Source organism: Brienomyrus brachyistius, unplaced genomic scaffold (assembly GCF_023856365.1).
Source record: "Brienomyrus brachyistius isolate T26 unplaced genomic scaffold, BBRACH_0.4 scaffold27, whole genome shotgun sequence".
NCBI classification, from domain to species: domain Eukaryota; kingdom Metazoa; phylum Chordata; class Actinopteri; order Osteoglossiformes; family Mormyridae; genus Brienomyrus; species Brienomyrus brachyistius.
This window is the reverse complement of record NW_026042306.1, coordinates 3643907-3715995: the sequence shown is the minus strand read 5'-3', so window position 1 is coordinate 3715995 and position 72089 is coordinate 3643907. Positions and strand designations below refer to the sequence as shown.

At 43.4% G+C, this 72089-nt stretch overlaps 3 protein-coding genes and 3 long non-coding RNA genes across 6 annotated transcripts; 5 read left to right on the top strand and 1 right to left on the bottom strand.

Moving 5' to 3' along the window:
• Positions 1-10360: 10360 nt before the first annotated feature.
• LOC125720917 (kelch-like protein 10) lies at positions 10361-14678 on the top strand. The gene is made up of 6 exons (XM_048996831.1): positions 10361-10583; positions 11087-11576; positions 11956-12567; positions 13086-13235; positions 13871-13970; positions 14319-14678. Exons 1-6 carry the CDS (start codon positions 10423-10425, stop codon positions 14405-14407), a joined length of 1602 nt encoding a protein of 533 aa, XP_048852788.1. The 5' UTR covers positions 10361-10422; the 3' UTR covers positions 14408-14678.
• A 10799-nt stretch (positions 14679-25477) lies between these two features.
• Positions 25478-29746, top strand: LOC125720916 (kelch-like protein 10). The gene is made up of 5 exons (XM_048996829.1): positions 25478-25655; positions 26184-26673; positions 27023-27634; positions 28153-28302; positions 28939-29746. The coding sequence occupies exons 1-5, from the start codon at positions 25495-25497 to the stop codon at positions 29242-29244; spliced, it is 1719 nt and encodes a 572-aa protein (XP_048852786.1). The 5' UTR covers positions 25478-25494; the 3' UTR covers positions 29245-29746.
• An 8635-nt stretch (positions 29747-38381) lies between these two features.
• On the bottom strand, positions 38382-42781 carry LOC125720940 (uncharacterized). The gene is made up of 3 exons (XR_007385623.1): positions 42692-42781; positions 39222-39406; positions 38382-38663 (listed from the first exon to the last, which is right to left on the bottom strand). It is a non-coding gene; the product is annotated as an uncharacterized LOC125720940 (long non-coding RNA).
• A 966-nt stretch (positions 42782-43747) lies between these two features.
• On the top strand, positions 43748-47479 carry LOC125720834 (kelch-like protein 10). The gene is made up of 5 exons (XM_048996696.1): positions 43748-43893; positions 44419-44908; positions 45258-45869; positions 46390-46539; positions 47174-47479. Exons 1-5 carry the CDS (start codon positions 43748-43750, stop codon positions 47477-47479), a joined length of 1704 nt encoding a protein of 567 aa, XP_048852653.1.
• LOC125720941 (uncharacterized) lies at positions 47434-47981 on the top strand. Its single transcript, XR_007385624.1, has 2 exons — positions 47434-47534; positions 47622-47981. It is a non-coding gene; the product is annotated as an uncharacterized LOC125720941 (long non-coding RNA).
• Positions 47982-60582: 12601 nt separating this feature from the next.
• On the top strand, positions 60583-62187 carry LOC125721032 (uncharacterized). Its single transcript, XR_007385660.1, has 3 exons — positions 60583-61206; positions 61349-61481; positions 61696-62187. It is a non-coding gene; the product is annotated as an uncharacterized LOC125721032 (long non-coding RNA).
• The last annotated feature ends 9902 nt before the right edge of the window (positions 62188-72089 follow it).

The window sequence follows — 72089 nt, the reverse complement described above, 5'->3', positions numbered from 1 at the left end:
CAGTATGTACTGTACACGATATTATTATATTGTGGGTGTCAGAGTTTGCGGGTGCGGACGGGCAGGCTGGCAGGAAGGAGGCAGGGAAGGACGAAGCAGGGAGGTAGAATACGGGGAAAACTGGGGTTTTATTAGGGGAAAGACGGCTATGGGCAGAACGGGACATAACAGCACTAACATCAATGACGGACATCGGACAGGGCAAGATGTGGACTGATATAGACAAAAGACATGGTGAAACAACAAGATACAGCTGGGCATGATTGGGGAAGCACACGTGGATAATCAGGGGGCGTGGCACACACGACGATCGTACGAGCCGGGCATGACAGTGGGCCTGCGTTCATAGTGGGGTACCGTAGGGTTAAATTTTAGGACCACTACTGTTCCTAATTTACATTAATGATATTGACACCAATACATACAGTAAACTGGTTACATTTGCAGACGACACCAAGGTGGGTGGTGTAGCAGGTACTGATCTAGCAGCGGAGAGGCTACAACGGGATCTGGATTTAATTAGCGACTGGGTGGATACCTGGCAGATGGAATTTAACATAGATAAATGTAAGGTAATCCATACAGGGAGCAGAAATATAAAAGTACAGATATATTATGGGTTCCATTGAAATAAAGGTAGCTGGTTATTAGAAAGATCTCGGTGTGTATGTTGATGCTTCCATGTCAGTGTGGGGAAGCAATAAAAAAGGCCAATAGGATGTTAGGTTACAACTCTAGGTGTGTGGAGTTTAAGACAAGGGAAGAGATGCTACAATTATACATTGTTCAAAAAAAATTAAGGAACACTTTTTAATTAGAGTATAGCATCAAGTCTATTAAACATCTGAGATATTGATCTGGTCAGTTAAGTAGCGGAGGGGGTGGTTAATCAGTTTCAGCTGCTTTGGTGTTAATGAAATTATGAACAGGTGAACTAGAGGGGCAACAATGGGACGACCCCCAAAACAGGAATGGTTTAACAGGTGGAGGCCACTGGCATTTTCCCCTCCTCATCTTTTCTGACGGTTTTTTCACTAGTTTTGCATTTGGTGACGGTCAGTGTCACTACTAGTAGCATGAGGCGATACCTGGACCCTACAGAGGTTGCACAGGTAGTCCAACTCCTCCAGGATGGCGCATCAATATGTGCCATTGCCAGAAGATTTGCTGTGTCTCCCAGCACAGTCTCAAGGGCATGGAGGACATTCCAGGAGACAGGAAGATACTTAAGGAGAGCTGGACAGGGCCGTAGAAGGTCCTTAACCCATCAGCAGAACCGGTATTGGCTTCTTTGTGCAAGGAGGAACAGGATGAACACTGCTGAAGCCCTAGAAAATGACCTCCATCAGGCCACTGGTGTGAATGTTTCTGATTGTTTGGTCAGAGACAGACTTCATGAGGGTGGCTTGAGGGCCCAACGTCCTCTAGTGGGCCCTGTGCTCACTGCCCAGCACCATAGAGCTCGACTGGCATTTGCCATAGAATACCAGAATTTGCACGTCTGCCACTGGCACCCTGAGCTTTTCACAGATGAGAGCAGGTTCATCCTGAGCACATACAAGGGTTGGACGCACAGGTCATGACAATTATTGTGTTATATTAGTATACTACGGGGTTAGCAAAAATATTTCTGAGCTACAGTTATTAAAGGTACCACCCTAACTTTTGGCACATAATAGCTGTGTAAAAATATTACAAAAAGTGGACCACGTCAATCAGTGGCAAAAATAATATTCCGGGGGACCTGCCCTCTAGTCTAAGTGAAAAATATTTTTAGGGAGCCACTGCTGGAAAGATAAGATTAAAGCCCTTCCTGACCCTACTTCTTAAGTACCTATGTGATCATCTGTGGCAGGGGGTCCTTAGCTCTGGTCGATATTCATTTGGGGGTCCCTGGATCAGAAGAGTTAGGAAACCCAAAATTATTAAATGAGTCCCGTTGTGGTCCTGTTTTTTATTTTTTGTATGTCTCCTGTTTAAGTTCACTGAGAGTGACAACAAACTGGAGACAAATTCCTTGTGTGATCAGCCAAAAAGCTGATTCTGACTCACATCTGGATTGTTTTCAGGGCTCTGTTCACCGGTGACTGAAAGGATTCGGGAAAGCGGGAGTACCAGTTCCCAGGCATTTCCCCAGATACGATGCAGCAGATCATGGAATACACCTACACGTACTCTGTGCTTGTCACGGCTGAGAATGTGGAGAACCTCCTGGCAGCTGCTGATCGGCTGAGTATCCTGGGCATCATACAGCGCTGCAGTGACTTTCTGCATGAGCAGCTCTGCCTCGACAACTGTGTTGGGCTTCTGAAGATCGGAGATGTCTACTGCCTCAATGAGCTGCGCCAGTCTGCATTCGACTTCATCCTGAAAAACTTCCAGGAGGTTGCCATCACCTCAAACGAGTTCCCAGAACTCACCCTGGAACAACTTTCTGACATCATAGAGCAGGATGAGCTGAATGTCAGACAAGAGGATGCGGTGTTTGACGGCATCATCCGGTGGATCGAGCACGAGCCTGCCACCCGAGAGGCCCACATTTCAGTCCTATTGCCCAAGGTGAGTATAGTTATACTATGTTCTCATTGACTTGTGTATATAACAATAGAATGCTCATTGAGTGAAGTCCTTATTACTGTAGCTAGAGACTGAACCTCCATTTCCATGTCCCATAAGTCTACAACCAAGGCTTCCAGGTATTACACCTGGGAGGAGAGTGTAACAAATAATGGAAAACAAAACACTGAAATGTCTTACATGAAATAAGTGTTAGCTGACACATCTGAGACTTTCTATGTAAATGGCTTCAGCTAATGTACCTTTAATGTTAGGAATTGCTCATCTCCAGAGATTCACAGAAAGCACTAAGGAACTCATGGGAATTCTCTCACTTTTGTTTCCTGTGTAGATTCGCATGGCTCGTATGGATCCGGAGTACTTTATGAAGATCGTCAAAGCCAACGATCTAGTGAAGGCCAATGCGGCGTGCAGGCCAATTATCACTGATGTATTGAAGATCATACATGATCTCGACGATAAAAGTCCACGATCTGACTTTGAAAGGTCACTGATCTGGCCGTCTGGTCGGGGTCTGGGCTGGTGCGCTTCTCGGCTGCTGCGGGGTCCAGGGTGGTCTTCCGGTTTCCTCGCCAGAGGAAAAAAATGGGGTCACAGAGAGTATATACGGGGAGTGAGAGTGTGTGTACAGCGTTCATTTCTGTGTGTCTCTATGTTGGGTGAATGTGTAAATATTTGTTTATGTGTGCATGAGGGTGGGAACGTATGCTTGTATATGTGTGTGCCTGTTTGTCTATATGCATGTGTCAGGTTGGGTTCTAGACTCCACCTGAAATAACATCTCGGGCTCTATTCCCCCCCCCGCCACACTCCCTGCTGGTGGATGGGGCCCCTGGCCACTGGTGCGTTGGTGGTTCTCGATGTCCAGGGCTGGGTGCTCGGGTGGGTGCTGGCTCGCCCTCGGCGGTTGCCTGGCGGGATCTGGCCCTCCTGGCTCTGTCGGGCCCTTGCTGGGGGGGCCCTTGGATCTCTGGGCCCAGGGCCTGGTCTGCCCTGGTGGGGCTGGCCGCCGGTGGAGCCTGCGGGCTCGCCGCCACGGCCCCCTGGGGCTCCTGCACTGTGGCTGCCGGATGGCCTCCCTCCGGAGCTCTCCTCTGCCCTTTTCTGGGTGAGGGGTTGCTATTCTCCCTGCGGTGGTCCTCCGGGGGCTCCCATGCCCTGGGGGGCCTCTGGCTGTCTGGGGTCCGGGCCTCCTCCGTGTCTGCTTCATGTCCTGAGGGATGGGGCTGTGGCTCCCCACACACACTACTAGACATTTACATGGAGAAACCTTTTGAACACCAGCGCGCTCACATACACAGGTGTGCACACAGGGGTACAAACAGGTACTCACAGACACACACTGTCTTGTTTGGCTGTTGCTCCTTAACATGCTCATTGTGACTCGTACAGATGTTGGTTGTTGTTTTCTCTCATCAGCAGGTATTGAAGCAGATTATCTGTGGTTTTCTTTCTTCTTTTTTTTTCTCTTTTCCCTCGCTCTCTCTCTATTTCCCTTCTTCTCCGTTTTCGTCCTTCTGTCCCCCTCTCTCTCCCTCTCCCTCTCTTGAGGAAATAAATAAAAATAAATAAATAAATAAATAGAAATAAAGTAGTCCTCCGCAGAGGGGGGGTGGTGGAGGGAATATATATATAAAAAAAGAAAGGCCACTGATCCGCCCACGCCTGCCCGCTGACATCTTATTGGCCATTGGTGGCTGGAATTTCCGCAAAACCAATTGGATTGAAGCCTATGACACCCGGGCCGACCACTGGGTCGATGTAACGCAGGGGCAGGAGACTCGCCAGTCCGGCCATGGCAGTGTGTACTTAAATGGCTTTGGGTATTGTTTTGGGGGGTTTGATGGCCACAATTTCACCAACACTACGCAGATTTGACCCCGTCGCACGGACATGGTAGCACATGGCACCGATGCACTGGTGCCACTGAAATGTTAGCGTGGCCGTAATTAATGGTTCCATCTATGTAACGGGTGGCCATTTACGCTTCTCGCCTCTAATCATAATCGAGTGATATGACCAAGAAGCCAACGAATGGACCATCATCCAGCCCATGCATGAGGAGCGACAGGATGCCAGTGCCACCACCCTGAATGGAAAGGTAGGTTAATAGGAGGGCGTCTGACTGTGGTTACCCTCATTTTCCCCTTGAAATTGATTATGTTACATACTCAGTAGCTCGCTTTGTCTTCAAATGGTTGATTTCAATCCATAATTTAATATAAGTTCAGTAAACGTCAGTGTTTAGATAAAACATAAATGACCTTGCATTGTTGCTCTGCATTAGTGGCACATTGGGCAGTGCTGTGGTGTCCAGCTCTGTGTTTTTGCAATTTTGCCCACAGCCCAAGACTTGTGAGATACAATAACTGGTGTTAACGTAGGAGCTTTACCCAATTCCAGTCCTGGAGGGTCAGAATCCTAAACAATTTGCAGATTTCCCTATTCAAACAAACCTAGTGAACTTAATAATTATCTGATTAAGCTGCGGTTCACAAGGGAAATGATCACAACTAACTGTAAATTCCCTACCTTTGCCCATGTGCTTCCTGTGGTAGGTTCCAGGTTCACCACCACCCTGTACCGAATAAACTTTTATGGAAGATGGATGGATTAAACATGCATTAGCTAAATGTACATTTACGCTTTCTAGATCTCCATCTCCAATCATATACAGCATAACACACATCACTTGTGAACCATCTTTCCTAGATATACATTTGTGGGGGTAACAATGGAGCTCAGACCACTTCCACTGCGGAGTGCTATGATCCACTCACGGGCGAATGGACCTTGATCACTCCCATGCGCACTCGCTGACGTGGCCTCGGAGTAGCTGCATATCAGGGAAACATCTATGCGGTGAGTGATTCCTTTCTTGTACTCTGAAACAAAGGAGTCAAATCTCAAGATTTATCTGAGACTCATATTTTTTGTCACTGCTGCTGTGTCACAGATTGTAATGCGCTTAAATCAAACAAAAGAATTCAGTGGATGAAATGACCTGCTGGGAAGGCCCATCTCAATACACATATGCTCCCTGCATATCTGGGTTTTAAACGAATACGCTTAGTAAAACTTAGTAAAGCTTAGATTTTTGATTATAGTTATATTCTGTAGTTCCAGACACAATTGCTCTGTTTGTTGTTTTTTTCAGTGTCTGAATACAAGTATTATTTTTAGTACTAATAAAAATAATAATAAAAGCAAAACATATGAACATAAGAAGTATTTCACTGAATTGTACAGGTTTTCTGTTGCCCAAATCCACTTTTTTCACTGCAGTTATGTTGACATGTATGTTGAACACAAATTAGTTATAAGCTTGTGTCCTATATAGACAATGGGAGGTTCTGTGCAGCCTGCTATTATAGGGCGATAATTCCTTAAGATTTCCGGACTTCGAGAAAGCTGATATTTACTTATCCGTTTGGTATCCGAGTGATCACTTACCATTGGTGTCTCGCAGGTGGGTGGTACCAACGGGGCTCATCCAGTGCGGAGTATGGAGGTTTATGACCCTGCAATTAACCAGTGGCACGCTGGGCCTCCCATGAAACAACAAAGGAGCTATTTCGGCATCGCAGTGGTGGACGGCTTGCTGTTTGCAATGGGAGGCTCCGATGGCTTCAAAGTCACTGCAAAGGTGGAATGCTACAATGCAGAGAAAGGCAGCTGGTTCCGTACGCAGGACATGATTACACCCAAGAGGAACTTCAGCTGCTGCACAGTGCCCCCCTGCATCATACAGTACGCTGCACCTCGCCCACCTGCCCCCATCTGCCTGCCTGGTGGGTAACCAGGTTACGCATCTACCGGTGTGGCTAGCATCACTGGACTTAATCAACAGAAACAGTGGACACTAACAAGAATCAGAAACATTCACCAAAATAAGGAAAATGCCTCTTGAATAATGGACTGAGGGAACAGAACTTAGACCTTACAGTGGAGTCAGAGCATAGAGGTTAAGGCACTAGAACAGCTATCAAAATGCAATTATGGCAAGACAACTGCTTTCCTTTGTTATCGGATGCTGTAATGGTTTGCTCCTGTTGTGTAACATGCCACTTGTTTGCATGCATTTGTTAATTGCCTTGTTCTCTCCAACCATTTCTCTGTCTTAGAGCATCTGCCAAATGAATAATACACAGAGCACAACTATAGCAGAGCTCAGCTGGGACCTCCTGCATGCTTTTACAGCAAGCAATGAGTGTGCTCTTCTAGAACAGATTTAATATCTGGCTACGGTTGTTGGGGACACATGTGTTAGATATGTGAAATGCTTTATTCATACAAATAAAGCCCTTATATTTGTATTTTTATCACATGTGTTATCACATTAAATTTATGAGTAGTATCTTTATAGAATTTGTGCCGTGTGTGTGGTGTTCTCCATATTAATTCATATCTCAATTAAACATTATAACCAAGATGCAGCCAAAGCCCCAAAAATAAATTCTGAATATCAATCAATTAACAAAAACAATACAGAACAATGTTCTTCAACCTGATCCACAGGAACCCCCAGTCCATCCACGTTTTTGCTCCTTGCCAGACAGCTGGTGCTGGGAGAGAGCAAAAACATGGACTGCTGAGGGTCCACAAGAAACACTGATAAAACATAATATATATGCAGACCGAATGTCTATGGCACCCCCTAAAGGAGCATCATATGCGTAAAGAACTGCTTAAGGTTTCATGCCACAGGACCCTCCAGAGCATGAAAGCCAGCTTCTGCTTCTGGTTCCAGCACTTAGCCAATCTACTGACCCTTCATCACCGATTGCTGAGTTGGAAACATTCAGGTGGATCAGCTGACCTGCATGCTTGCATCCAATCAGAAGCAGCAAATTTCCCTCCATTTTCCCCTTCTTTTTCTCTTATCAGCTTACAGTTATATTTCCTGTTGCTCATCTCAGTTTGTCCTAGTCAATTAATATTCTCTCATTTGTTAAGTGCTACTATTTATTGTCTTTCTGTGAGTTAAACTGAAGGTTACTTTCCCCTATAGACCGTCTCTTCCTGCTATCAGGCAATCATAGGCCAGTGGGACAGGAGGGAGGGTTCTACCCTTTTTCACTCAGGGTGACTGGAATTTTCCAAACAAACGGGCAGTTTCAGAATCCCCCATTTGTTGCGGTCTCCAGAAAAGTGTTACATATGAACCATGTGGTACAGTCTGATTAGACGAAAGCATCCCATAGAGCTGTTTCTGATCTAAATGAACAAATTCTGAATTATGACTCTTGAGCTTTGTTGATTTTAGAGTTTTCTGCCATCTGGAGTAGAAAAAAACACACATTGACTTATTGCAGACTGGTGCAGCTGCATTTCTGACTTATTAAGTCGAAATTCTGATTTTTTTTCCCTCACAATTCTTACTTTATTTCTCATTATTCTGAGTACTTCTCTAACAACCAGCAATTAGTCGGAGACATCACTTCTGCTCCAGCTTTAATGGTTCAGTGAGATTTGCATACAGCAGCAGACAGGAGCGAAGGCTACAATGGCTGTATCTGCTCTGTCCAGGCATTTTATTATTTCCAGTTGTGTGTGTGAATGGCAGCCTACATCGGAACTTGCAATTAATTATCCTGTAAATGTTAAGCTGCTTTGCAATGAAAATGGGCAATAGAACTTCTCTCTTGCCTAATAAGTTGTGGTACAAGCATATCTAACGTTAATGCTTCGTGCATTAGACCAGGGGCGCTGTAAAGGGGGGGTAAACGATGACGATTCTCGGGGCCCATGACTGAGAGGGGGCCCAGAGAAGCCCCCAATAAACTGTGTGGGGGGCCCTGTCAAGATTCCTTTCATGGGACCCAAAATCCTTAGCAGCGCCCCTGCATTAGACATATATAATATGATGTCTACCGTTAATGTAATAACTGCCAATAATGTGCTAATTTTCCCCCTTAATGTAATAAAGGCTGATACAGTAATAACTTACCAATATCATACTAACATATTTGAATCAAAAACGTATCACATTATTACATTATAGGCTTTATTACACAAAAAAATGGGAAAATTGTTATGTTATTAGCAGTTATATTAACAGTAGTTTATAGTAGCTGCTATTAACAGCAGTGATTAGCTGCTACAGACCCTAACAATCACACAATTTCTTTTGACTGCTTATGATTTTTTGCACACTACTGTACACACACACACACATATATATGTGTCTAGATGTCTTTATGGGGACTCTGCATTCATGTCTATGGGCAAAACCCTAATCCCAACTATGAAAACGTTATCCCCTACCCAGCCCCAACCCACAGTCGTTGCTGTTGTAGTTCTCTCCTACCATTTATATTGTCACAATGAACTATATCCTAAGATGTACAAGTAAAAAGTTTGTATATAGTATAGCATGAAAAATAATAATAAGAAGAAAACTCAGCCAGAGTGGAATTGTTTTATATAAACACTCGTGCGCTCTTGCGTTGTGTACACCCAAAATGGCGATTCCACAATAAACTGCGGCTATATCGAGTGTGATGTTAGCTGCAAAAAACGCAAGCAGATCCCAACTTCACTTTGCTACACGTGCATTGTAAAAGCAGGGCCACAAACAAAACAACACCTACGTCTCTGTACTCGATTCAAACGGAAAATGTCGCCAAATCCATTCACCATTTCACTATGTGCTAGCTAGTCATGGCGCGAGCATTAGCTGCGGACGCGAACAGCTTCAGCTTATCTTCCCACAATTCAGCTCGACTGTTTAAACTTCAGCCAAAGACAACATTCTGTGTTAAGTGAGAATTCTAACGATAAATAATAATTACTTACATCGTTCAATGGGCGCCCTCGGAATATCTGTCCTGCCGCTACTCCCATCCACTTCTAGCTTAACTCGTCCATCTGTGTGGGTGCGCAAGAACGATGGGTGCCGTGAAGCTGCAGGAAAACAAACTTAAAAACCTGCACGAAAATATATTAAACGTGGAGGAGTTAGTCGGCAGAAGTGAGGAATTACAAAAAATAAAATAAAAAACAATTTCTCAAGAAAAGATTATAAAACAGGAAAATGGTCAATAGCTCATGGAGTGATATTGCACACTGTACCTTGATTAACATAACTGCTCTATAATACATAATCGATTATATTCAATAGCGTTCAGGATTTGGGTGAAGTGTACACAGCACAATAATCATTGTGATAATTCCACACTTGCTGCAATTTGTTTTCATGACCGTATTGGGGATATATGCGGTCCGATAAATACGTCCGCCTTGTGCTAAATGTTGACCAAAACAGACGGACCGCCCAGCCCAATTTTCAAGGACTATTCTTGTTCCAAATAATTGCCACAACGGGCCGACCAGATTTAGCCCATAAAATAATGTCCTGTGGACATTTGTTGCTCAATGGCTTATGTCTAAAGTGGAAACTAGGGAATAAGATGCGAACTTAAACCTCGTTCCTGACAGACATGTAAAGGACCTTTTTTGTTTTTCATTTTTAGAAACGTAGCGGAGGAGAAAAAATATGAAAACATTTATTTATTTATTTATTTATTTAATTTCGGGAATTCGTGCTTTGACTATTCTTACATAATACAAAACTTAAATTCTATGATAAGCACGGTATACATTTTCCAAAAGTGATGTTAAAAACATTTCACTTGTTCTTCTTGTACAGCTGATTGTGCGTAGAATATACCCCCCCCCCCCCCCAATCCATTTCGAGTCTCAAATATAGATTTAAAAATAAACATTACGGTATCTTAGGAAACTGTGATGCAAAGTGCGGTTTTTGCGTCTTAGAACGTATGTATACGTCATTTCGAGTGATATAAAAAAGAGAGAGAGACGAGATATCCACATTCTTGAATTATGATGGCACACGACATGGAGCGAGTACTGATGTCCCCGGCGTTCGAAGTGTTTAACAAGCTTCGGCTGGCAGGACAGCTTTGTGACGTGGTCCTCATCACCGACGGTGTTCAATTCAACGCCCATACAGTAATTCTGTGTGGCTGTAGCTCCTACTTCCAGTAAGTAGCTGTGACCCATATATGAAGATGCGAAAACAGCAAGGAGTCAGTTTTTATCTCTCGTTAGCAATGACTTCTCCTTGGCAATAAGGCTCTAGGATGACAGAAAGTTTATATTAATATACATTATATTAAATTATATTAATGTAGGTCAGAGCTGATCAGAAATATTTCTGATAAGTGTACCACCTTAACTTTTACTATATAATAATAATAATGGTATAAATATATAAAAAGGGGACCATGTCAAACAGGCAAAACAAAGTTGCCCACCAGCCCAAGTAAAATATATTAAAGGGGGAGCTACTGTTGGAAAAATAAGAATTAAAGCCACCGGTCCCTAGTTCTTAGATGCCTATGAGATCATCTGTAGCAGGGGGTCCTTATCTCTGCTTAATTTCCATTTGGGGGTCCCTGGTTCAGAAGATTTAGAAAACCCCTTATTTAACTTTGCCTGCAAAACCGATATTTATTAGATGAGTCACTTCTGGATTGTGTTTCAGGGCTCTGTTCGCCAGTGACTGGAATGATTCAGGAAAGCGGGAGTACCAACTCCCAGGCATTTCCCCAGAAACACTGAGGCAGGTCATAGAGTATGCCTACACGTACTCTGTGGTCATCACAGCTGACAATGTGGAGAACCTCCTGGCAGCTGCTGATTATCTCAGTGTCTTGGGCATCGTGCAGCGCTGCTGTGATTTCCTGCATGAGCAGCTCTTCCTCAACAACTGCATTGGCCTTCTTAAAATCGCCGATGTCTACTGCGTAAACGAGCTGCACCATTCTGCATTCAACTTTATCTTGAAAAACTTCAAGGAGGTTGCCATCAGCTCAAACGAGTTCCCAGAACTAAGTCTTGAACAACTTTCTGACATCATCGAGCAGGATGAGCTTAATGTCAGAGAAGAGGATGTGGTGTTTGAGGACATCCTCCGGTGGATCGAGCACGAGCCTGCCACCCGAGAGGCCCACATTTCAGTCCTATTGGCCAAGGTGAGTATAGTTATACTATGTTCTCATTGACTTGTGTATATAACAATAGAATGCTCATTGAGTGAAGTCCTTATTACTGTAGCTAGAGACTGAACCTCCATTTCCATGTCCCATAAGTCTACAACCAAGGCTTCCAGGTATTCCACCTGGGAGGAGAGTGTAACAAATAATGGAAAACAAAACACTCAGATGTCTTACATTAAACAAGTGTTAGCTGACACATCTGAGACTTTCAAAGTAAATGGCTTCAGCTAAAGAAATAAAAATTTGCACTTACTGCTGTATCCTTAATGTTAGGAATTGCTCATCTCCAGAGATTCACAGAAAGCACTAAGGAACTCATGGGAATTCTCTCATTCTCTCATTGTTTCCTGTGTAGATTCGGATGGCTCGTATGGATCCGGAATACTTCATGAAAATCGTCAAAGCCAACGATCTAGTGAAGGCCAATGTGGCGTGCAGGCCAATTATCACTGATGTACTGAAGGTCATCTATGATCTTCATGATGAAAGTCCACTCTCTGATTTTGAGAACCCACTGATCCGCCCGCGCTTGCCCTCTGATATTTTGCTGGCTGTTGGTGGATGGAACATGCGCACGACAAACTGCATTGATGCATATGACACACGGGCCGACCGCTGGGTGGATATCACGCAGGAGGAGCAGAGCAACCTAGCTGGTCATGGCACAGTGTACCATGATGGGTTTGTGTACTGCATTGGGGGGTTTGATGGGCAAAATTTCATCAATACCGTGCGCAGATACGACCCGATCACACGAGCATGGCAGCAGATGGCCCCCATGCACTGGAATCGATGTAATGTTAGTGTGGTCGTGCTCGATGGGCTCATCTACGCCATGGGTGGCCATATTGGTTTCAGGCCCCTCAACATCGTAGAGTGCTACAACCCAATAACCAATGAATGGACCCAGATCGAGCACATGAATGAGAGGAGAAACGATGCCAGCGCCACCACCCTGAATGGCAAGGTAGGGTAATGGGAGGGCGTCTGACTGTTTACCCTCATTTTCCCCTTGAAATTGAGTATTTTACACAGTCATGAATTCTCTTTCTCTTCAGATTGCTGATTTTAATCCACAATTACTATGTTCAATACATTTAAGTATTTGGATAAATGCATTATTGGTCTCCATTAGTGGCACATTGGGTAGTGCTGTGGTGTCATATCCAAGACTTGTGAGATAGATGAAATGGTGTTCCCATGTCAGGTTTCCTTTATTCTGTTCCTGGGGGAGCAGAATCCAAAACTGTTTGCAGATTTCCCTTTTCAAACAGCCATACTAAACCTGAAAATTAGCTGATTATGGTGTGTTTGAGAAGGGAAATTTGCAAACTGTGTTCCTCCAGGAACGGAACTGGGGAACCCTGTCATACACTATGCATAGCACATACTTTTATTTTTGAGTCACAATGAACTTTATCTGTAACCTCCAAACCCCAGTCATATACAGTATAACGGTCTTCACAGTTTAACTGGTTTTCATAGATATACATCTGTGGGGGCCACAGTGGAACAGAGAGCCTTTCTACAGTGGAGTGCTTTGACCCACTCTCTAACGAATGGAGCTTGATCACTCCAATGAGCACTCCCCGTCACAGCCTTGGAGTCACGGCGTATAAAGGCAAGATCTATGCGGTGAGTGATTCCTTTCTGTGTCAAATCTCACATTTTACCTGTAAGACTCATGGTTTTTTTGTCTTTGCTGCTGTGTCTTTCATTGTGATACATTTAAACCAAACAAAACAGTTAAATGCCAGAAATACCTGCTGCAAAGGCTTATCTTTATACACATAAAAAACATATATGCTACCCTCTTTAGCCTCCCTGCATTCATTTCTGGGTTATAAATGGATCTGCTGGGGGGTCTCTGCTACTAGCTCGGGTTGTAAAGTTTCGATTTTTTATTAATTATTTTCCCTAGTTCCAGATATAATTAGTCAGATTGTTGTTTTTTTCAGTGTCTGATTAGCTTCAAGTGTTCGTTTTAAGTAATAACAATAAAAAAGCAAAATATATTAGCATAAGGAGTCTTTTTTGAAGGCTCACAGTTTTCACCGAATGATACAAGTTTTCTGTTGCCCAAATCCATGTTTTCATTGCATATAGGTTGACTTCTGTATATAAGCTTGTGTCATCTATAGACAATGGGAGGTTCTAAGGCGCCTGCTTTCATAGGGTGAAAATTGCTTAAGAGTTCATGACTTTGGGAAAGTTGATGTTTGCCCATCCTTTTGGCAAGCAAGTGATAATGAATCTTTGGCATCTCTCAGGTGGGCGGTATCAACAGGCCTGATCACCTGCAGACCATGGAGGTCTATGACCCTACCACAAACCGCTGGCATGCTGTGGCCCCCATGTCCACACCGCGCAGTGAGTTTGGCATCGCAGTGGTGGACGACCTCCTATTTGTGATGGGCGGCCACAATGGGTTTGGGGTAACTAACAAGGTGGAGTGCTATGATGCGGGGACAGGCAGCTGGTATCATGCGCAGGACATGAGCAGAGCCAGAAACCATTTCAGCTGCTGCGTAGTGCCTGCGCACCCCCGCATCATAGAATATGCTTCACCTCGTTAGTCCCTAATGGCCGCCAAGGAGGAGAGAAACCCATCTGCCCACAACAGCATGCCCAGTACGTAACCTCATTTACACCCCCCACCCCGAATTCTTTCCCTATAACATACATTGAGTTTATATAGACACCTCTTTTTTTCCCCAGACTCTGCTTCCTCATTGGAAGGTGTGTTGGTGGGATCGAGGTCTTTGAAGACGAAGCTGTCCGGAAGTAATTTTCCATGGCCTCGCTAAACTCCTCCCACACCTGAGTTTTTACCTCGACGACCGCCGAAGCCGCATTCCAACATTTCATCAACGCTGTCCACCAGCGGGTTCGGGGATTGCTGCCACAACAGGCCACAGCTCCAGTCAGCTGCCTCCACAATGGAGGCATGGAACAAGGCCCATTCGTACTAGTCAGTCCCCTGCGTCCTCCAGGACATGGGAGAAGCTCTGCTGGAGATGGGAGCTGAATCTTCTCCTGACATTGCATACTTAAAATAAAGTTTTCTTTTTCATATTATCTAGTTTGTGAAAGCGTCATAAATTTCCCATTTTGGATAAACGTTGTTCTCGTTTGACGGTTCTCTTCAGAAATTCCGCTGCAACCATCGGTGATTACTAATTAAGCACTAAGGTTTTTCGTAATCCATTGAAATACTGGTTTAGTGCAACCCCTTCCCCTGGGACCTACAGTAAACATAGCCGGCAACTTGAATTTGGAGAAGTGATGTTACCTCTGGACTGATTACAGTATGTACTGTACATGATATTATTATATTGTGGGTGTCAGAGTTTGCGGGTGCGGACGGGCAGGCTGGCAGGAAGGAGGCAGGAAAGGACGAAGCAGGGAGGTAGAATACAGGGAAAACTGGTGTTTTATTAGGGGAAAGACGGCTATGGGCAGAACAGGACATAACAGCACTAACATCAATGACGGACATCGGACAGGGCAAGATGTGGACTGATATAGACAAAAGACATGGTGAAACAACAAGATACAGCTGGGCATGATTGGGAAAGCACATGTGGATAATCAGGGGGCATGGCACACACGACGATCGTACGAGCCGGGCATGACAGTGGGCCTGCGCAGGTTCATAGTGGGGTACCGTAGGGTTAAATTTTAGGACCACTACTGTTCCTAATTTACATTAATGATATTGACACCAATACATACAGTAAACTGGTTACATTTGCAGACGACACCAGGGTGGGTGGTGTAGCAGGTACTGATCTAGCAGCGGAGAGGCTACAACGGGATCTGGATTTAATTAGTGACTGGGTGGATACCTGGCAGATGGAATTTAACATAGATAAATGTAAGGTAATCCATACAGGGAGCAGAAATATAAAAGTACAGATATATTATGGGTTCCACTGAAATAAAGGTAGCTGGTTATTAGAAAGATCTCGGTGTGTATGTTGATGCTTCCATGTCAGTGTGGGGAAGCAATAAAAAAAGGCCAATAGGATGTTAGGTTACAACTCTAGGTGTGTGGAGTTTAAGACAAGGGAAGAGATGCTACAATTATACATTGTTCAAAAAAATTTAAGGAACACTTTTTAATTAGAGTATAGCATCAAGTCTATTAAACATCTGAGATATTGATCTGGTCAGTTAAGTAGCGGAGGGGGTGGTTAATCAGTTTCAGCTGCTTTGGTGTTAATGAAATTATGAACAGGTGAACTAGAGGGGCAACAATGGGACGACCCCCAAAACAGGAATGGTTTAACAGGTGGAGGCCACTGGCATTTTCCCCTCCTCATCTTTTCTGACGGTTTTTTCACTAGTTTTGCATTTGGCGACGGTCAGTGTCACTACTAGTAGCATGAGGCGATACCTGGACCCTACAGAGGTTGCACAGGTAGTCCAACTCCTCCAGGATGGCGCATCAATATGTGCCATTGCCAGAAGATTTGCTGTGTCTCCCAGCACAGTCTCAAGGGCATGGAGGACATTCCAGGAGACAGGAAGATACTTAAGGAGAGCTGGACAGGGCCGTAGAAGGTCCTTAACCCATCAGCAGAACCGGTATTGGCTCCTTTGTGCAAGGAGGAACAGGATGAACACTGCTGAAGCCCTAGAAAATGACCTCCATCAGGCCACTGGTGTGAATGTTTCTGATTGTTTGGTCAGAGACAGACTTCATGAGGGTGGCTTGAGGGCCCAACATCCTCCAGTGGGCCCTGTGCTCACTGCCCAGCACCATAGAGCTCAATTGGCATTTGCCATAGAATACCACAATTTGCAGGTCTGCCACTGGCACCCTGAGCTTTTCACAGATGAGAGCAGGTTCATCCTGAGCACATACAAGGGCTGGACGCACAGGTCATGACAATTATTGTGTTATATTAGTATACTACGGGGTTAGCAAAAATATTTCTGAGCTACAGTTATTAAAGGTACCACCTTAACTTTTGGCATATAATAGCTGTGTAAAAATATTACAAAAAGTGGACCACGTCAATCAGTGGCAAAAATAATATTCCGGGGGACCTGCTCTCTAGTCTAAGTGAAAAATATTTTTAGGGAGCCACTGCTGGAAAGATAAGATTAAAGCCCTTCCTGACCCTACTTCTTAAGTACCTATGTGATTATCTGTGGCAGGGGGTCCTTAGCTCTGGTCGATATTCATTTGGGGGTCCCTGGATCAGAAGAGTTAGGAAACCCAAAATTATTAAATGAGTCCCGTTGTGGTCCTGTTTTTTATTTTTTGTATGTCTCCTGTTTAAGTTCACTGAGAGTGACAACAAACTGGAGACAAATTCCTTGTGTGATCAGCCAAAAAGCTGATTCTGACTCACATCTGGATTGTTTTCAGGGCTCTGTTCACTGGTGACTGGAAGGATTCGGGAAAGCGGGAGTACCAGTTCCCAGGCATTTCCCCAGATACGATGCAGCAGATCATGGAATACACCTACACGTACTCTGTGCTCGTCACGGCTGAGAATGTGGAGAACCTCCTGGCAGCTGCTGATCGGCTGAGTATCCTGGGCATCATACAGCGCTGCAGTGACTTTCTGCATGAGCAGCTCTGCCTCGACAACTGTGTTGGGCTTCTGAAGATCGGAGATGTCTACTGCCTCAATGAGCTGCGCCAGTCTGTATTCGACTTCATCCTGAAAAACTTCAAGGAGGTTGCCATCACCTCAAACGAGTTCCCAGAACTCACCCTGGAACAACTTTCTGACATCATAGAGCAGGATGAGCTTAATGTCAGAGAAGAGGATGTGGTGTTTGACGCCATCCTCCAGTGGATCGAACACGAGCCTGCCACCCGAGAGGCCCACATTTCAGCTCTGTTGCCCAAGGTGAGTATAGTTATACTATGTTCTCATTGACTTGTGTATATAACAATAGAATGCTCATTGAGTGAAGTCCTTATTACTGTAGCTAGAGACTGAACCCCCATTTCCATGTCCCATAAGTCTACAACCAAGGCTTCCAGGTATTACACCTGGGAGGAGAGTGTAACAAATAATGGAAAACAAAACACTCAAATGTCTTACATGAAATAAGTGTTAGCTGACACATCTGAGACTTTCTATGTAAATGGCTTCAGCTAAAGAAATTAAAATTTGCACTTACTGTTGTACCCTTAATGTTAGGAATTGCTCATCTCCAGAGATTCACAGAAAGCACTAAGGAACCCATGGGAATTCTCTCATTTTTGTTTCCTGTGTAGATTCGTATGGCTCGTATGGATCCGGAGTACTTTATGAAGATCGTCAAAGCCAACGATCTAGTGAAGGCCAATGCGGCGTGCAGGCCAATTATCAGTGATGTATTGAAGATCATACATGATCTCGACGATAAAACTCCACGATCTGACTTTGAAAGGTCACTGATCTGGCCGTCTGGTCGGGGTCTGGGCTGGTGCGCTTCTCGGCTGCTGCGGGGTCCAGGGTGGTCTTCCGGTTTCCTCGCCAGAGGAAAAAAATGGGGTCCACAGAGAGTATATACGGGGAGTGAGAGCGTGTGTACAGCGTTCATTTCTGTGTGTCTCTATGTTGGGTGAATGTGTAAATATTTGTTTATGTGTGCATGAGGGTGGGAACGTATGCTTGTATATGTGTGTGCCTGTTTGTCTATACGCATGTGTCAGGTTGGGTTCTAGACTCCACCTGAAATAACATCTCGGGCTCTATTCCCCCCCGCCACACTCCCCGCTGGTGGATGGGGCCCCTGGCCGCTGGTGCGTTGGTGGTTCTCGATGCCCAGGACTGGGTGCTCGGGTGGGTGCTGGCTCACCCTCAGCGGTTGCCTGGCGGGATCTGGCCCTCCTGGCTCTGTCGGGCCCTTGCTGGGGGGTGGGGTGGCCCTTGGATCTCTGGGCCCAGGGCCTGGTCTGCCCTGGTGGGGCTGGCCGCCGGTGGAGCCTGCGGGCTCGCCGCCACGGCCCCCTGGGGCTCCGGATGGCCTCCCTCCGGGGAGCTCTCCTCTGCCCTTTTCTGGGTGAGGGATGCTATTCTCCCTGCGGTGGTCCTCCGGGGGCTCCCATGCCCTGGCGGGCCTCTGGCTGTCTGGGGTCCGGGCCTCCTCCGTGTCTGCTTCATGTCCTGAGGGATGGGGCTGTGGCTCCCCACACACACTACTAGACATTTACATGGAGAAACCTTTTGAACACCAGCGCGCTCACATACACAGGTGTGCACACAGGGGTACAAACAGGTACTTACAGACACATACAGGTGTACAAACAGGTACTCACAGATACACACTGTCTTGATCGGCTGTTGCTCCTTAACATGCTCATTGTGACTCGTACAGATGTTGGTTGTTGTTTTCTCTCATCAGTAGGTATTGAAGCAGATTATCTGTGGTTTTCTTTCTTCTTTTTTTTTTCTCTTTTCCCTCGCTCTCTCTCTATTTCCCTTCTTCTCCGTTTTCGTCCTTCTGTCCCCCTCTCTCTCTCCCTCTCCCTCTCTTGAGGAAATAAATAAAAATAAATAAATAAATAGAAATAAAGTAGTCCTCCGCAGAGGGGGGGTGGTGGAGGGAATATATATATATAAAAAAAAGAAAGGCCACTGATCCGCCCACGCCTGCCCGCTGACATCTTATTGGCCATTGGTGGCTGGAATTTCCGCAAAACCAATTGGATTGAAGCCTATGACACCCGGGCCGACCACTGGGTCGATGTAACGCAGGGGCAGGAGACTCGCCAGTCCGGCCATGGCAGTGTGTGTTTAAATGGCTTTGGGTATTGTTTTGGGGGGTTTGATGGCCACAATTTCACCAACACTACGCAGATTTGACCCCGTCGCACGGACATGGTAGCACATGGCACCGATGCACTGGTGCCACTGAAATGTTAGCGTGGCCGTAATTAATGGTTCCATCTATGTAACGGGTGGCCATTTACGCTTCTCGCCTCTAATCATAATCGAGTGATATGACCAAGAAGCCAACGAATGGACTATTATCCAGCCCATGCATGAGGAGCGACAGGATGCCAGTGCCACCACCTTGAATGGAAAGGTAGGTTAATAGGAGGGCGTCTGACTGTGGTTACCCTCATTTTCCCCTTGAAATTGATTATGTTACATACTCAGTAGCTCGCTTTGTCTTCAAATGGTTGATTTCAATCCATAATTTAATATAAGTTCAGTAAACGTCAGTGTTTAGATAAAACATAAATGACCTTGCATTGTCGCTCTGCATTAGTGGCACATTGGGCAGTGCTGTGGTGTCCAGCTCTATGTTTTTGCAATTTTGCCCACAGCCCAAGACTTGTGAGATACAATAACTGGTGTTAACGTAGGAGCTTTACCCAATTCCAGTCCTGGAGGGTCAGAATCCTAAACAATTTGCAGATTTCCCTATTCAAACAAACCTAGTGAACTTAATAATTATCTGATTAAGCTGCGGTTCACAAGGGAAATGATCACAACTAACTGTAAATTCCCTACCAATGCCCATGTGCTTCCTGTGGTAGGCTCCAGGTTCACCACCACCCTGTACCGAATAAACTTTTATGGAAGATGGATGGATTAAACATGCATTAGCTAAATGTACATTTATGCTTTCTAGATCTCCATCTCCAATCATATACAGCATAACACACATCACTTGTGAACCATCTTTCCTAGATATACATTTGTGGGGGTAACAATGGAGCTCAGACCACTTCCACTGCGGAGTGCTATGATCCACTCACGGGCGAATGGACCTTGATCGCTCCCACGCGCACTCGCTGACGTGGCCTCGGAGTAGCGGCATATCAGGGAAACATCTATGCGGTGAGTGATTCCTTTCTTGTACTCTGAAACAAAGGAGTCAAATCTCAAGATTTATCTGAGACTCATATTTTTTTGTCACTGCTGCTGTGTCACAGATTGTAATGCGCTTAAATCAAACAAAAGAATTCAGTGGATGAAATGACCTGCTGGGAAGGCCCATCTCAATACACATATGCTCCCTGCATATCTGGGTTTTAAACGAATACGCTTAGTAAAGCTTAGATTTTTGATTACAGTTATATTCTGTAGTTCCAGACGTAATTGCTCTGTTTGTTGTTTTTTTCAGTGTCTGACTACAAGTATTATTTTTAGTACTAATAAAAATAATAATAAAAGCAAAATATATGAACATAAGAAGTATTTCACTGAATTGTACAGGTTTTCTGTTGCCCAAATCCACTTTTTTCACTGCAGTTATGTTGACATGTATGTTGAACACAAATTAGTTATAAGCTTGTGTCCTATATAGACAATGGGAGGTTCTGTGCAGCCTGCTATTATAGGGCGATAATTCCTTAAGAGTTCCTGACTTCGAGAAAGCTGATATTTACTTATCCGTTTGGTACCCGAGTGATCACTTACCATTGGTGTCTCCCAGGTGGGCGGTACCAACGGGGCTCATCCAGTGCGGAGTATGGAGGTTTATGACCCTGCAATTAACCAGTGGCACGCTGCGCCTCCCATGAAACAACAAAGGAGCTATTTCGGCATCGCAGTGGTGGACGGCTTGCTGTTTGCAATGGGAGGCTCCGATGGGTTCAAAGTCACTGCAAAGGTGGAATGCTACAATGCAGAGAAAGGCAGCTGGTTCCGTACGCAGGACATGATTACGCCCAAGAGGAACTTCAGCTGCTGCACAGTGCCCCCCTGCATCGTACAGTACGCTGCACCTCGCCCACCTGCCCCCATCTGCCTGCCTGGTGGGTAACCAGGTTACGCATCTACCGGTGTGGCTAGCATCACTGGACTTAATCAACAGAAACAGTGGACACTAACAAGAATCAGAAACATTCACCAAAATAAGGAAAATGCCTCTTGAATAATGGACTGAGGGAACAGAACTTAGACCTTACAGTGGAGTCAGAGCATAGAGGTTAAGGCACTAGAACAGCTATCAAAATGCAATTATGGCAAGACAACTGCTTTCCTTTGTTATCGGATGCTGTAGTGGTTTGCTCCTGTTGTGTAACATGCCACTTGTTTGCATGCATTTGTTAATTGCCTTGTTCTCTCCAACCATTTCTCTGTCTTAGAGCATCTGCCAAATGAATAATACACAGAGCACAACTATAGCAGAGCTCAGCTGGGACCTCCTGCATGCTTTTACAGCAAGCAATGAGTGTGCTCTTCTAGAACAGATTTAATATCTGGCTACGGTTGTTGGGGACACATGTGTTAGATATGTGAAATGCTTTATTCATACAAATAAAGCCCTTATATTTGTATTTTTATCACATGTATTATCACATTAATTTTATGAGTAGTATCTTCATAGAATTTGTGCCGTGTGTGTGGTGTTCTCCATATTAATTCATATCTCAATTAAACATTATAACCAGGATGCAGCCAAAGCCCCAAAAATAAATTCTGAATATCAGTCATTTAACAAAAACAATACAGAACAATGTTTTTCAACCTGATCCACAGGAACCCCCAGTCCATCCACGTTTTTGCTCCTTGCCAGACAGCTGGTGCTGGGAGAGAGCAAAAACATGGACTGTCTGAGTGTCCACAAGAAACACTGATAAAACATAATATATATGCAGACCGAATGTCTATGGCACCCCCTAAAGGAGCATCATATGCGTAAAGAACTGCTTAAGGTTTCATGCCACAGGACCCTCCAGAGCATGAAAGCCAGCTTCTGCTTCTGGTTCCAGCACTTAGCCAATCTACTGACCCTTCATCACCGATTGCTGAGTTGGAAACATTCAGGTGGATCAGCTGACCTGCATGCTTGCATCCAATCAGAAGCAGCAAATTTCCCTCCATTTTCCCCTTCACCTTCTTTTTCTCTTATCAGCTTACAGTTATATTTCCTGTTGCTCATCTCAGTTTGTCCTAGTCAATTAATATTCTCTCATTTGTTAAGTGCTACTATTTATTGTCTTTCTGTGAGTTAAACTGAAGGTTACTTTCCCCTATAGACCGTCTCTTCCTGCTATCAGGCAATCATAGGCCAGTGGGACAGGAGGGAGGGTTCTACCCTTTTTCACTCAGGGTGACTGGAATTTTCCAAACAAACGGGCAGTTTCAGAATCCCCCATTTGTTGCGGTCTCCAGAAAAGTGTTACATATGAACCATGTGGTACAGTCTGATTAGACGAAAGCATCCCATAGAGCTGTTTCTGATCTAAATGAACAAATTCTGAATTATGACTCTTGAGCTTTGTTGATTTTAGAGTTTTCTGCCATCTGGAGTAGAAAAAAAAACACACATTTATCTCAGAATTCTGACTTATTAAGTCGAAATTCTGATTTTTTTTCCCTCACAATTCTTACTTTATTTCTCATTATTCTGAGTACTTCTCTAACAACCAGCAATTAGTCGGAGACATCACTTCTGCTCCAGCTTTAATGGTTCAGTGAGATTTGCATACAGCAGCAGACAGGAGCGAAGGCTACAATGGCTGTATCTGCTCTGTCCAGGCATTTTATTATTTCCAGTTGTGTGTGTGAATGGCAGCCTACATCGGAACTTGCAATTAATTATCCTGTAAATGTTAAGCTGGTTTGCAATGAAAATGGGCAATAGAACTTCTCTCTTGCCTAATAAGTTGTGGTACAAGCATATCTAACGTTAATGCTTCGTGCATTAGACCAGGGGCGCTGTAAAGGGGGGGTAAACGATGACGATTCTCGGGGCTCATGACTGAGAGGGGGCCCAGAGAAGCCCCCAATAAACTGTGTGGGGGGCCCTGTCAAGATTCCTTTCATGGGACCCAAAATCCTTAGCAGCGCCCCTGCATTAGACATATATAATATGATGTCTACCGTTAATGTAATAACTGCCAATAATGTGCTAATTTTCCCCCTTAATATAATAAAGGCTGATACAGTAATAACTTACCAATATCATACTAACATATTTGAATCAAAAACGTATCACATTATTACATTATAGGCTTTATTACACAAAAAAACGGGAAAATTGTTATGTTATTAGCAGTTATATTAACAGTAGTTTATAGTAGCTGCTATTAACAGCAGTGATTAGCTGCTACAGACCCTAACAATCACACAATTTCTTTTGACTGCTTATGATTTTTTGCACACTACTGTACACACACACACACACACATATATGTACATATTCATATGGTTGATTGCCCACAAAACTCAACTGTGATTAATCAGCCTGTTCTCCAGACCAAAGAACAGTGAAAACCATTCTAACTTAACCTACAAGAAGCAATTCCAGAACACAAAGAAGAAGATGTGCTAGATGTCTTTATGGGGACTCTGCATTCATGTCTATGGGCAAAACCCTAATCCCAACTATGAAAACGTTATCCCCTACCCAGCCCCAACCCACAGTCGTTGCTGTTGTAGTTCTCTCCTACCATTTATATTGTCACAATGAACTATATCCTAAGATGTACAAGTAAAAAGTTTGTATATAGTATAGCATGAAAAATAATAATAAGAAGAAAACTCAGCCAGAGTGGAATTGTTTTATATAAACACTCGTGCGCTCTTGCGTTGTGTACACCCAAAATGGCGATTCCACAATAAACTGCGGCTATATCGAGTGTGATGTTAGCTGCAAAAGACGCAAGCAGATCCCAACTTCACTTTGCTACACGTGCATTGTAAAAGCAGGGCCACAAACAAAACAACACCTACGTCTCTGTACTCGATTCAAACGGAAAATGTCGCCAAATCCATTCACCATTTCACTATGTGCTAGCTAGTCATGGCGCGAGCATTAGCTGCGGACGCGAACAGCTTCAGCTTATCTTCCCACAATTCAGCTCGACTGTTTAAACTTCAGCCAAAGACAACATTCTGTGTTAAGTGAGAATTCTAACGATAAATAATAATTACTTACATCGTTCAATGGGCGCCCTCGGAATATCTGTCCTGCCGCTACTCCCATCCACTTCTAGCTTAACTCGTCCATCTGTGTGGGTGCGCAAGAACGATGGGTGCCGTGAAGCTGCAGGAAAACAAACTTAAAAACCTGCACGAAAATATATTAAACGTGGAGGAGTTAGTCGGCAGAAGTGAGGAATTACAAAAAATAAAATAAAAAACGATTTCTCAAGAAAAGATCATAAAACAGGAAAATGGTCAATAGCTCATGGAGTGATATTGCACACTGTACCTTGATTAACATAACTGCTCTATAATACATAATCGATTATATTCAATAGCGTTCAGGATTTGGGTGAAGTGTACACAGCACAATAATCATTGTGATAATTCCACACTTGCTGCAATTTGTTTTCATGACCGTATTGGGGATATATGCGGTCCGATAAATACGTCCGGACGAATTGTGCTAAATGTTGACCAAAACAGACGGACCTCCCAGCCCAATTTTCAAGGACTATTCTTGTTCCAAATAATTACCACAACGGGCCGACCAGATTTAGCCCATAAAATAATGTCCTGTGGACATTTGTTGCTCAATGGCTTATGTCTAAAGTGAAAACTAGGGAATAAGATGCGAACTTAAACCTCGTTCCTGACAGACATGTAAAGGACCTTTTTTGTTTTTCATTTTTAGAAACGTAGCGGAGGAGAAAAAATATGAAAACATTTATTTATTTATTTATTTTATTTCGGGAATTCGTGATTTGACTATTCTTACATAATACAAAACTTAAATTCTAAGATAAGCACGGTATACATTTTCCAAAAGTGATGTTAAAAACATTTCACTTGTTCTTCTTGTACAGCTGATTGTGCGTAGAATATACCCCCCCCCCAATTCATTTCGAGTCTCAAATATAGATTTAAAAATAAACATTACGGTATCTTAGGAAACTGTGATGCAAAGTGCGGTTTTTGCGTCTTAGAACGTATGTACACGTCATTTCGAGTGATATAAAAAGGAGAGAGAGACGAGATATCCACATTCTTGAATTATGATGGCACACGACATGGAGCGAGTACTGATGTCCCCGGCGTTCGAAGTGTTTAACAAGCTTCGGCTGGCAGGACAGCTTTGTGACGTGGTCCTCATCACCGACGGTGTTCAATTCAACGCCCATAGAGTAATTCTGTGTGGCTGTAGCACCTACTTCCAGTAAGTAGCTGTGACCCATATATGAAGATGCGAAAACAGCAAGGAGTCAGTTTTTATCTCTCGTTAGCAATGACTTCTCCTTGGCAATAAGGCTCTAGGATGACAGAAAGTTTATATTAATATACATTATATTAAATTATATTAATGTAGGTCAGTGCTGATCAGAAATATTTCTGATAAGTGTACCACCTTAACTTTTACTATATAATAATAATAATAATAATAATAATGGTATAAATATATAAAAAGGGGACCATGTCAAACAGGCAAAACAAAGTATTTCGGGGGACTTGCCCACCAGCCCAAGTAAAATATATTAAAGGGGGAGCTACTGTTGGAAAAATAAGAATTAAAGCCACCGGTCCCTAGTTCTTAGATGCCTATGAGATCATCTGTAGCAGGGGGTCCTTATCTCTGCTTAATTTCCATTTGGGGGTCCCTGGTTCAGAAGATTTAGAAAACCCCTTATTTAACTTTGCCTGCAAAACCGATATTTATTAGATGAGTCACTTCTGGATTGTGTTTCAGGGCTCTGTTCGCCAGTGACTGGAATGATTCAGGAAAGCGGGAGTACCAACTCCCAGGCATTTCCCCAGAAACACTGAGGCAGGTCATAGAGTATGCCTACACGTACTCTGTGGTCATCACAGCTGACAATGTGGAGAACCTCCTGGCAGCTGCTGATTATCTCAGTGTCTTGGGCATCGTACAGCGCTGCTATGATTTCCTGCATGAGCAGCTCTGCCTCAACAACTGCATTGGCCTTCTTAAAATCGCCGATGTCTACTGCGTAAACGAGCTGCACCAGTCTGCATTCAACTTCATCTTGAAAAACTTTAAGGAGGTTGCCATCAGCTCAAACGAGTTCCCAGAACTAAGTCTTGAACAACTTTCTGACATCATAGAGCAGGATGAGCTGAATGTCAGAGAAGAGGATGTGGTGTTTGACGCCATCCTCCGGTGGATCAAACACGAGCCTGCCACCCGAGAGGCCCACATTTCAGCTCTGTTGCCCAAGGTGAGTATAGTTATACTATGTTCTCATTGACTTGTGTATATAACAATAGAATGCTCATTGAGTGAAGTCCTTATTACTGTAGCTAGAGACTGAACCTCCATTTCCATGTCCCATAAGTCTACAACCAAGGCTTCCAGGTATTACACCTGGGAGGAGAGTGTAACAAATAATGGAAAACAAAACACTGAAATGTCTTACATGAAATAAGTGTTAGCTGACACATCTGAGACTTTCTATGTAAATGGCTTCAGCTAATGTACCTTTAATGTTAGGAATTGCTCATCTCCAGAGATTCACAGAAAGCACTAAGGAACTCATGGGAATTCTCTCATTCTTGTTTCATGTGTAGATTCGGATGGCTCGTATGGATCCGGAGTACTTCATGAAGATCGTCAAAGCCAACGATCTGGTGAAGGCCAATGCGGCGTGCAGGCCAATTATCACTGATGTCATGAAGGTCATCTATGATCTTCACGATGAAAGTCCATTCTCTGATTTTGAGAACCCACTGATCCGCCCGCGCTTGCCCTCTGACATTTTGCTGGCTGTTGGTGGATGGAACATGCACACGACAAACTGCATCGACGCATATGACACACGGGCCGACCGCTGGGTGGATATCACGCAGGAGGAGCAGAGCAACCTGGCTGGTCATGGCACGGTGTACCATGATGGGTTTGTGTACTGCATTGGGGGGTTTGATGGGCAAAACTTTATCGATACCGTGCGCAGATACGACCCGATCACACGAGCATGGCAGCAGATGGCCCCAATACACTGGCAGCGCTGTAATGTTAGTGTGGTCGTGCTCGATGGGCTCATCTATGCCATGGGTGGCCATATTGGTTTCTGGCCCCTCGACATCGTAGAGTGCTACAACCCAAAAACCAATGAATGGACCCAGCTCGAGTCCATGAATGAGAGGAGAAACGATGCCAGCGCCACCACCCTGAATGGCAAGGTAGGGTAATGGGAGGGCGTCTGACTGTTTACCCTCATTTTCCCCTTGAAATGAAGTATTTTACACAGTCATGAGTTCTCTTTCTCTTCAGATTGCTGATTTTAATCCACAATTACTATGTTCAATACATTTAAGTATTTGGATAAATGCATTATTGGTCTCCATTAGTGGCACATTGGGTAGTGCTGTGGTGTCAACTCCAAGACTTGTGAGATAGATGAAATGGTGTTCCCATGTCAGGTTTCCTTTATTCTGTTCCTGGGGGAGCAGAATCCAAAACTCTTTGCAGATTTCCCTTTTCAAACAGCCATACTAAACCTGAAAATTAGCTGATTATGGTGTGTTTGAGAAGGGAAATTTGCAAACTGTGTTCCTCCAGGAACGGGACTGGGGAACCCTGTCATACACTATGCATAGCATATACTTTTATTTTTGAGTCACAATGAACTTTATCTGTAACCTCCAAACCCCAGTCATATACAGTATAACGGTCTTCACAGTTAAATTGGTTTTCATAGATATACATCTGTGGGGGCCACAATGGAACAGAGAGCCTATCTACAGTGGAGTGCTTTGACCCCCTCACTAACGAATGGAGCTTGATCACTCCAATGAGCATTCCCCGTCACAGCCTTGGAGTCACGGCGTATAAAGGGAAGATATATGCGGTGAGTGATTCCTTTCTGTGTCAAATCTCACATTTTACCTGTAAGACTCATGGTTTTTTTGTCTTTGCTGCTGTGTCTTTCATTGTGATACATTTAAACCAAACAAAACAGTTAAATGCCAGAAATACCTGCTGCAAAGGCTTATCTTAATACACATAAAAAACATACATGCTACCCTCTTTAGCCTCCCTGCATTCATTTCTGGGTTATAAATGGATCTGCTGGGGGGTCTCTGCTACTAGCTCGGGTTGTAAAGTTTAGATTTTTTATTAATTATTTTCCCTAGTTCCAGATATAATTAGTCAGATTGTTGTTTTTTTTCAGTGTCTGATTAGCTTCAAGTGTTCGTTTTAAGTAATAACAATAAAAAAGCAAAATATATTAGCATAAGGAGTCTTTTTTGAAGGCTCACAGTTTTCACCGAATCATACAAGTTTTCTGTTGCCCAAATCCATGTTTTCATTGCATATAGGTTGACTTCTGTATATAAGCTTGTGTCATCTATAGACAATGGGAGGTTCTAAGGCGCCTGCTTTCATAGGGTGAAAATTGCTTAAGAGTTCATGACTTTGGGAAAGTTGATGTTTGCCCATCCTTTTGGCAAGCAAGTGATAATGAATCTTTGGCATCTCTCAGGTGGGCGGTATCAACAGGCCTGATCACCTGCAGACCATGGAGGTCTATGACCCTACCACAAACCGCTGGCATGCTGTGGCCCCCATGTCCACACCGCGCAGTGAGTTTGGCATCGCAGTGGTGGACGACCTCCTATTTGTGATGGGCGGCCACGATGGGTTTGGGGTAACTAACAAGGTGGAGTGCTATGATGCGGGGACAGGCAGCTGGTATCGTGCGCAGGACATGAGCAGAGCCAGACAGCATTTCAGCTGCTGCGTAGTGCCTGCGCACCCCCGCATCATAGAATACGCTTCACCTCGTTAGTCCCTAATGGCCGCCAAGGAGGAGAGAAACCCATCTGCCCACAACAGCATGCCCAGTACGTAACCTCATTTACACCCCCCACCCCGAATTCTTTCCCTATAACATACATTGAGTTTATATAGACACCTCTTTTTTTCCCCAGACTCTGCTTCCTCATTGGAAGGTGTGTTGGTGGGATCGAGGTCTTTGAAGACAAAGCTGTCCGGAAGTAATTTTCCATGGCCTCGCTAAACTCCTCCCACACCTGAGTTTTTACCTCGACGACCGCCGAAGCCGCATTCCAACATACCATCAACGCTGTCCACCAGCGGGTTCGGGGATTGCTGCCACAACAGGCCACAGCTCCAGTCAGCCGCCTCCACAATGGAGGCATGGAACAAGGCCCATTCGTACTAGTCAGTCCCCTGCGTCCTCCAGGACATGGGAGAAGCTCTGCTGGAGATGGGAGCTGAATCTTCTCCTGACATTGCATACTTAAAATAAAGTTTTCTTTTTCATATTATCTAGTTTGTGAAAGCGTCATAAATTTCCCATTTTGGATAAACGTTGTTCTCGTTTGACGGTTCTCTTCAGAAATTCCGCTGCAACCATCGGTGATTACTAATTAAGCACTAAGGCAGGGGTGCCCAAACATTTTCCCTTAGTGGGCCAAAATGAAAATCTATCGGAGGACCGCGGGCCAAATGTAATATTTTACACAAAATACAAACACTAATAGTAAAGTAAAGTAGTTTTATTTATCAAACAGTTATTTAACCTTCCTTTCTGTGTAAATAACATAAACAAAATATGACAAATAAGTCATATATACGCATTTAGAACACGTCTAAACTTTTGTAATCACATATAGTGCAAAATGTCAAAGAGTGCATGTCCAACAGCAACACAACAACAACAGTAGGAACAATATAATTGCACCACTAGTGAGAAACATGAAGCTGTTCTTTGGCGTTTATCAGCCTATCAATATTAGGTTGCAGCTGACTCACTGAGAGGGTGAGGATGTCCTGTAGGTGTGGGTCAGTCAGAGTGCTTCTGAGCCTGGACTTGTTATGGTTCATTACACTAAAAGTCTGTTCACAGATGTAAGTGCTGCCAAACAAAGCTAACATGACCTGTGCATGTTTCCTAATGTCTGGGTACCTTTCAGATGAGACATGTGTGTAGAAGTCTTTCAGGTGTAGTGACATGAATTTGTTCTTTAGCTCAGAATCACACTGAAACTCAATTAGCTGCATCTGAATGTGATCAGGCACTGAGTCCACACTTATGGTGAAGGGTTGAGAAAACAGCTCCATGTCACCTCTACTTTCCCTAAAGTCCTCAAAGCGCAACGCAAAGTCCTGGTCCAAGTGTCTGAGAAGTGCTGCATATTCAGGCAGTCTCTGCTTCACCAGGTTGACCTCTCTCAGACTAGGGAAGTGTGCAAGGTTTCCTGGGAAGAAGTGAAAGAGCTGCTAAGTCGTCAAATAATAATAAATATTGCAACATAAATGTTGTTTTATGTACTTTGAAAGAGTTAGCCTTACAATTTTATTACAATACTTTTTAACAATACTTTTTAACTGCACAACAGTGGAATATGGATATGTTAGTAAATGCACTTACTAACATATTCCACATAATATCAATCCCAGTAACTGCACTTTTATCATGTGAGGTGCAGGTACATGCTGCCACCTTTCCTCTCCATTATCACTTGATTAAATCATAAGCATTTTTACAATCACAAAAAATATGCAAGCTCCAAAAGACAAACAAAGCGCATGTCTGCCTGTCAATCAAGTTTAAGAACCATGGACAGCGCTGTCCCTCCGCAACACAGTTAACAAGGCCGGGACTTATTTACGGCATAAAATACAGTATGATAGACATTATCACCATTAAAACTGAATGTGTATGTGTGTCTCTGTGTGTGTACAATGTATTAACCAACCTGCTGACAGATGTCGACAGAGTAGCTGCAGCTTCGACCTGAAGGCCGTTATGTGGTCAAACAGCTCAGTGATGATCTGATCCTTCCCTTGAAGCTGAATATTCAGGGTGTTGAGCAGGTCAGTGATGTCCACCATAAAATCCACGTCACAAAACCATTTTTCATCTGTGGGGACTTGAGTGTCACTGTTCTTGCTTGTCAGAAACTCCGCGATGACATGGCGCAGCTCAAAAAATCTTTTGAGGACTTTCCCGCGGCTCAGCCGCCTCACCTCTTGGTGGTAAAGCACATCCTTGTATTGTGAATCAACCTCCTCTAGAAGAGCTCTGAACTGGCGGTGTGAGAGCGCTTTTGATCGTATGCAGTTTATGATTTTAATCACGTCACGCACCACGTCTCCCATACCAACTGATCTGGCACATAGTTGCTCTTGGTGCAGGATGCAGTGGTATTTTGCCACCTTACCTCCACATTGGGAAACCTTCTGGGAAATTAGTGTGGCAAGGCCTGTTGTCCTCCCAACCATGGCAGGTGCTCCATCAGTTGTTATCCCAACCAATTTTTCCCAGCTCAGCCCGTTCGTATCCAACACTCGCTCAACGGCTGCAAACAAATCCTCACTTTTTGTTGTGCTGCGCAGTGTCTCAAATCCAGCCAGCTCCTGAGTTATTTCCATGTTTTCATTTACTCGCCGTATGAAAACCAAAAGTTGTGCAGAGTCCGAAATGTCCGTGCTTTCATCACACGCCAAAGAAAAGGCGACAAATCCAGCAGCCTTTGCTTTAAATTGCTCCTTAATGTCTCGAGACATTTCTTCAATACGACGTGTCACAGTATTTCGTGAGAGGCTGATCTGGGAGAAAGTTTTTGCCTGTGACGGGCACATGATTGTCGCAGCTATGGACAGACACTCCTTAACAAAGTCACCCGTTGAAAATGATCTCCCAGTCCGGGCAATTAGCGCAGTAATCTCAAAGCTGGCCCGTGTCGCGCTGTCCTGGGCTGTCGAGGGCCGTGTAAGAGTCCCTTGTTGCCTGTGAAGTTTAGCCAGCAGCTCCCTGGTCTTGTTCTTTCGCGCATCACCTTTGAATTGCGAAAATGCTGCATGCTTCGTCTCATAATGACGACGAATGTTATACTCCTTTAGTACAGCAACAGACTGGTTACAAATAAGGCAGACCGCTTTAGCATTTATGTCAGTGAAAAAATATTCTTCCTCCCAGCATTTTTTAAAATGTCTTTTGTCTGTGTGCCACTGACGATGCCGCTCCATGTTGATAGTGGCTTAAGCTAGCAGCCTGGTGGTGACCCGCCACAAACTGGTTTGATCCCGTATGGCGGCAACAAAGACTCATGGGACTTTTTGCAAATTGTTAAAATATGACTATTTATGAAGTGTGGAAATGTACATATGTGCACAGATATTGTCATGCCCGGCTCGTCCGCTCCTCCTGTGTGCCACGCCCCCTGATTACCCACGTGTTTTCTCCCGATTGTACCCAGCTGTATCTAGTTCATTTGCTCAGTCCTGTGTATTTCAGTCCGTGTCTTACCTGAGTCCTTCGTCCGTCATTGATGTCAGTCAGTGTCCGATGTTCCCTGTTCCCCGAAAACCTTTGATTAAATCCCCGTTTGCCCCGAATCCTGCCTGCCTGCTTCCTGATTCCCCGCTTGCCCTCACGATCGCCGCTCTGCCTGCGGTCGCCCGTGACAGATATACTCTACATTACCCTTATAGTTGCTTGTATTTCAATTTTAGTCTTAGATATTTCAAATGTAATCAAAGCACCATGAGTGAGGACTGTATAATATATATTAGTTAGGTCAACGTACACTAAAAATAAACGCACTGATAGCTACACTGGGATTCGTGCTTTAAGAGTTTTTGAAACAAATTTTAGTACAGTAATAATTTAAAATTTTAGATATCCATTGGCGGGCCAATCTAAATAGTACGGCGGGCCAACCTTGGCCCGCGGGCCCCACTTTGGGCACCCCTGCACTAAGGTTTTTCGTAATCCATTGAAATACTGGTTTAGTGCAACCCCTTCCCCTGGGACCTACAGTAAACATAGCCGGCAACTTGAATTTGGAGAAGTGATGTTACCTCTGGACTGATTACAGTATGTACTGTACACGATATTATTATATTGTGGGTGTCAGAGTTTGCGGGTGCGGACGGGCAGGCTGGCAGGAAGGAGGCAGGAAAGGACGAAGCAGGGAGGTAGAATACGGGGAAAACTGGTGTTTTATTAGGGGAAAGACGGCTATGGGCAGAACAGGACATAACAGCACTAACATCAATGACGGACATCGGACAGGGCAAGATGTGGACTGATATAGACAAAAGGCATGGTGAAACAACAAGATACAGCTGGGCATGATTGGGGAAGCACACGTGGATAATCAGGGGGCGTGGCACACACGACGATCGTACGAGCCGGGCATGACAGTGGGCCTGCGTTCATAGTGGGGTACCGTGGGGTTAAATTTTAGGACCACTACTGTTCCTAATTTACATTAATGATATTGACACCAATACATACAGTAAACTGGTTACATTTGCAGACGACACCAGGGTGGGTGGTGTAGCAGGTACTGATCTAGCAGCGGAGAGGCTACAACGGGATCGGGAATAGCGACTGGGTGGATACCTGGCAGATGGAATTTAACATAGATAAATGTAAGGTAATCCATACAGGGAGCAGAAATATAAAAGTACAGATATATTATGGGTTCCACTGAAATAAAGGTAGCTGGTTATTAGAAAGATCTCGGTGTGTATGTTGATGCTTCCATGTCAGTGTGGGGAAGCAATAAAAAAGGCCAATAGGATGTTAGGTTACAACTCTAGGTGTGTGGAGTTTAAGACAAGGGAAGAGATGCTACAATTATACATTGTTCAAAAAAATTTAAGGAACACTTTTTAATTAGAGTATAGCATCAAGTCTATTAAACATCTGAGATATTGATCTGGTCAGTTAAGTAGCGGAGGGGGTGGTTAATCAGTTTCAGCTGCTTTGGTGTTAATGAAATTATGAACAGGTGAACTAGAGGGGCAACAATGGGATGACCCCCAAAACAGGAATGGTTTAACAGGTGGAGGCCACTGGCATTTTCCCCTCCTCATCTTTTCTGACGGTTTTTTCACTAGTTTTGCATTTGGTGACGGTCAGTGTCACTACTAGTAGCATGAGGCGATACCTGGACCCTACAGAGGTTGCACAGGTAGTCCAACTCCTCCAGGATGGCGCATCAATATGTGCCATTGCCAGAAGATTTGCTGTGTCTCCCAGCACAGTCTCAAGGGCATGGAGGACATTCCAGGAGACAGGAAGATACTTAAGGAGAGCTGGACAGGGCCGTAGAAGGTCCTTAACCCATCAGCAGAACCGGTATTGGCTCCTTTGTGCAAGGAGGAACAGGATGAACACTGCTGAAGCCCTAGAAAATTACCTCCATCAGGCCACTGGTGTGAATGTTTCTGATTGTTTGGTCAGAGACAGACTTCATGAGGGTGGCTTGAGGGCCCAACGTCCTCTAGTGGGCCCTGTGCTCACTGCCCAGCACCATAGAGCTCGATTGGCATTTGCCATAGAATACCAGAATTTGCAGGTCTGCCACTGGCACCCTGAGCTTTTCACAGATGAGAGCAGGTTCATCCTGAGCACATACAAGGGCTGGAGGCACAGGTCATGACAATTATTGTGTTATATTAGTATACTACGGGGTTAGCAAAAATATTTCTGAGCTACAGTTATTAAAGGTACCACCTTAACTTTTGGCATATAATAGCTGTGTAAAAATATTACAAAAAGTGGACCACGTCAATCAGTGGCAAAAATAATATTCCAGGGGACCTGCCCTCTAGTCTAAGTGAAAAATATTTTTAGGGAGCCACTGCTGGAAAGATAAGATTAAAGCCCTTCCTGACCCTACTTCTTAAGTACCTATGTGATCATCTGTGGCAGGGGGTCCTTAGCTCTGGTCGATATTCATTTGGGGGTCCCTGGTTCAGAAGATTTAGAAAACCCCTTATTTAACTTTGCCTGCAAAACCGATATTTATTAGATGAGTCACTTCTGGATTGTGTTTCAGGGCTCTGTTCGCCAGTGACTGGAATGATTCAGGAAAGCGGGAGTACCAACTCCCAGGCATTTCCCCAGAAACACTGAGGCAGGTCATAGAGTATGCCTACACGTACTCTGTGGTCATCACAGCTGAGAATGTGGAGAACCTCCTGGCAGCTGCTGATTATCTCAGTGTCTTGGGCATCGTGCAGCGCTGCTATGATTTCCTGCATGAGCAGCTCTGCCTCAACAACTGCATTGGCCTTCTTAAAATCGCCGATGTCTACTGCGTAAACGAGCTGCACCAGTCTGCATTCAACTTCATCTTGAAAAACTTTAAGGAGGTTGCCATCAGCTCAAACGAGTTCCCAGAACTAAGTCTTGAACAACTTTCTGACATCATAGAGCAGGATGAGCTGAATGTCAGACAAGAAGATGTGGTGTTTGACGCCATCCTCCGGTGGATCGAGCACGAGCCTGCCACCCGAGAGGCCCACATTTCAGTCCTATTGCCGAAGGTGAGTATAGTTATACTATGTTCTCATTGACTTGTGTATATAACAATAGAATGCTCATTGAGTGAAGTCCTTATTACTGTAGCTAGAGACTGAACCTCCATTTCCATGTCCCATAAGTCTACAACCAAGGCTTCCAGGTATTACACCTGGGAGGAGAGTGTAAGAAATAATGGAAAACAAAACACTCAAATGTCTTACATGAAATAAGTGTTAGCTGACACATCTGAGACTTTCTATGTAAATGGCTTCAGCTAATGTACCTTTAATGTTAGGAATTGCTCATCTCCAGAGATTCACAGAAAGCACTAAGGAACTCATGGGAATTCTCTCATTTTTGTTTCCTGTGTAGATTCGCATGGCTCGTATGGATCCGGAGTACTTTATGAAGATCGTCAAAGCCAACGATCTAGTGAAGGCCAATGCGGCGTGCAGGCCAATTATCACTGATGTACTGAAGATCATACATGATCTCGACGATAAAAGTCCACGATCTGACTTTGAAAGGTCACTGATCTGGCCGTCTGGTCGGGGTCTGGGCTGGTGCGCTTCTCGGCTGCTGCGGGGTCCAGGGTGGTCTTCCAGTTTCCTCGCCAGAGGAAAAAAATGGGGTCCACAGAGAGTATATACGGGGAGTGAGAGTGTGTGTACAGCGTTCATTTCTGTGTGTCTCTATGTTGGGTGAATGTGTAAATATTTGTTTATGTGTGCATGACGGTGGGAACGTATGCTTGTATATGTGTGTGCCTGTTTGTCTATATGCATGTGTCAGGTTGGGTTCTAGACTCCACCTGAAATAACATCTCGGGCTCTATTCCCCCCCGCCACACTCCCTGCTGGTGGATGGGGCACCTGGCCACTGGTGCGTTGGTGGTTCTCGATGTCCAGGGCTGGGTGCTCGGGTGGGTGCTGGCTCGCCCTCGGCGGTTGCCTGGCGGGATCTGGCCCTCCTGGCTCTGTCGGGCCCTTGCTGGGGGGTGGGGGGGCCCTTGGATCTCTGGGCCCAGGGCCTGGTCTGCCCTGGTGGGGCTGGCCGCCGGTGGAGCCTGCGGGCTCGCCGCCACGGCCCCCTGGGGCTCCTGCACTGTGGCTGCCGGATGGCCTCCCTCCGGAGCTCTCCTCTGCCCTTTTCTGGGTGAGGGATGCTATTCTCCCTGCGGTGGTCCTCCGGGGGCTCCCATGCCCTGGGGGGCCTCTGGCTGTCTGGGGTCCGGGCCTCCTCCGTGTCTGCTTCATGTCCTTGGGGATGGGGCTGTGGCTCCCCACACACACTACTAGACATTTACATGGAGAAACCTTTTGAACACCAGCGCGCTCACATACACAGGTGTGCACACAGGGGTACAAACAGGTACTCACAGACACACACTGTCTTGATCGGCTGTTGCTCCTTAACATGCTCATTGTGACTCGTACAGATGTTGGTTGTTGTTTTCTCTCATCAGCAGGTATTGAAGCAGATTATCTGTGGTTTTCTTTCTTCTTTTTTTTTCTCTTTTCCCTCGCTCTCTCTCTATTTCCCTTCTTCTCCATTTTCGTCCTTCTGTCCCTCTCTCTCTCTCTCCCTCTCCTGAGGAAATAAATAAAAATAAATAAATAGAAATAAAGTAGTCCTCCGCAGAGGGGGGGTGGTGGAGGGAATATATATATAAAAAAAAAGAAAGGCCACTGATCCGCCCACGCCTGCCCGCTGACATCTTATTGGCCATTGGTGGCTGGAATTTCCGCAAAACCAATTGGATTGAAGCCTATGACACCCTGGCCGACCACTGGGTCGATGTAACGCAGGGGCAGGAGACTCGCCAGTCCGGCCATGGCAGTGTGTGTTTAAATGGCTTTGGGTATTGTTTTGGGGGTTTTGATGGCCACAATTTCACCAACACTACGCAGATTTAACCCCGTCGCACGGACATGGTAGCACATGGCACCGATGCACTGGTGCCACTGAAATGTTAGCGTGGCCGTAATTAATGGTTCCATCTATGTAACGGGTGGCCATTTACGCTTCTCGCCTCTAATCATAATCGAGTGATATGACCAAGAAGCCAACGAATGGACTATTATCCAGCCCATGCATGAGGAGCGACAGGATGCCAGTGCCACCACCCTGAATGGAAAGGTAGGTTAATAGGAGGGCGTCTGACTGTGGTTACCCTCATTTTCCCCTTGAAATTGATTATGTTACATACTCAGTAGCTCGCTTTGTCTTCAAATGGTTGATTTCAATCCATAATTGTTTATTCAGTAAACGTCAGTGTTTAGATAAAACATAAATGACCTTGCATTGTCGCTCTGCATTAGTGGCACATTGGGCAGTGCTGTGGTGTCCAGCTCTGTGTTTTTGCAATTTTTCCCACAGCCCAAGACTTGTGAGATACAATAACTGGTGTTAACGTAGGAGCTTTACCCAATTCCAGTCCTGGAGGGTCAGAATCCTAAACAATTTGCAGATTTCCCTATTCAAAAAACCTAGTGAACTTAATAATTATCTGATTAAGCTGCGGTTCACAAGGGAAATGATCACAACTAACTGCAAATTCCCTACCTTTGCCCATGTGCTTCCTGTGGTAGGCTCCAGGTTCACCACCACCCTGTACCGAATAAACTTTTATGGAAGATGGATGGATTAAACATGCATTAGCTAAATGTACATTTATGCTTTCTAGATCTCCATCTCCAATCATATACAGCATAACACACATCACTTGTGAACCATCTTTCCTAGATATACATTTGTGGGGGTAACAATGAAGCTCAGACCACTTCCACTGCGGAGTGCTATGATCCTCTCACGGGCGAATGGACCTTGATCGCTCCCATGCGCACTCGCCGACGTGGCCTTGAAGTAGTTGCATATCAGGGAAACATCTATGCGGTGAGTGATTCCTTTCTTGTACTCTGAAACAAAGGAGTCAAATCTCAAGATTTATCTGAGACTCATATTTTTTGTCACTGCTGCTGTGTCACAGATTGTAATGCGCTTAAATCAAACAAAAGAATTCAGTGGATGAAATTACCTGCTGGGAAGGCCCATCTCAATACACATATGCTCCCTGCATATCTGGGTTATAAACGAATACGCTTAGTAAAGCTTATATTTTTGATTATAGTTATATTCTGTAGTTCCAGACATAATTGCTCTGTTTGTTGTTTTTTTCAGTGTCTGACTACAAGTATTATTTTTAGTACTAATAAAAATAATAATAAAAGCAAAATATATGAACAAAAGAAGTATTTCACTGAATTGTACAGGTTTTCTGTTGCCCAAATCCACTTTTTTCACTGCAGTTATGTTGACATGTATGTTGAACACAAATTAGTTATAAGCTTGTGTCCTATATAGACAATAGGAGGTTCTGTGCAGTCTGCTATTATAGGGCGATAATTCCTTAAGAGTTCCTGACTTCGAGAAAGCTGATATTTACTTATCCGTTTGGTACCCGAGTGATCACTTACCATTGGTGTCTCCCAGGTGGGCGGTACCAACGGGGCTCATCCAGTGCGGAGTATGGAGGTTTATGACCCTGCAATTAACCAGTGGCACGCTGCGCCTCCCATGAAACAACAAAGGAGCTATTTCGGCATCACAGTGGTGGACGGCTTGCTGTTTGCAATGGGAGGCTCCGATGGCTTCAAAGTCACTGCATAGGTGGAATGCTACAATGCAGAGAAAGGCAGCTGGTTCCGTACGCAGGACATGATTACACCCAAGAGGAACTTCAGCTGCTGCACAGTGCCCCCCTGCATCATACAGTACGCTGCACCTCGCCCACCTGCCCCCATCTGCCTGCCTGGTGGGTAACCAGGTTACGCATCTACCGGTGTGGCTAGCATCACTGGACTTAATTAACAGAAACAGTGGACACTAACAAGAATCAGAAACATTCACCAAAATAAGGAAAATGCCTCTTGAATAATGGACTGAGGGAACAGAACTTAGACCTTACAGTGGAGTCAGAGCATAGAGGTTAAGGCACTAGAACAGCTATCAAAATGCAATTATGGCAAGACAACTGCTTTCCTTTGTTATCGGATGCTGTAATGGTTTGCTCCTATTGTGTAACATGCCACTTGTTTGCATGCATTTGTTAATTGCCTTGTTCTCTCCAACCATTTCTCTGTCTTAGAGCATCTGACAAATGAATAATACACAGAGCACAACTATAGCAGAGCTCAGCTGGGACCTCCTGCATGCTTTTACAGCAAGCAATGAGTGTGCTCTTCTAGAACAGATTTAATATCTGGCTACGGTTGTTGGGGACACATGTGTTAGATATGTGAAATGCTTTATTCATACAAATAAAGCCCTTATATTTGTATTTTTATCACATGTGTTATCACATTAAATTTATGAGTAGTATCTTTATAGAATTTGTGCCGTGTGTGTGGTGTTCTCCATATTAATTCATATCTCAATTAAACATTATAACCAAGATGCAGCCAAAGCCCCAAAAATAAATTCTGAATATCAATCAATTAACAAAAACAATACAGAACAATGTTCTTCAACCTGATCCACAGGAACCCCCAGTCCATCCACGTTTTTGCTCCTTGCCCAGGTGCTGGGAGAGAGCAAAAACATGGACTGCTGAGGGTCCACAAGAAACACTGATAAAACATAATATATATGCAGACCGAATGTCTATGGCACCCCCTAAAGGAGCATCATATGCGTAAAGAACTGCTTAAGGTTTCATGCCACAGGACCCTCCAGAGCATGAAAGCCAGCTTCTGCTTCTGGTTCCAGCACTTAGCCAATCTACTGACCCTTCATCACCGATTGCTGAGTTGGAAACATTCAGGTGGATCAGCTGACCTGCATGCTTGCATCCAATCAGAAGCAGCAAATTTCCCTCCATTTTCCCCTTCTTTTTCTCTTATCAGCTTACAGTTATATTTCCTGTTGCTCATCTCAGTTTGTCCTAGTCAATTAATATTCTCTCATTTGTTAAGTGCTACTATTTATTGTCTTTCTGTGAGTTAAACTGAAGGTTACTTTCCCCTATAGACCGTCTCTTCCTGCTATCAGGCAATCATAGGCCAGTGGGACAGGAGGGAGGGTTCTACCCTTTTTCACTCAGGGTGACTGGAATTTTCCAAACAAACGGGCAGTTTCAGAATCCCCCATTTGTTGCGGTCTCCAGAAAAGTGTTACATATGAACCATGTGGTACAGTCTGATTAGACGAAAGCATCCCATAGAGCTGTTTCTGATCTAAATGAACAAATTCTGAATTATGACTCTTGAGCTTTGTTGATTTTAGAGTTTTCTGCCATCTGGAGTAGAAAAAAACACACATTGACTTATTGCAGACTGGTGCAGCTGCATTTCTGACTTATTAAGTCGAAATTCTGATTTTTTTTCCCTCACAATTCTTACTTTATTTCTCATTATTCTGAGTACTTCTCTAACAACCAGCAATTAGTCGGAGACATCACTTCTGCTCCAGCTTTAATGGTTCAGTGAGATTTGCATACAGCAGCAGACAGGAGCGAAGGCTACAATGGCTGTATCTGCTCTGTCCAGGCATTTTATTATTTCCAGTTGTGTGTGTGAATGGCAGCCTACATCAGAACTTGCAATTAATTATCCTGTAAATGTTAAGCTGGTTTGCAATGAAAATGGGCAATAGAACTTCTCTCTTGCCTAATAAGATGTGGTACAAGCATATCTAACATTAATGCTTCGTGCATTAGACCAGGGGCGCTGTAAAGGGGGGGTAAACGATGACGATTCTCGGGGCCCATGACTGAGAGGGGGCCCAGAGAAGCCCCCAATAAACTGTGTGGGGGGCCCTGTCAAGATTCCTTTCATGGGACCCAAAATCCTTAGCAGCGCCCCTGCATTAGACATATATAATATGATGTCTACCGTTAATGTAATAACTGCCAATAATGTGCTAATTTTCCCCCTTAATATAATAAAGGCTGATACAGTAATAACTTACCAATATCATACTAACATATTTGAATCAAAAACGTATCACATTATTACATTATAGGCTTTATTACACAAAAAAACGGGAAAATTGTTATGTTATTAGCAGTTATATTAACAGTAGTTTATAGTAGCTGCTATTAACAGCAGTGATTAGCTGCTACAGACCCTAACAATCACACAATTTCTTTTGACTGCTTATGATTTTTTGCACACTACTGTACACACACACACACACATATATGTACATATTCATATGGTTGATTGCCCACAAAACTCAACTGTGATTAATCAGCCTGTTCTCCAGACCAAAGAACAGTGAAAACCATTCTAACTTAACCTACAAGAAGCAATTCCAGAACACAAAGAAGAAGATGTGCTAGATGTCTTTATGGGGACTCTGCATTCATGTCTATGGGCAAAACCCTAATCCCAACTATGAAAACGTTATCCCCTACCCAGCCCCAACCCACAGTCGTTGCTGTTGTAGTTCTCTCCTACCATTTATATTGTCACAATGAACTATATCCTAAGATGTACAAGTAAAAAGTTTGTATATAGTATAGCATGAAAAATAATAATAAGAAGAAAACTCAGCCAGAGTGGAATTGTTTTATATAAACACTCGTGCGCTCTTGCGTTGTGTACACCCAAAATGGCGATTCCACAATAAACTGCGGCTATATCGAGTGTGATGTTAGCTGCAAAAGACGCAAGCAGATCCCAACTTCACTTTGCTACACGTGCATTGTAAAAGCAGGGCCACAAACAAAACAACACCTACGTCTCTGTGTTCAATTCAAACGGAAAATGTCGCCAAATCCATTCACCATTTCACTATGTGCTAGCTAGTCATGGCGCGAGCATTAGCTGCGGACGCGAACAGCTTCAGCTTATCTTGCCACAATTCAGCTCGACTGTTTAAACTTCAGCCAAAGACAACATTCTGTGTTAAGTGAGAATTCTAACGATAAATAATAATTACTTACATCGTTCAATGGGCGCCCTCGGAATATCTGTCCTGCCGCTACTCCCATCCACTTCTAGCTTAACTCGTCCATCTGTGTGGGTGCGCAAGAACGATGGGTGCCGTGAAGCTGCAGGAAAACAAACTTAAAAACCTGCACGAAAATATATTAAACGTGGAGGAGTTAGTCGGCAGAAGTGAGGAATTACAAAAAATAAAATAAAAAAACGATTTCTCAAGAAAAGATCATAAAGCAGGAAAATGGTCAATAGCTCATGGAGTGATATTGCACACTGTACCTTGATTAACATAACTGCTCTATAATACATAATCGATTATATTCAATAGCGTTCAGGATTTGGGTGAAGTGTACACAGCACAATAATCATTGGGATAATTCCACACTTGCTGCAATTTGTTTTCATGACCGTATTGGGGATATATGCGGTCCGATAAATACGTCCGCCTTGTGCTAAATGTTGACCAAAACAGACGGACCGCCCAGCCCAATTTTCAAGGACTATTCTTGTTCCAAATAATTGCCACAACGGGCCGACCAGATTTAGCCCATAAAATAATGTCCTGTGGACATTTGTTGCTCAATGGCTTATGTCTAAAGTGGAAACTAGGGAATAAGATGCGAACTTAAACCTCGTTCCTGACAGACATGTAAAGGACCTTTTTTGTTTTTCATTTTTAGAAACGTAGCGGAGGAGAAAAAATATGAAAACATTTATTTATTTATTTATTTTATTTCGGGAATTCGTGATTTGACTATTCTTACATAATACAAAACTTAAATTCTAAGATAAGCACGGTATACATTTTCCAAAAGTAATGTTAAAAACATTTCACTTATTCTTCTTGTACAGCTGATTGTGCGTAGAATATACCCCCCCCCCCCAATCCATTTCGAGTCTCAAATATAGATTTAAAAATAAACATTATGGTATCTTAGGAAACTGTGACGCAAAGTGCGGTTTTTGCGTCTTAGAATGTATGTACACGTGATTTCGAGTGATATAAAAAGGAGAGAGAGACGAGATATCCACATTTTTGAATTATGATGGCACACGACATGGAGCGAGTACTGATGTCCCCGGCGTTCGAAGTGTTTAACAAGCTTCGGCTGGCAGGACAGCTTTGTGACGTGGTCCTCATCACCGACGGTGTTCAATTCAACGCCCATAGAGTAATTCTGTGTGGCTGTAGCTCCTACTTCCAGTAAGTAGCTGTGACCCATATATGAAGATGCGAAAACAACAAGGAGTCAGTTTTTATCTCTCGTTAGCAATGACTTCTCCTTGGCAATAAGGCTCTAGGATGACAGAAAGTTTATATTAATATACATTATATTAAATTATATTAATGTAGGTCAGTGCTGATCAGAAATATTTCTGATAAGTGTACCACCTTAACTTTTACTATATAATAATAATAATAATAATAATGGTATAAATATATAAAAAGGGGACCATGTCAAACAGGCAAAACAAAGTATTCCGGGGGACTTGCCCACCAGCCCAAGTAAAATATATTAAAGGGGGAGCTACTGTTGGAAAAATAAGAATTAAAGCCACCGGTCGCTAGTTCTTAGATGCCTATGAGATCATCTGTAGCAGGGGGTCCTTATCTCTGCTTAATTTCAATTTAGGGGTCCCTGGTTCAGAAGATTTAGAAAACCCCTTATTTAACTTTGCCTGCAAAACCGATATTTATTAGATGAGTCACTTCTGGATTGTGTTTCAGGGCTCTGTTCGCCAGTGCCTGGAATGATTCAGGAAAGCGGGAGTACCAACTCCCAGGCATTTCCCCAGAAACACTGAGGCAGGTCATAGAGTATGCCTACACGTACTCTGTGGTCATCACAGCTGACAATGTGGAGAACCTCCTGGCAGCTGCTGATTATCTCAGTGTCTTGGGCATCGTGCAGCGCTGCTATGATTTCCTGCATGAGCAGCTCTGCCTCAACAACTGCATTGGCCTTCTTAAAATCGCCGATGTCTACTGCGTAAACGAGCTGCACCAGTCTGCATTCAACTTCATCTTGAAAAATTTTAAGGAGGTTGCCATCAGCTCAAACGAGTTCCCAGAACTAAGTCTTGAACAACTTTCTGACATCATAGAGCAGGATGAGCTGAATGTCAGAGAAGAGGATGTGGTGTTTGACGCCATCCTCCGGTGGATCGAGCACGAGCCTGCCACCCGAGAGGCCCACATTTCAGCTCTGTTGCCCAAGGTGAGTATAGTTATACTATGTTCTCATTGACTTGTGTATACAACAATAGAATGCTCATTGAGTGAAGTCCTTATTACTGTAGCTAGAGACTGAACCTCCATTTCCATGTCCCATAAGTCTACAACCAAGGCTTCCAGGTATTACACCTGGGAGGAGAGTGTAACAAATAATGGAAAACAAAACACTGAAATGTCTTACATGAAATAAGTGTTAGCTGACACATCTGAGACTTTCTATGTAAATGGCTTCAGCTAATGTACCTTTAATGTTAGGAATTGCTCATCTCCAGAGATTCACAGAAAGCACTAAGGAACTCATGGGAATTCTCTCATTCTTGTTTCATGTGTAGATTCGGATGGCTCGTATGGATCCGGAGTACTTTATGAAGATCGTCAAAGCCAACGATCTGGTGAAGGCCAATGCGGCGTGCAGGCCAATTATCACTGATGTCATGAAGGTCATCTATGATCTTCATGATGAAAGTCCATTCTCTGATTTTGAGAACCCACTGATCCGCCCGCGCTTGCCCTCTGACATTTTGCTGGCTGTTGGTGGATGGAACATGCGCACGACAAACTGCATTGATGCATATGACACACGGGCCGACCGCTGGGTGGATATCACGCAGGAGGAGCAGAGCAACCTAGCTGGTCATGGCACGGTGTACCATGATGGGTTTGTGTACTGCATTGGGGGGTTTGATGGGCAAAATTTCATCAATACCTTGCGCAGATACGACCCGATCACACGAGCATGGCAGCAGATGGCCCCCATGCACTGGCATCGATGTAATGTTAGTGTGGTCGTGCTCGATGGGCTCATCTACGCCATGGGTGGCCATATTGGTTTCAGGCCCCTCAACATCGTAGAGTGCTACAACCCAATAACCAATGAATGGACCCAGATCGAGCACATGAATGAGAGGAGAAACGATGCCAGCGCCACCACCCTGAATGGCAAGGTAGGGTAATGGGAGGGCGTCTGACTGTGTTTACCCTCATTTTACCCTTGAAATTGAGTATTTTACACAGTCATGAGTTCTCTTTCTCTTCAGATTGCTGATTTTAATCCACAATTACTATGTTCAATACATTTAAGTATTTGGATAAATGCATTATTGGTCTCCATTAGTGGCACATTGGGTAGTGCTGTGGTGTCAACTCCAAGACTTGTGAGATAGATGAAATGGTGTTCCCATGTCAGGTTTCCTTTATTCTGTTCCTGGGGGAGCAGAATCCAAAACTCTTTGCAGATTTCCCTTTTCAAACAGCCATACTAAACCTGAAAATTAGCTGATTATGGTGTGTTTGAGAAGGGAAATTTGCAAACTGTGTTCCTCCAGGAACGGGACTGGGGAACCCTGTCATACACTATGCATAGCATATACTTTTATTTTTGAGTCACAATGAACTTTATCTGTAACCTCCAAACCCCAGTCATATACAGTATAACGGTCTTCACAGTTAAATTGGTTTTCATAGATATACATCTGTGGGGGCCACAATGGAACAGAGAGCCTATCTACAGTGGAGTGCTTTGACCCACTCTCTAACGAATGGAGCTTGATCACTCCAATGAGCATTCCCCGTCACAGCCTTGGAGTCACGGCGTATAAAGGGAAGATATATGCGGTGAGTGATTCCTTTCTGTGTCAAATCTCACATTTTACCTGTAAGACTCATGGTTTTTTGTCTTTGCTGCTGTGTCTTTCATTGTGATACATTTAAACCAAACAAAACAGTTAAATGCCAGAAATACCTGCTGCAAAGGCTTATCTTTATACACATAAAAAACATATATGCTACCCTCTTTAGCCTCCCTGCATTCATTTCTGGGTTATAAATGGATCTGCTGGGGGGTCTCTGCTACTAGCTCGGGTTGTAAAGTTTAGATTTTTTATTAATTATTTTCCCTAGTTCCAGATATAATTTGTCAGATTGTTGTTTTTTTCAGTGTCTGATTAGCTTCAAGTGTTCGTTTTAAGTAATAACAATAAAAAAGCAAAATATATTAGCATAAGGAGTCTTTTTTGAAGGCTCACAGTTTTCACCGAATCATACAAGTTTTCTGTTGCCCAAATCCATGTTTTCATTGCATATAGGTTGACTTCTGTATATAAGCTTGTGTCATCTATAGACAATGGGAGGTTCTAAGGCGCCTGCTTTCATAGGGTGAAAATTGCTTAAGAGTTCATGACTTTGGGAAAGTTGATGTTTGCCCATCCTTTTGGCAAGCAAGTGATAATGAATCTTTGGCATCTCTCAGGTGGGCGGTATCAACAGGCCTGATCGCCTGCAGACCATGGAGGTCTATGACCCTACCACAAACCGCTGGCATGCTGTGGCCCCCATGTCCACACCGCGCAGTGATTTTGGCATCGCAGTGGTGGACGACCTCCTATTCGTGATGGGCGGCCACGATGGGTTTGGGGTAACTAACAAGGTGGAGTGCTATGATGCGGGGACAGGCAGCTGGTATCGTGCGCAGGACATGAGCAGAGCCAGAAACCATTTCAGCTGCTGCGTAGTGCCTGCGCACCCCCGCATCATAGAATACGCTTCACCTCGTTAGTCCCTAATGGCCGCCAAGGAGGAGAGAAACCCATCTGCCCACAACAGCATGCCCAGTACGTAACCTCATTTACACCCCCCACCCCGAATTCTTTCCCTATAACATACATTGAGTTTATATGGACACCTCTTTTTTTCCCCAGACTCTGCTTCCTCATTGGAAGGTGTGTTGGTGGGATCGAGGTCTTTGAAGACAAAGCTGTCCGGAAGTAATTTTCCATGGCCTCGCTAAACTCCTCCCACACCTGAGTTTTTACCTCGACGACCGCCGAAGCCGCATTCCAACATTTCATCAACGCTGTCCACCAGCGGGTTCGGGGATTGCTGCCACAACAGGCCACAGCTCCAGTCAGCTGCCTCCACAATGGAGGCATGGAACAAGGCCCATTCGTACTAGTCAGTCCCCTGCGTCCTCCAGGACATGGGAGAAGCTCTGCTGGAGATGGGAGCTGAATCTTCTCCTGACATTGCATACTTAAAATAAAGTTTTCTTTTTCATATTATCTAGTTTGTGAAAGCGTCATAAATTTCCCATTTTGGATAAACGTTGTTCTCGTTTGACGGTTCTCTTCAGAAATTCCGCTGCAACCATCGGTGATTACTAATTAAGCACTAAGGCAGGGGTGCCCAAACATTTTCCCTTAGTGGGCCAAAATGAAAATCTATCGGAGGACCGCGGGCCAAATGTAATATTTTACACAAAATACAAACACTAATAGTAAAGTAAAGTAGTTTTATTTATCAAACAGTTATCTAACCTTCCTTTCTGTGTAAATAACATAAACAAAATATGACAAATAAGTCATATATAGGCATTTAGAACACGTCTAAACTTTTGTAATCACATATAGTGCAAAATGTCAAAGAGTGCATGTCCAACAGCAACACAACAACAACAGTAGGAACAATATAATTGCACCACTAGTGAGAAACATGAAGCTGTTCTTTGGCGTTTATCAGCCTATCAATATTAGGTTGCAGCTGACTCACTGAGAGGGTGAGGATGTCCTGTAGGTGTGGGTCAGTCAGAGTGCTTCTGAGCCTGGACTTGTTAAGGTTCATTACACTAAAAGTCTGTTCACAGATGTAAGTGCTGCCAAACAAAGCTAACATGACCTGTGCATGTTTCCTAATGTCTGGGTACCTTTCAGATGAGACATGTGTGTAGAAATCTTTCAGGTGTAGTGACACGAATTTATTCTTTAGCTCAGAATCACACTGAAACTCAATTAGCTGCATCTGAATGTGATCAGGCACTGAGTCCACACTTATGGTGAAGGGTTGAGAAAACAGCTCCATGTCACCTCTACTTTCCCTAAAGTCCTCAAAGCGCAACGCAAAGTCCTGGTCCAAGTGTCTGAGAAGTGCTGCATATTCAGGCAGTCTCTGCTTCACCAGGTTGACCTCTCTCAGACTAGGGAAGTGTGCAAGGTTTCCTGGGAAGAAGTGAAAGAGCTGCTAAGTCGTCAAATAATAATAAATATTGCAACATAAATGTTGTTTTATGTACTTTGAAAGAGTTAGCCTTACAATTTTATTACAATACTTTTTAACAATACTTTTTAACTGCACAACAGTGGAATATGGATATGTTAGTAAATGCACTTACTAACATATTCCACATAATATCAATCCCAGTAACTGCACTTTTATCATGTGAGGTGCAGGTACATGCTGCCACCTTTCCTCTCCATTATCACTTGATTAAATCATAAGCATTTTTACAATCACAAAAAATATGCAAGCTCCAAAAGACAAACAAAGCGCATGTCTGCCTGTCAATCAAGTTTAAGAACCATGGACAGCGCTGTCCCTCCGCAACACAGTTAACAAGGCCGGGACTTATTTACGGCATAAAATACAGTATGATAGACATTATCACCATTAAAACTGAATGTGTATGTGTGTCTCTGTGTGTGTACAATGTATTAACCAACCTGCTGACAGATGTCGACAGAGTAGCTGCAGCTTCGACCTGAAGGCCGTTATGTGGTCAAACAGCTCAGTGATGATCTGATCCTTCCCTTGAAGCTGAATATTCAGGGTGTTGAGCAGGTCAGTGATGTCCACCATAAAAGCCACGTCACAAAACCATTTTTCATCTGTGGGGACTTGAGTGTCACTGTTCTTGCTTGTCAGAAACTCCGCGATGACATGGCGCAGCTCAAAAAATCTTTTGAGGACTTTCCCGAGGCTCAGCCACCTCACCTCTTGGTGGTAAAGCACATCCTTGTATTGTGAATCAACCTCCTCTAGAAGAGCTCTGAACTGGCGGTGTGAGAGCGCTTTTGATCGTATGCAGTTTATGATTTTAATCACGTCACGCACCACGTCTCCCATACCAACTGATCTGGCACATAGTTGCTCTTGGTGCAGGATGCAGTGGTATTTTGCCACCTTACCTCCACATTGGGAAACCTTCTGGGAAATTAGTGTGGCAAGGCCTGTTTTCCTCCCAGCCATGGCAGGTGCTCCATCAGTTGTTATCCCAACCAATTTTTCCCAGCTCAGCCCGTTCGTATCCAACACTCGCTCAACGGCTGCAAACAAATCCTCACTTTTTGTTGTGCTGCGCAGTGTCTCAAATCCAGCCAGCTCCTGAGTTATTTCCATGTTTTCATTTACTCCCCGTATGAAAACCAAAAGTTGTGCAGAGTCCGAAATGTCCGTGCTCTCATCACACGCCAAAGAAAAGGCGACAAATCCAGCAGCCTTTGCTTTAAATTGCTCCTTAATGTCTCGAGACATTTCTTCAATACGACGTGTCACAGTATTTCGTGAGAGGCTGATCTGGGAGAAAGTTTTTGCCTGTGACGGGCACATGATTGTCGCAGCTATGGACAGACACTCCTTAACAAAGTCACCCGTTGAAAATGATCTCCCAGTCCGGGCAATTAGCGCAGTAATCTCAATGCTGGCTCGTGTCGCGCTGTCCTGGGCTGTCGAGGGCCGTGTAAGAGTCCCTTGTTGCCTGTGAAGTTTAGCCAGCAGCTCCCTGGTCTTGTTCTTTCGCGCATCACCTTTGAATTGCGAAAATGCTGCGTGCTTCGTCTCATAATGATGACGAATGTTATACTCCTTTAGTACAGCAACAGACTGGTTACAAATAAGGCAGACCGCTTTAGCATTTATGTCAGTGAAAAAAATATTCTTCCTCCCAGCATTTTTTAAAATGTCTTTTGTCTGTGTGCCACTGACGATGCCGCTCCATGTTGATAGTGGCTTAAGCTAGCAGCCCGGTGGTGACCCGCCACAAACTGGTTTGATCGCGTATGGCGGCAACAAAGACTCATGGGACTTTTTACAAATTGTTAAAATATGACTATTTATGAAGTGTGGAAATGTACATATGTGCACAGATATACTCTACATTACCCTTATAGTTGCTTGTATTTCAATTTTAGTCTTAGATATTTCAAATGTAATCAAAGCACCATGAGTGAGGACTGTATAATATATATTAGTTAGGCCAACGTACACTAAAAAGTAAACGCACTGATAGCTACACTGGGATTCGTGCTTTAAGAGTTTTTGAAACAAATTTTAGTACAGTAATAATTTAAAATTTTAGATATCCATTGGCGGGCCAATCTAAATAGTACGCCGGGCCAACCTTGGCCCGCGGGCCCCACTTTGGGCACCCCTGGTATAAAGTATAGTTTTAAAAGAGATGAGGGATATTATTAACCAACCTTTAACATTACTATTTGAGAAATCCTTATCTACTGGTGTGGCACTTTCTAATTGGAAGCATGCTAATATAACACCCATATTCAAAAAAGGGGATAGAAGTAATCCAGCAAACTATAAGCCAATCAGTTTAACTTGCATAACTGGAATGGTAATGGAAGCTATAATCCAAGTGAAAATGGTAGATTACCTGGATTAAAATAACATTCTGAGGTATAGCCATCATAGATTTAGGAGAGGTAGGTCCTGTTTAACTAATCTACTTGAGTTCTTTGAGGAAGCTACGAAAGAAATTGATCACAAAAAGGCCTATGATGTTATCTGCTTAGTTCTGCAGAAGGCCTTTGATGTTGTCCACCACAAACGGCTCCATTATATAATTCCTCGGTAAGTCCCCACCTAGAATATTGTGTGCAGGTTTGGTCACCATACCTTAAGAAGGACATTGCTGCCTTGGAAAAGGTGCAACGTAGGGGTACCAGAATGATTCCTCGTCTTAGAGGAATGTCTTACGAGAGGTTAACTGAGCAGAATCCGTTTAGCCTCGAGTAAAGGAGACTAAGAAGGACATGATCCAGGTATATAAGATTCTAACAGGTCTGGATGCTGTTCAATATTTCAATATTAGTTTAAATATTAGAAATCGTGGCCATAAGTGGAAATTAGCGAGAGAACATTTTAAAACAAATTTGAGGAAGCACTTTTTTACACATCATGTTTTTAGAGTCTTGCTACTAGTTTAGTAAGTAGTAAGCTAAATCCCTGGGTTCCTTTAAATCAGAGCTAGATAAGATTTTAACAACTCTTGAGCTATTAGTTAAATTCTCCCCATATGAGCTTGATGGGCTGATTGGTCTCCTCTCGCTTTCTTATGTCCTTATGTAGGTAACTGTAACTGACCCATGTGATAAAATGATTTTGTCTAATACAGGACTACATTAGGTAAATGTTATCCCCTCACACTTTGTATGGGCAGTGAATTGCCCCTACTCACGTGTGGTTTCATAATAAGAAAAATGAAAGAAATGAATACACAGATATATAAATTTATATATATATATATATATATATTTATTTGGGAGGAGGGGAGATTTTTCTTCTGCATTATGAAATGGAAGAAAAAAACATTCATGAAAAACACAAACCTATAAAAGGTACTTGTGTGACACTATTAAGGAAGGATCTGACTAGGAGAAAAGCTGGCTGAGTGATTGCCTGGTTGCCGGCAGCAAATGCTATGTCGAGCAGTAATATGGCATTAATCAACAGATGAGGGGTGGAGATTTAAATATTCTAGAGGGAGCCTGGTGGAGACCTACTTGTGTCGGATAAGCCGGCCACCCTGAATTATCTGCGCCGTTGCATTGGTGACATGGCATCCGAAGAGGAGCCAGTATTGGCGCTGGACTCGATAGGAGAACTTCATAAAAATGAGTGAGTTACAGGTAAGAGCTGGGGAGACAGAGATCATGCAGGGGTCAGAGGCCAGAAAGAAGAAGAGCAACCAGCTTAAAACCTTTAAAAAGTCCCTCTGGAGTCCCGAGTGACCCAGTGGACACTTATATAGATGGAAGGTGAGCCCTCTGCCTCTTACCTAAGGTCATTCGACGACTGATTATTTCAGGGCTCTTCCTCATATCCATCACAGCGACTATGGGCAGACCCCAATTAATTACAGGTCCCCAGAAGTGCTGAAATCAAACAATAAAACACAGAGCTGATCTAACATGCAGCAGGGTGAAGGTACCATTAACGAAATTCCAGAGGATTCTTACAATATATTAGTGTGAGATTATTAAACAGTAGTCATAAAATTACATGTATATTAACAAAAAATCAGTTTCTGACTTTCTTGCCGTGCTTTTGTTGTAAGGATTTTCCCAACAGGCACATTTAGATCACGGAAAGACAAAGAAAACAAACAAAAAAAATTATAAGTGCAATTCTGTGATCACCAGCAGCACTTCTGCAATGATGGACCCAAACGTAAGAAGTGACTTTATGCTTACATCTACAACAAAGCGAAGAGTTTAAGCTCTATATGCACTGAAGGCAATCGACAAGGAAAGTTTACATATAGGATTTTTAAATAAACTGCAAGCGCCTCTGGATGCACATACCTCCTCAGATACTTCCGATACTACTTGTTCCTCAGTTGGTTCATAGCTTTTGGAAAGAAATTGCTTGCCATTTAAAATTTGACGTGCCGACAGCCCCGTTATCTCCGCCAAAAAGAACACCCTCACTCCAGCAACTGGCGCATTGCCGCCGCGATTTCGCGGGCTAAGTGGATTTCTCCACTGTAATTGAAAACAAAAAAAAACCGCCTTAACGGTGGGAATGTACAAACTGCACAGCATGCTGGTAAAGGTAGTATGGCGAAAAAACAGTACAGTATAGAATTCCACATTTTACAGTTAAATATTTAAAATATTTATTTTCTTTAAATTGGGTGTATCTCACAAAAAAAAACAGTTTACTCCAATAAACAGTTATGTTTACTCCCAAAAAGTGGGTGCAAATTGTTGCCTTATTTTATTCAAGGCTCTCAAGTTTCATCAAAACCTTTAAGATAGATTACATTATGAGAGAAACGCGTGTCTCACTGTTAATGCGAGGACCCCTGCCTACCGCATTCATCTTGCTCTTACGCTTCCACCTTTTCCGCACTCCATCTGTGTGCGCATTCATGTAATAACGTATTACGTATTATTATTTGCAGCGGGATCACACGTAACTTACTTATTATTCCATCCATCCATTTTCCAAACCGCTTATCCTTCTACCTCGCGGGGGGCACGAGGCGGGGTACAACCCAGGATGGGGGCCAGCCCATCGCAGGGCACAGTCACACATCAGTCATATTTATTATTCCATCCATCCATCCATCCATTTTCCAAATCGCTTATCCTTCTGGGTCACGGGAAGTCCGGAGCCTATCCCAGAAACAATGGGCACGAGGCAGGGAACAACCCAGGATGAGGGGCCAGCCCACACACACTCACACACCATCCATCCATCCATTTTCCAAACCGCTTATCCTACTGGGTCGCGGGGGATCCGGAGCCTATCCCGGAAGCAATGGGCACGAGGCAGGGAACAACCCAGGATGGCGGGCCAGCCCACAAACACTCACACACCAGTCATATTTATTACTCGCAGCGTTTTATTGCGCATGTAGGGGGAGCATTTTAATACTTTAAACCTCTCTGGATCAGGCATATATGAACTTCTCAGTACACGTCAGGTATGCACAATATAGAATAAGTCACATTGTCCTGGCCCAGACTGATTTAATGTATTAAAATGGGCATGGAAACCTGGCTTCTCATTCACACCTTTGTGCGCTATAGTATGACATGCCTTGTTTCCATCTGATCTTTAAAGTATTAAATCAGTCTGGGTCAGGACAATGTCACTTTTCCTATATAGTGGCATACCTGATGTGTACTGAGAAGTTCATATTTGCCTGATTGGGCATATTTCTGGGCCTGATTGGGAGTGGAAAGACGTTTGCGTTTGTCTCATTTTCTGATAAAATACACACATACTATTACTGAAACTGCCCAGATATATACTTTCCTCAAAGTGGCAACAAGTCAGTATAATCGTGTTCAGTTAATAGGAATCGAAAGCCAAATGAAGTTCTGAAGGTAACCCTCGCTAAATGAGCCCCTCTACAGGCGCAATCGCGTCATTGCATTCGGCTGCGCAGCATTTAAGGTGGATCGGAAAATGTGAGTAAGGAGCTGCAAATAAGGAGCCAACTTCAGCCTTATTCGGGAAGCTCCACTCCGCGTGCCTGCGCAACCACTGATTCTATATAAGGGAAATTATGAATCAACCTCTCTGATAACTCTAGTTGAGCCATTTAGAATTAAACTCCAGACCTCTCAGTTGGTGAGAGAGTTCTCTTTTATTCAAGCAATCCAGCAAAGTGCTTCTGTCACACTCTAGCACCAGGCACCCCGAGCACAAAGAGCAACCAGTTGATAGACTATAATAGCCAATTCCCTATAAGGACATCTAAGTCCTGATTGGTCATGAAACAAGAAATCAAGTTCTATTGGTTCACATTTGCAGCAAGGTAAAATCCACCCATTTTGATCAATTTACCAGAACAGGCTCCAACCTGAGATAAGAATATTGATATTGATTATATTGACATTGAATCACAGTGAATATTAGGTTGACCTTTGATTCAAGATTGGTATTGACATCTTGTCATTGAGTCACTGTAAATACATGGTTAACATTTAATAGGATTAACGTAACAATATATTTGTACTACCGCATAACATATTGCATAAGGCCTACTGCGACTACTTTATAACTACAACTCTATGTGCACCAGTTGGGGTAGCTTCGAATACCTTTCGCATGCAGTTTCTCCCCCCCCCCCCCACTGTACTCCACTGTCTGTCTCTCTAAGTTCTGATCTCAGAGAGAGGGATGGAATACCGCTTCCATCAAATTGACAGGTCGGGTCAAAAGGTCACTTGGGGGCGGGGCTTGTGTAGGCGGGGCTTGGTTGTGGTGGTACAATGTAACATCACGGGAGTTGGATTTAATTTTTATTTATTTATTTATTATTTATTTAATTATTTATTATTATTTATTTTAAATTATTATTTATTATTATTATAAATTATTTATTATTATTATAAATTATTTATTATTATTATAAATTATTTATTTATTTTAAATGATTTATTTAATTATTATTTTATTTTTAAATTATATTGAGGAGAGTGCTTATGAGTGTGTGTGTTATTTTAACAAGTTATTATTTTGTCGGGGGGGCGGCATGGTGGTGCAGTGGTTAGCACTGTTGCCTCACACCTCTGGGACCCGGGTTCGAGTCTCCACCTGGGTCACATGTGTGCGGAGTTTGCATGTTCTCCCCATGTCGTCGTGGGGTTTCCTCCGGGTACTCCGGTTTCCCCCCACAGTCCAAAAACATGCTGAGGCTAATTGGAGTCGCTTAATTGCCCATAGGTGTGCATGTGTGAGTGAATGGTGTGTGAGTGTGCCCTGCGATGGGCTGGCCCCCCATCCTGGGTTGTTCCCTGCCTCGTGCCCATTGCTTCCGGGATAGGCTCCGGACCCCCCGCGACCCAATAGGATAAGCGGTTTGGGAAATGGATGGATGGATGGATTATTTTGTCGGGCGCCGCCAGGGCTGAGCGGGGGTGGGTTACCTGATGGAGCGTGAGCGTACGCTGTGTCTGGTGTTGCGGTACTGCGGTAAGGTCCCGGGCTTTGGAGAATCACCAAAGGACTGCTGTGTCTGGTGCGGTACTGCGGTAAGGTCCCCACGGCCTTGGATAATCCTCGGAGAGAGCGATGCCGGAGAGCTGAGAGCCGTGCCGCTGCGCGAGTCTGATGACGGAGAGCTGAGAGCCATGCCGCTGCGCGAGTCTGATGCCGGAGAGCTGAGTCTGAGAGAAACTCTGAGAGACTGAGACTCTGGGAGAAAATGATAAAGTTGGAGCAAAGAATGAGAGGAGGCGGAGGGTCTGTCGTCCAATAAAAACGCTTGCCGGTAGTTTTGACAGTGTATGTGTGTTTCTTCCTCACGCAAGCGTTTGTATTACATCAGCGTATGGGGCCACACTTTTGAAGGCCATCTCTAACAACTTGGGCCATACATAAAATCTGTTTGAAGTGTTGTTTTTCATATATGACCTCGCACAAGTACAGATATGGGTTAATAGAGAAACAATATGAGTGCACCTGGTTGATATTACGTCGAGCGGGGGGGCCTTTTCCTCCTAGGGTAGAGGCACAAGTATCTTCGAGGTCTTACCCTTCCTGCCAGCCAAAGAGGTTCATCCAGGCCTTACCCGGTGAGTATATTATTTCTTTTATTCGCGTGATAAAAACGCTAATTAATTAAATTAAATTAAAAATAACATTCTAATAATAGGTATTCTCTGTTTTTTTTTTCTATGTACAAGAGAGAGACTGCGCTGACCGGTCAAGAGAAAATCTACAAGAGACCTGAATCAGCATATGGCACCAAATTGGAATCAGTAGTCTTTAAAAGAATAAATGGACTAGCAACTGTCTCTGGGGGAGCACCCCCGGTTAGGTACTATTAAGCAGCATTTAGTGACATGCATCAAAACACATTTTTAAAAACTTTGACAGAATAAAGTCTTAGTTATTTTAATAAATACGTTTTTCAGTAAATGTTTATTCACGCGCATGCAGACAAACACACACCCCGGAGGTCAAACTAAAAAAAAGTTGATACAAACTACAGTTGTATCGGACACGCACACAAAAACACAAAAGAGTTTGCTCAATCAAAAAAACACCAAACAAATATAGTTCACGTTTTTTATTAAAATGTATAAGGATTGTTTTGTTATAGCGAAATTTTAAATTAATATGAACAACCTACAAGATGAACAACCTACACACACAGACACACAGACACACACACAGCAAAACCTCAAGCATGCGCACAAGTGCACAACCAAAGGTTGGGAAGTGTGCTTTCCTTATCTCACAAGTCATGGAATGGTGGGAGGGGGGCCACATAAGTGTGGGGTAGGAACTGTGGAATCAGGCAAGGGTGTAAGAATTTAGGATATAGTCTTGTTATTTTAAAGAAGGTGTACATGATTATTTAATTTTATTTAATAGGAACCAGTAAGCTGCATTTAGCACCATGCTGCAAATACACATTAAAAACTTTAAAGAATAAGGTCTTAGTTATTTTAATAAAGACATCCTACAAGGTGCCCACGGCCCCAGCTTATATAATCTACAAGCTTGATCTGAGATGCTTGCTGGAGTACAATGCTAAGTTGACAACGGTAACGGAGCTGCAGACTGTTTGACAGTTAATGAAACATAGTTCAAATTCAACAGTGTCAGCAGTCATCCACTATGCAGGGAGACTACAGATTCACTATAACGACCCCATTTATCTGCTGGAATTATTAAAAAAAAAATTTTGACAGAATAAAGCCTTAGTTATTTTAATAAATATGTTTTTTCGGTAAATGTATATTCATGCTCATGTGCACAAACACACACGCACACACACACACACACACACCGGTGGTTAGGGGCTTTAGAGTTTAACTTTAGGTCTGTGAAAGTATAGGACCGCGATGTGTATACAGACCCCAAAACATACTAACTTAGTCGTTCATGAGTCTTATTGTGAAAAACCACACAAAATAGACTTGTACCTTTTAAAGAAAACACATTAACAGCTTTTGTTAATGTTTAAATGTATAAAATTTTAGATGTGTTTGTTAAACAGTCAAACAAAAATGTGTTTCTGATTTAGTTAGTTAAATACCGATTTTAATCGTTTTTTCACTCTGCTCATTGGAGTTGTCACTACCTGACATTTTTGGAGTTTTTTGTGAGAAAAAATGCGAAAGGCCAATATTGTTCGAAGGTTTTGAAAATATATTTCCATTAACGAGGTTTCCTACAATACCTTTTATGGAAATGGAATTCCCACTCCAAGAGATTAACATGTCATCAGGAGTCACGCTGGGCCACACTCTGGGTGATTACAGTCAGAGCCACATTGGGCCTTGTGCCATGTGAGTAACATCTGATTTCACACAGAGACATGAACTGAAGCAGGTTTATGATTTCTAACATGAAAAACATTAGGTTGATTTCTAATCAGTTGCAGCTGGAAGGCTGATATATGTCTTAATCATTAACTCAGAGATTATTAATATAGTATCATTGCCTCTGAGCTATGATTTCCGTCTGAGACAGTCGAGCTTGTTCACAGTCTTGTATAAAGTACCCGAAAGTCACACTTAAGTATAAGTACAGATACCCTCCCAAGTCACCAACTAGAATTCCACTCAAGTAAAAGTCTTAAAGTACCTAGTGTTCACTGTACTTAAGTATTACAAATAATCTGTAACTAACTGTACTTGAGTAATTAAAGTGCAAGTAAATATGAATAACAACGGAACGCTGTCTAAACTTTTAATATCAAAACGTTTACTCAGCATTTTAAAGCATGGAAAAGAAAAATTTTGCATACATCACACACTTCAAAAAGAGGGCTTTAAAAACCTAAACAGGAGTATGCTATTGTTAAAAAAGAAGTACAGGTTAATGTTAACGTATTTTAAAGCCATTTCTGAAAACACAAGTCACCGTTTTTCCTATTACCAGCATGGGGTTCATTATCTCAGTCACAAAACCCTGTTTTTCAGCTTACATAACTATTTCAGTGTTCATTGTTCAAATGTCCAAGTTAATATTAGTGATTCAAATGCCCTAACCAGCCTATCACCAAGAGAAGAAAACGTTCACTTAACATCAGACACAAAGCTCTCCCCAAGCTGTTATCCAGGCTAATCGTGATAACTGAAATTAATTCACTGGTGTTTACCATTAGTTTAGCTTTCCTCGATGTGCTTCTTTAGATTGAGCTTTTAAAAGCCAAAATCCCAATGTCTTTCCAATGGGACACGTCCCAAATACACAGACGCCGAACTGCAAGATGCACACATGGTGGATGATTTACACACGCTAAATACACGTGAGGATCGGACCGTTTACAAAACACGGCCAAACACACACGCGACAATAGGGAAATGCAACCATTAACATTAACAACCACAACAATGCAAGGGGTTTAATGACTGTAAATAAAAAGCGTAATTACCCCAGCAAGCAAGTCTCCATGTCTCCCGTGATGCCTCGGTCCGCCCGTCGCCACACTATATTGTGTTTTTCTTTAAAGTTTTCACTATAAAAACCAGAAAAACAATTGACAACAAATCATTATTTGGTAGACTTCTGAACGAATTAATGGAATTTAAATGCTTTCTTATTGGGAAAATTGCCTTGGATCGCGTACAAATTGGTTCACGACCACTTTCCTGGAACGGATTGTGTTCGTGAACCGCAGGCACCACTGTAGTAAGAATCCACGCAATAAAAGTCACACTGAAATATCCAGGTGTGGATACAGATGTGTCTGCGTCCATGTGCCTGCTGAGTACTTTGTACTTTATGGTATGCCAAGTGTCAAGCGCTGATTTTTCGTGACTCTGCAACAGATGAAATGCATTTCCTGCTTCCACAAAAGCACTCCGTAATTCCGCAGAATCGATTTCTTCCACGAAATGACTCTGTATCATTCATGACATTCCTTTCCTCCACAAAATGACTTTCGTTCAGGAAATGCATTTTGTACACAAAATGAATTTATTCAGTTGACAAAATTCATTTCGCCCACTAACATTCTTCCATTCAATTCCAGTCCGTTTCCAAGGAGATGTTGGAACAGTTACGTCAGTTACATAAGCAGTAGCCTACGTATGTAAGTTCTAGAATCTAGAGTGCTGATGTCATTCGCATTCCTATATAAACGGCAAATTCATCTTCACATTTCATTTTGAACAAAATCAACATACGTGCATGTACATTGACTTTAACATGGCAAGGAATTTCTTTCAGAGAGCTGTAAACCAGCTTAAAAACAAAGAGTTTCGGAAGTATCTGAGGAGGTATGTGCATCCAGAGGCGCTTGCAGTTTATGTAAAAATCCAATATGTAAACTTTCCTTGTCGATTGCCGTCAGTGTATAAGAAGCTTAAACTCTTCACTTTGTTGTAGATGTAAGCATAAAGTCACTGCTTACATTTGGGTCCCTCATTGCAGAAGTGCTGCTGGTGATCACAGAATTGCACTTATAATTTTTTTTGTTTGTTTTCTTTGTCTTTCCGTGATCTGAATGTGCCTGTTGGGAAAATCCTTACAACAAAAGCACGGTAAGAAAGTAACAAACTGATTTTTTGTTAATATACATGTAATTTTATGACTACTGTTTAATAATCTCACACTAATGTATTGTAAGAATCCTCTGAAATTTATTTAATGGTACCTTCACCCTGCTGCATGTTAGATCAGCTCTGTGTTTTATTGTTTGATTTCAGCACTTCTGGGGACCAGTTATTAATTGGGGTCTTCCCCTAGTCGCAGTCAGCGATATGAGGAAGAGCCCCGACATCATCAGCGGTCGAATGACCTTCGGTAAGAGGCAGAGGGCTCACCTTCCATCTATATGAGCGTCCACTGGGTCACTCAGGACTCCAGAGGGACTTTTTAAAGGTTTTAAGCTGGTTGCTCTTCTTCTTTCTGGCCTCTGACCCCTGCATGATCTTTGTCTCCCCAGCTCTTACCTGTTACTCAGTGATATTTATGAGGTTCTCATACCGAGTCCAGCCCCGAAACTGGCTCCTTTTTTCTTGCCACATGGCCAATGTGACGGCACAAGTGATCCAGGGAGGCCGGCTCATCCGACACAAGTAGGTCCCCACCAGGCTCCCTCTAGAATATTTAAATCTTCACCTCATATCTGTTGATTAATGCCATATTACTGCTCGACATAGCATTTGCAGCCGGCAGCCAGGCAATCACTCTGCCAGCTTTTCTCCTAGTCAGATCCTTCCTTAATAGTGTCACACAAGTACCTTTTATAGGTTTGTGTTCTTCATGAAAGTTTTTTTTCTTCCATTTCAGAATGCAGAACAAAAATGCGAAATGAGCCTTTCCATGCAGTAGATAAGAGCACAGACGGGTTCGTGCAGATAAAGGCAAATTGAGGAAGATCTCTACCAGATCCATGCATCAGATCAAGAGAGCAGCTGCTAAAATGCCATTATGTAGCAGCAAACAGATATTTGAAGCTGCTGGTGCCTCTGGAGTCCCATGGACATCAAGGTGTAGAGTCCTCCACTGCAACTGTGCATAAACCTTCTATTCTGCCACCACTAACCAGTGCTCACAAGCAGAAACTGTCCAAATACACAAGTTTAATGGATGCAAGACTTGTGAAGCTGCTATCAAATAAGGGGTCCTATGTCAAAATGTGACGTGACCTGTTTGATTTCAGTACATATGCTGCAAACACAACAAATGACAATTTTCAGTTCTTTGCAACTTATAAAGTGTTTTGCAGCTTACTGTGCATAATAATTTGGAACAGTTCATTGTAAGTGTTTTGTTTGACAAAAAAATACTGTAATCATTAGATTTGTTCAATAAAATTTGAATTGCACTCAATAGTTGACAACATGAGAATTATTCTGACTATATGTGTGTTCATTTCTTGCATTTTTCTTATTAGGAATCCACACGTAAGTAGGGGCAATTCACTGCCCATACAAAGTGCGAGGGGAAAATATATACCTAATGAAGACTGTAGTCCTGTATTAGACAAAATCATTTTATCATATGGTCAGTTATTTTTATACCTACATAAGAACATAAATTTACAAATGAGAGGAGGTCATTTGGCCTATCAAGCTCGTTTGGGGAGCACTCAACTAACAGCTCAGAGTTGTTAAAATCTTACAAAAGAACATAAGAAATTTACAAACGAGAGGAGACCAATCAGCCCATCAAGCTCTTTTGGGGACAACTTAACTAATAGCTCAAAGTTATTAAAATCTTCTCTAGCTCTGATTTAAAGGAACCCAGGGATTTAGCTTGCGTTACACTAGTAATAAGACTATTCCGTACTCTACGTACACGCTGTGTAAAGAAATACTTCCTCAAATTCGTTTTGAAATGTTCTCCCACTAATTTCCACTTAAGGCCACCGGTTCTATTATTTAAACTAATATTGAAATATCGAACAGCATCCAGACCTGTTAGAATTTTATATACCTGGATCATGTCCCCCCCTTAGTCTCCTTTGCTCGAGGCTAAACAGATTCAGCTCAGGTAATCTCTCCTCATAAAACATTCCTCTAAGACCAGGAATAATTCTCGTAGCCCTACATTGCACCTTTTCCAAGGCAGCAATGTCCTTCTTAAGGAATGGTGACCAAACCTGCACACAATATTCTAGGTGGGGTCTTACCAAGGAATTAAATAATCGTAGCATCAGTTCCCTTGAACTCCACACACCTAGAGATGTAACCCAACATCCTATTGGCCTTTTTAATTGCTTCCCCACACTGGCAAGAGTGGGACATGGAAGCATCAACATACACACCGAGGTCTTTCTCATAATCAGCTACCTTTATTTCAGTGGAACCCATAAAATATCTGTACTTTATATTTCTGCTCCCTGCATGGATTACCTTACATCTATCTACATAAAATTTCATCTGCCAGGTATCAGCCCAGTCGCAAATTAAATCAAGATCCCGTTGTAGCCTCTGTGCTCTTAACCAATTCTCAATCCAAGCTGCTACAGTTGCTAAAATCCCTTCAGTTTGGAGTTTAAGCAAGAGCCGTTTGTGGTGGACAACATCAAAGGCCTTCTACAAAACTAAGCAGATCACATCATAGGCTTTTTTGTGATCAATTTCTTTTGTAGCTTCCTCAAAGAACCCAAGTAGATTAGTTAAACAGGACCTAAATCCCTAAATCCATGTTGGCTATCCCTCAGAATGTTATTTGCATCCAGGTAATCTACCATTTTCACTTGGATTATAGCTTCCATTACCATTCCAGTTATGCAAGTTAAACTGATTGGCTTATAGTTTGCTGGATTACTTCTATCCCCTTTTTTGAATATGGGTGTTATATTGGCATGCTTCCAATTAGAAAGTGCCACACCAGTAGATAAGGATTTCTCAAATAGTAATGTTAAAGGTTGGCTAATAATATCCCTCATCTCTTTTAAAACTATAGGTAAGATGCCATCAGGGCCCTGCAATTTATTTATTTTGAGCTTAGCAAGGCTTTGTACCACATCAGCCTCAGTTATACATATATTGCTCATAGAGGACACTGTATTTGTATTAAATGGTGGCAGGTTACCTGCGTTCTCTATTGTGTAAAAGAATCATTAAACTCTTATTTTTACTATATCAATTTCATTTTCAGTTATAAGACCCTTACTATCCTACAGATTACTGATTTCAGCTTTTAGAGCTCTTTTGGAGTTAAAATATTGGAGGAAACTTTTAATGTCATCCTTAGCCTCCAATCCAACCTTCCTTTCTACATTCCTCTTACAGGTTTCCCACGTGTCCTGAAAACCTGAAAATATTTAGGGTTATTTTCCAGTCATTGAAATGACCTGTAAAGTGATACAAATGGCAAAATGTCCTGGAATTTCATTTCTGTTTTTGCTTTTAAATTTTTCTACATTTGTAAAATTGAGGAATCACAATTATAACAACATCATCATGAGCAGAGCTTTGGAATGTTTCTCACCCAGTTTGCTTCTGCTATGTTTTAGATGTAATTTGTGTCCTTGTGAAATTATTATACATTATTTGCCTTTTTAAAGATGTCCAGTGAGACCATTACAATTGTTGACCCATTGGAAAAGTAAGATGCATATGAATGTAAAGTTCTGAGAAATTGGAGGTAACTGTGCATATGATGTCGTGTGGGAATATTTCTAATTAAACAAGTCACTCCGATGTAATTTAATTGAAAACATGTTAAGAGTTATTACATGCATTTCAGTAATGACCATTGGAGAGAAAACACGGGCTTTAATTCTTAGCATGATTTTTTATGTTCCCAGATTTGAATACAGTTTTTAATGTCTTTTACAATATCTAGAAATTTTCTGAAGATGAGAGACTGTGCCGAGCACAATGCAGTGTGGCAAGTGCAAACCCGAGCTACAGCAAGATTCCAGCAGTTGTGGAGTTCTTATTTTGAAGGTACCTGTTTGCTGAGTTATACTGGGCAGTTATTACTTTGAATTAATATGAATACAACTGAATTTTGCAGTTTGCACCTTTCAAGGGGTCACATCAGTGATATGAAGACGAGCCAAAGTGCAGTGAGCGCATCTCGAATGGAAATTGCATGTGCACTGCTGGAATGTCGAGGTATGTTTAGGACTATTGCTAATATTTTGGCAATTACAAATGAAAAGAAGATTAAGAATCTGGATGTACCAGATGAAACACCCTCAGAGAGAGGTCTTGTGGGATGGTGACATTACACAACAGGCACAAAATATTCACATGGTAACTACACTGGACGTACAAATCCTGTTCTAGTATCAACTGTCATAAATGTATGTTTTGTGAATTTTTTGGTAATATGATCTGTATCGGTAATCATTTACATTACAAAGCGTGTCGTTTGTAGCCTAGTCTGTGGTCAGTTGTATACTGTGTTACATGGTCAACAATGCAATAGAATTACAGTAATAACTACAGTATATTGTGCAGTAACAGTGTAGTAATTTAGGGTTATTCTTTTAACCCAACTTTCAATGTTGTGGACTATAATTTGCTGAATTGTAGTTGGATTTTTCAGTTCATTTTGAATAGATTATTCAAATGGTATGCTCCTAGGAAATGTAGAGGACTACTGTGTGGTTTGCTCTATGTTGGAAGGAAATGCTGATGAAAGCATGATTGAAATGGTAAGAAGTCATACTCCCATACAAATTATTCTGTTTCTACTTTAACATCTCAACTTGTCAAAGAAACATTTCCAACCAGTACAGCATTGACTGAATTCACAAAAGGAGAACTCCTGGAAATATACCTGATCCTTGTAATGAAGATATTTTAATGGAGCCAAATGCACTTTATTATGAACTCATAAAATGCTTGTCCTAGCCTCACATATTTTAATATAGATTAAAAATATTACGTTTCTCCAAAGACCTGTCATAAAGGTTTGTTTCGTTGTTTCAGATGACATATTAATTTAACTGTCTTTTAGGTGCAGTGTGACCTCTGCAGTAGGTGGGCACTTTTCTAATGTACCAAATACAAGAAAGACTTGACTTATGTTTGTGACAAATGTTCAGAAAAATAAACTTCGTTCAGTTTTTCTTTAAACCTGCTTGTTTGTTCACAGATTATTATAAAACTGAGGAAACATTTTTTTTATCACATAAGATGCCCACAATGTGGTTAAAACCAGCAGAAATGCATGGGGCATAAGAAGCTAATAACTACTTCATCAACGATGATTATTTTATGACATTACATTCTTAGTGTAAAAAACTGATAGCCCATTAAAAACTATAGGCAGCAATTTCTGGAAGCATAAAACTATGTGTAAAAACTGCTACCCCCTCTAAAGTACAGGAAAGTTATTTTGATAGCATAAATCCTTATACAGATGTCCATTCAGGAGTATGGGTAGGAAATTCTGGCAAAGTAACAAAAAAATGGCAGAACATCGGCTTCTGCCTGTGAGCCGGAGTCAGAGCGGCTATTTTTCTTTCTCTATTTTTTTTTCCAAGCCGCATGGATTGGAAAACCTTGCTCTCGCGAGGTTTTTGTACCATGTGACATGGTCACGGGTGGTGACGTTTTGCAGCGCCGGCTGAAGTCGGACAAAAAATCCTAACCATGATGCATTGCGTTGGGACCAGAATGCATTGGTTTAAGCCAGCGCGGCAGCGTGAAGTGGAATGTACCCACAGACAAATGCAGCAATCACACACACAGAGAAAGAAACAGGAGGGAAGGAGACGCGCGACAAAATGAGTGACCGCAGGAAACAGAGTAAAATTTGGATGCATTACATTGACAATACAAAGGCAGAGTGTAGAGCGTGCAAGGATAAAATCTCATATCGAACAGGCTCTACAAATAACCTGCATCAGCACATGAGAACTGTACGTCCATCAGTGCAGTGGGAAGAAAAAGGACAAGCAAGTGAACAATCCCTCCACTCTGCGTGTGATAAGCACAGTAGTGTCGACGGTCGATTTTCAACCACTCAGAGAGCTTGTGGACCACCTGATTAGAGAAATGTGTACCATTATCAGTGGTAATGCATGTTGGAACATCCCATCGCGGGAATATTTCTTTTAATATTTAATATTTATTTTAAATATTTAATTTAATATTTTTCTCAACTATCTGGGCCGTTGCTTGCTTGGCCGGGAAGGCTTCCACCCATCTGGAAAAGAGATCAACAACCACCAGACAATAACGATAACCTCTACAGGGTGTTAGTTCTATGAAATCCATCTGCAAATGTTGGAAAGGACCCTCAGCTGGAGGAGTTGTGGCAGTTGGTGGCTTCAATGCACGACCCATGTTGTGAGTCATACATGTGGAACACCTGGAAACGAAAGTTTGAGCATAAGCCGTGAATGAAGGGGCGGCCCAGTGTCTCTGGTCCAATCCATGGGCCACCTTTGCCAATCCTGGAAAGGCAGACTTTGGGAGGTAAGGAAGATTAGTTGTTTGTTCCCTCCAGACCCCATCACTCCCCAACACTCCAGCTTTTCGTTTCCAGTGTCCTTTGTCCTCCGGAGTTGCCCCTGTCTGTAGGAGAGAAAGGTCAGCAGGATTAGTAGTAATGCACATCATCAGCTTCACTGGGGCCTCTGGGTCTGTGGCGGCTTTCTTTGCCCACCAATCAGCCCAGTTATTCCCCACGCTCACCTCGTCCTTTTGCTTAGTGTGTGCCTTACATTTCACAATGGCTAATCGTTTTGGCAGCTGAATGGATTGGAGAAGGTCCTACACAAGTGAGTGATTTTGAATAGGTTTGCCTGAACTTGTGAGAAATCCTCTCTGTTTCCACAGTGCCCCATGGTCATGACAGACTCCGAACGCATACCTTGAGTCAGTAAAAATAGTCACTTTTTGGTTTCTCATTTTATTACAAGCATGAGTTAGGGCATACAGCTCTATTGCCTGCACGGACCACGTCCTTGGTAACTTCCCTCCTTCTATTAGTTCCCCATTCGGCCGGACAACTGCATATGATGTGGAGGGCTCCCCATTCTCCAGCCGGAGTGAACACCCATCCACAAAAACCAGTTCTCCCTCTGTTAGGGGTCCTCCTCCAAGTCATCCCTAGGCTTTGCCAATGCCTGGGTCGCCTCAATGCAATCATGCTCGTCACCGTCCACCTCAGTGGGAACTAGTGTAGCAGGATTGACTGCTCCACATCACTCTATCGTCACGTTTGCTAAAGTTAGCAAAACGTTCTGATAATAGATCAGCCTAGCAGCAGTTAGGTGAGAGGTTTTTGCCTGAGTCAGAAGGGCATGTACTGCATGAGAGGCGCAGACCTGGAGAGGATGCATTTGCACTAGATCAGATGACATTAACACAGCTTCAGCAGTGGCTGCCACAGCCCGAAGACACGCAGGGAGGGAGCACGCCACAGAGTCCAACTTCCTAGAACAGTAAGCAATAGGTCAGAATTGGCCCCCGTGCTCCTGTCCCAGAACAGCAGTCATGAAACCACCTCTTTCATCCACACACAATTGAAACGGGCGTTTGTAATTTGGGACCCTCAATGCCGGGGTCACACAAAGCGCCTGCTTTAGATCAGTGAATGCCCGCTCACTTTCATCTGTCCATTCTAACACATCGTGGGGTCCCATTCCCTTACCATGCATTAGGTCTTGCAGGGGCTGGGCCCTTGTGGCAAAATCCTGAATCCATGGACAGCAATAGCCAATCATACCCATCCATTTCATCATTTGCCTTTTGGTTGCAGGTTTTGGTGCCTGGGTGATAGCTTCCACCGTTTTGGCTCCCAGCTTTCTACCCTGGGAGTTCAGGACATGTCCTAGGTAGTGCACTTCAGATCTTACCAGCTGCAGCTTGCTTTTAGAGGCCTTATGTCCATTCTCTGCACAGAACAACAACGCTCGCGTATCTCTCTCACAACTCTCTCTCGTTTCTGCACACAGCAACAAATCATCCACATACTGCACCAGTGTACTTCCCCCTGGGGGGTGAAGCGCTCTAAGTTTTTTCCTAGCTCCTGAGCATAAACACTCGGTGACTCAGTATAGCCCTGTGGCATGACTGTCCAGGTGTACCTTTTCCCTTTAAAGGTGTGTGCAAACCAGTACTGAGAGTCTGGGTGAACTGGGACAGAGAAGAAAGCATTTGCCAGATCAATAACTGAAAACCATTTAGACTCTGGGGGTATGGATGATAGAATGGTGATTGGGTTAGGGACTATGGGCGCTCGCGGATACACTGAGTCATTTACCCCCCTTAGGTCCTGCACAAATCTCCAGGACCCATCTGCTTTCTTTACTGGCAGGATGAGGGAGTTCACCGGAGAATAGCTTATCTCAGCTATGGCCCCACGAGCCAGCAAATCGCCATGCACTTTTTCAATTCCCTCTTCTGCTTCTCTGGAGAGGGGGTACTGCGCGCGCTGTGGTCTGTATTGAGACTTAGGCATTACCCGTAGAGGTTCAGCCGTCACAATTTGCCCAAAATCGTTTTTCCCCTTTGCCCAAAAGTTTTCTGGGATCTCATCCAGCCATGCCGGTGAATCCTCAATCTCTACAGATTGCCCTTTTGTTCTATTATCGCAATGAATTTACCGTTTTACCTCAACAATTAAAACCTTGTCATACCTTTGTACAGTCCCGTCCTTAGTTACCCATCTACCTTTCTCCACATTCACCCAATCATCTCGCTCCTTACACTCTTTTACCCATAATCCTAGAAATTTCCAGTTTTTACCTTCTACCTTTCCCAAGGAGACATGTGGAACGCCTTCATCTCCAGGGCAGAACCAGCGATGCTGTTGTTCTTGGAGTGTCACAGAAACAGCAGTGGCTTGATGTCCCACATAAATACAGTCAATTTGAATCATTTCTGTAGGAAATCCATTCCCCATGAAGTCTTGAATATCATCCAAATCGTGTTGTGTGGGGTTTTCCACATAAGTGGCTGTGCAGTGGAGTCGTGATGCTGGTAGACGTCGTCCAGGTTCATCACCTCCTGCCAGAAGCGGTGTCTCCCCACCTCTTGTGGATCTGGGAGGGAGTTGACCACCTCTCTGAGCTCTGCCAAGTCCCAGTTGCGCTGGACGTACAGTACACCATCCTTGGTGTTCCATCAGGCGCAGGGCCCCTTGGGTCAGGTATCTCCACCAAGGGGTACAACTGCGATGGCTGTGAGCCTGAGTCTCTCCCCCTTTGCAGCAGTCTCTGGCTCTGTCTTAGCGGCGGGGCTCCTGCTTCCCCCACTGTGTCATCTTCCTCCTTCTTCTCTGAGGGAGGGGCAGTGGCCTCCACAGACGCCGGTGCTGCTGCAGCTGCTCCTAGCTGAGGATGATAAGCAGGGGTAGGGGGCACATTCGGTATCTCTTCCTTTTTCTTCTTAGTATTCTGTAACACCATGCTGAAGGATTGGGCCTGAGCCTCATTCCTGGCCCTTTCAGCGTTTAACTCCACTGACTCCCTGGTCCCCCTGTTCCCCAGTTTGTCCTGCAGTCCCTTATTATTTGCCTTTTCCTTCTCTAACTCTTTCAATTTAGCCACATATATCCACTTTTCAAACTTATCATCCATCCATCCATCCATCCATTTTCCAAACCGCTTATCCTACTGGGTCGTGGGGGGTCCGGAGCTTATCCCGGAAGCAATGGGCACAAGGCAGGGAACAACCCAGGATGGGGGGCCAGCCCATCGCAGGGCACACTCTCACACCATTCACTCACACATGCACACCTATGGGCAATTTAGTAACTCCAATTAACCTCAGCATGTTTTTGGACTGTGGGGGGAAACCGGAGTACCCGGAGGAAACCCCACGAAGACATGGGGAGAACATGCAAACTCCACACACATGTGACCCAGGCGGAGACTTGAACCTGGGTCCATTTGGCACATTCTTTGCTAAAACTCTCCCATCTCAGTCTCGACCACATCGCGACATATACGTTTCTAGCCTGGCTTTCGACAACTGTGTTTTCTCATTTGTTTTTCAAATTTTGTCATACCCTCTGGGTCATATGCATGATCTGGAGCCCATTTGCTCTCTTTGCTATTTGAACTGCCCATGACTTTTCCTATCTGTTCACCAGTTACCCTCAACGAAGTACTTCAGGAAATTAAGCAGTTTACTTCGTTGCGAAAGCAGAAGCAAGTTTCTTCGTTGCAACAGAATTTGCGAGAAAGCAAAAGCAAATTCCTTCCTTGCGACAGAGCTAGCTATTTATTATGAACACAAACGAATACTTTGATTTAGCAGGATTGGTGAATAATATAATTAATATTTTATTATGCGCACCAGACACACATTCCAGCAATATAAATGTTGACTCATAAATGAGACAAATTTAGTTTGGCCCCGGCCGCTTGGCCTCCATCCGCTTTTTACACTGGTATCTCTGTCTAATTTTCTGGACGCTTATTAGTTCGTTTACCTGATATTCTGCACTAGACAACACATTCACATTCATCACAACCAGGATATTTACACGCTTCACACATTCAAACAACAACACGAATCACTGCGTGGCAGGTACTATTCATTCACTTCCCTGGCAGGATTCAGTCCGGTACCAGGCTGCCCCCGGCAGAGCCGTGTTAACTGCCAGTTGCCAGTAACGGATCAGTTTCCACACACAACCTTATTTATACCCCGGTGGGGCAAATGCCAACCAACCGGCCTGTTTTCACTCCCTCGTGAAAACCCTTTCACTTCCTTGTGAAAGACCTGTGTCTCTGTAGACACCTGTATTTGCTTCCTTGCAAATACCTGTATTCACCTTCCTGTGAATACGAGGATCCTCCTGTGGATCGCAATCCACTAGCGCTTTTTCCAAAGTTTGTCAAACAGCACATATAGATACTATACAGACTTAAACATCGACTTGTGATTTAATAAATCAACTTACAATTTTTTTCCCTTCAATTTTGGTCCGTTGATCGGATTGGGATGTCCAGGCGTTCGTCCTGAGCCGGATCGAGTAACTTTTTTCCTCGCTCCTTGGCTGGCAGTGACATCTCACCGCTCCATTCTAACAGGACACCTCGTTCCTCGCCGTCCGTGCGCTCTGGCTGCTCCCTTTCTCCGATCCCGGACGAGCCCCCAAATCTGTGGAAGAAATTTCTCAAAGTCTGATGTTTAAGTGTTTGACAGAACTTTATTATTCGATGAGCTCAAAGGGAACAGACACTCAGCAATCATGCGTCTCATGTTCTGCTCCCCGAGCAACAAATGCATACATCTTTTATGGCCTAAAATGCG

Bases quoted from the DNA above. Each gene is read 5' to 3' on its own strand.
- LOC125720917 (XM_048996831.1), top strand. From the start codon at position 10,423: ATGATGGCACACGACATGGAGCGAGTACTGATGTCCCCGGCGTTCGAA. The intron at 10,584-11,086 runs GTAAGTAGCTGT...ATTGTGTTTCAG, and splicing joins GGCTGTAGCTCCTACTTCCA to GGCTCTGTTCGCCAGTGACT. The intron at 13,971-14,318 runs GTGAGTTTGGCA...TTTTTTCCCCAG, and splicing joins CCCCATGTCCACACCGCGCA to ACTCTGCTTCCTCATTGGAA.
- LOC125720916 (XM_048996829.1), top strand. From the start codon at position 25,495: ATGATGGCACACGACATGGAGCGAGTACTGATGTCCCCGGCGTTCGAA. The intron at 25,656-26,183 runs GTAAGTAGCTGT...ATTGTGTTTCAG, and splicing joins GGCTGTAGCACCTACTTCCA to GGCTCTGTTCGCCAGTGACT. The intron at 27,635-28,152 runs GTAGGGTAATGG...TGGTTTTCATAG, and splicing joins CCACCACCCTGAATGGCAAG to ATATACATCTGTGGGGGCCA.
- LOC125720834 (XM_048996696.1), top strand. From the start codon at position 43,748: ATGGAGCGAGTACTGATGTCCCCGGCGTTCGAAGTGTTTAACAAGCTT. The intron at 43,894-44,418 runs GTAAGTAGCTGT...ATTGTGTTTCAG, and splicing joins GGCTGTAGCTCCTACTTCCA to GGCTCTGTTCGCCAGTGCCT. The intron at 44,909-45,257 runs GTGAGTATAGTT...TTTCATGTGTAG, and splicing joins TTTCAGCTCTGTTGCCCAAG to ATTCGGATGGCTCGTATGGA.